Raw genomic sequence first — 70,636 nt, 5'->3', positions numbered from 1 at the left:
TATATGTGGGAGGTGGAGGTGTATTGTGTGGTGTGTGTATGTGTGTGTGGGGGTGTGTGGAGGTGTATTTTGTGGTGTGTGTATGTGGGGGTGTGTGGAGGTGTACTGTGTGGTGTGTATGTGTGGTGTGTATGGAGGTGTATTGTTCGGCATGTGTACGTGTGTGTGCCCATGTGGAAGGGGGAGGGTGTGATCTGTGTACTTGCCTCACCGTTTCCCAGTGTGATGGTTGCACATTTGGGTCCCTGGGTCGACTTGTATTCTGTGGCCTTCGATTTCTGTCTCTGCACCATCGAGCTCACCTGGTGTTGCTGTGTGACTGTATCGCTGGGTGTCTTTGTGGTGCGACTGTTATGTCTCGGTCCCTGTGTCTGTCACTGTTTTGTGTGGTTGTTGTGCCGGATGACTCTGTGTGTGACTAGTGTCTGTGTGCCAGTACGGATTCTCTGATTCAGAGGGCAGAGCTGGGCCCTATCTCTTCCTGGGTAGAGCCCTTGGAGAGCGCGGGGAAAGGGGGGTGGGGCAGGGGCGGAGGTGACGGGCCGTGGGGGGGGGGGGGGGCGGGGGTCGAGAAGCCTCTGCCTGACCGGTGCCTCTAGGACCCGAGCCGGCCGCTCTCTGCCAGGATGCTGGGCATGTGCAGAGGAAGAAGGGGGAGGGCAGGAGGGAGGCGGAGCCCCAGCCCGAGCCGGAGTCTGTGCAGCCTGGCTGTGCAGGGCTGGGCTGTTCCGGGCGGTACTGTGCAGGGTAGGGCAGGACGGACCTGGGCTGAGCTGGGCGAGCCGAGCTGAGCTGGGGCCACCGACTGACTGACCGACGGATCAGAACCCACCAGAGCTGGGCTCGGATTGTGGAGGTGGAGGCGGGGAGGCTCCGGGGACCCTCGCAGCAGCGGCGGTGTGGTAGACACCGGAGTCTGCTGACCGGACTGGAGGAGGGTCGGGAGCGAGGTAAAGAGAGAGAGAGGGGGTCAGGCAGGTGCGGCGGCGGTGGAGGCGCCACCCCCCTTCCGCCCAGGATGCCCTCCGGAGCCCTGACGCAACGCGCTCCATCGCCCTGGACCGGCTGCTCCCAGACCTGCACTCCGAGGTGAGTGGCGCGAGAGGCTAGCGAGCCTGGGCACGGCCATCGCCGCCGCCGCTGCCACCGCTGCCGCCCCCGGGCCTCCTTCTGCCCTCTTGGGAAGGGGGCTGGGGGAGGCTCTGGGTCTGGGCTCCGAGATAGCCTTCCACTCCTAACTTTGTGTCGTCTTCCCCACCCGGAGTCCCAGATGCGGCAGCGCGCCCCACTCTGGGCAGCCCCCTGCAGCTGGCGCTTCTGCTCCCCAGCTTGGGACTAGGGGCAGATTTGGGGCCTGGGGTGGGGGCTTCCTTCCTCTGGAACGTGGAAGTGTGTGTGTGTGTGTGTGTGGGCGCGCGCGCGCAGAATTTGGGGTGAGGGAGTCATTGATGTGGCTGGGGGGACACTTTCACACACACTAGGGTGCATACACAACAGCATAAACACACACTGGCAGAGATCCCTTCGGAGCCCTGCCTCACCTTCCCGCAGCAGTTCCCCTTTGGTGGAACGCTGCGCGCCTTCCCTCTGGCCCTGCCAGGAGCCCTTTGCCTTGTCCCCTCCGGCCCCCTCTCCTGTAAACTCGCTGCTAGAGCAGACGTGGGTTGTTTGGAACGACGCAGAGGCAAAGCTAAGCATCTGCCCAGATGTTGGCTGGCATTGGCTGAACGGGCCCCAGCGATGGCTTAATGGGAGCCCATGGTGGGGCCATTTCTGCCTAGAACTGTGGGCAGCTTGCCATCCCTGAGGGTTTGGGCACATGCCCAGATAAATATCAGCCAGACAGAGGTATAGGGGGCCTGGCAGGGTCTCCTGCCCAGCTGTCACTGGGGAAGGCAATGGGGACATCTCAGTGAGCCTCTCCAGAGAGGCTAGCTGCCCCATTGGTCACCTTCTCCCCAGCTATATCAAGCCCAACAGGACTGGCAGATTGTGCGTCTCTGATGCCTTCTTGCCTTCCTCTCCTCCCTGTTTCTGTCCCATGGGGGAGAGGGAGCAGAAACAGTATTTTCACCCTTACCTATGAACTGCTCCCCAAATCAGTTTCTTCCAAAGAAATAGCCAAAACCCAGGGTACTTGGAAGAAAGCCCCTCTTGTGTGGGAATGCTACAGGTACCTGACTGACTTAGGCTCGCTCTCCTGGGGTTGGGAAGAAGGGTCTGTGTGTCCCCCTCCCCTGGCCCTGTGTGTTGCTATAGCTGCCTTCTCCAAGAAATTGCTGGTGGTGTGGCCTCCCAGCCTCAGAGGTTCCCCAGGTTGGTGTATGGAGCTGAAACGACCTCCTTATTGGTCACTCTTTCAGGGTTCAGAGCTCGGGAGAAAGAGGCCAAAGACAGAAAGCAAGACCTAGGCTTATTCTCAGCATCTTTCCCAGTATGGAGGTGGAGAGTATGACCAGGCCAGCCCTTCTCTGCACCAGAGTCTTTCTAGCCCAGGCATTGGCCCTCAGCCCTTCACATCATCAATCTTAATGTGTCTCCACTCTGCCTGAGGACATGTGGCAGAGAGGAAGAGAAGCTTGAGTCAGTGGAGGCTGAGACCACCCCTGCCCCTCCCCATGGGGAGCTGTCCACAAAGCTGAGTGTGATTGGAGTCCTTCAGGCTCCCAGAGGGATATTGGAAGAGCCCTCAGCACCCACTACCTCAAGACATTTCAGGAGGGTGTGGATGGCCCTGCGTGGGGCAGCTGGTCAGAGGAAGCACCCTTGAACAGACCTGCTAAACCAGCTAGCATTGTCTAGCTGGCTATGGGGGTGATGTGGCTTTGAGCTAGAGCTGGCTAGTCTGAGACAGGGCCCTGATCCACTCTGGATGGAAACTGTTCAGTTATAGCCTCAGGGAGTCTGTGCCCCCTCTCCCAGACATGGCCCTCTTTTGTGCTGGAGTTTTCTCCCCTCTCAAAGCAGGCACTCTGTGGCCAGGGAGACTGCTATTCAACCTCACCACTCTCATTTTCAGGCTTTGAAAGGGAAAGGATGAAGAACAGGCTTCTTTTCTGGCCCCTCTTGTCCCATCCCAGTCTCTTTCCCCAGAATAGCTCAAATGTTCCTGCCTATAGTAGGTTTCTGGGGTGGCCACTCTCCCTATAGCCCCACACAATGTAAACACTGCTTGCATTACAGGGTGAGTGCGGAGGGTTCCCTGCTTACTCTCGGCACTGGCTGATTATCCCCAGCCTGCCCTCACATTGGCTGATCTTGGTTTCCACTCCTCAGTTACAGTCAGATGCTCTTTGGGCCCCAGAGGGACCCTGGTGAGAGGAGATCTGCTCTTCGCACTTAGCCCTCTAGGTGGCTACAGGTAGATTTTCAGTTCTCTGGCTACTGAAGAGCCCTTGTATGCTAGGTGCTAGGCCCAGGTCCATGAGGAACTGGCAGGGGTGGGGTGGAGTGAAAGCTTCCTGACTCCATCTTCTGTCTCTCTCTCTCTCCTTGTTCAACCTCAGGGGACCCTGTCTCACCCCTCTCCCCAACCCTCAGAAAATAAATCAAAGCATACAGATGTTCCTGGAGACCTAGCATGACAACTTCCACAGAGTATCCTCAGCTCCTCTGTAAGCAAGCAGGCCCTTGGAGGCGACCCCCCTGCCTGATATTGCTAGGAGGGATTCTCCTCACCAAAGGTCAGCCCCCGTACCCCCCCCCAGCTTCCTGGCTGACTGGCACAGGGAACAGTGAAAGGTTCAGGCAGGTAGGGCAGCACATGCAGTGTGGACAAAGATCTGTGGGCTGGAGGTTGCAGAATCTGGGACTTATCTGGGAAGCTCCTGCTGTTTACAGGAGGATCCCAGGTCTAGAAGGGGCCTCACAAGCTGCCTAGTACCACTCCCCCCATATCTATGACCCGCTTGGCCTCTGCTTCCAGCCCTCCAGGGAGGGTAAACCCTGACCTCCCAAGGATTCCCATCAGACTTATGGACATCTCTGAAAGGGAGGAAGTTCCTCCTGGGCAATCAATCAGCAGAGGCTTCTTTGCCACTCTTCCCCCTCCCTCTCCTGCCTCCCCTTTGCTTCAAGCAGCTTTGTGGGGCATATTGCCTAGTCTGCATTGGTGTGTCTGCATTGGCTGGGGATGTGGGGGGCATCCTTGCTTTCTCTCCTTGCTTCCTAGTGCTACCATGAAGGTCGTAGAAGTAAATGTGACTCACATTGCTGTTGTTAGAGTCTACAGCTTAGGCACCACTTGCCAGGCATGGGGGGGCCTCCTCAGTGGACTCCTTGAGTCTAAAGAGGTTGGAGGTCAGGGAATATGGGCCACAGAGTGTGGCATCTCTCATCTCCCCTGAATCAATGTCTCTTGCTGCATGGCCTTATTGCAAAGGCCTGAACTTGATGGTCTGGCACTGGGGGGCCCCAAGGGGAGAAACAACCCAGTTTCTCTGCTCCTGCTGTCTTCTTCACAAATCCTTGCCCCAGGAAGGGGTTGCCAGGGAAATATATTCTGGGAGAGAAGTTAGCCAAGCTTCCCAGGCAGGGAAATTGAAAGGGGGAGGGGTGGAGAAGCCCAAGGGCAGGACTGAGGTCTGCAGCTGGTCTTGGCCAGGGCAGAGCGAGCCCTCAATCAGGTGTGGAGAATCAGGGAAACTTGGCATGGGATAGGATCCATTCCATATGGCCTCTGAGCAAACCACTTTTCCTTTGTAAGTTTTGGTAAACTAGTCTTTAAAATGGGTGTACTGTTTCTTGCTTCTCCACCTGCAGGGAGTTTGGGGAGGATGAGGCCATCTCTGCATAGCTGGTGATTAAGAACAGCCAAGTGTAGAGAGGACCCCAGTGGGAACAGTGATTGTGGGCATTCTCTCAGGGAAATGCCATCCTCCATCCTCCAGTGGGGAATGTTATGAAGAAGCTAGTATTTGCAGGAATGCTGACTTGTGGCAGGCTAGAGCTAGAGCAGCCAACATGGTGCTCCCTATTCCTGATCAGCCAGGGCCAGTGCCAAGTCTGACTAGGTGAGACAGGGACAGGGTTGATAACATTCTTTGTCCAGATAACTAGCTCTTGAAGACTTTGCCATGTTCCCAGGGAACTTGCTATTGTATCTTTAAGAGAAAGGGGGATCTTGGGGAGTTACAGTGTATCTGTCATCTGGGAGGAGCCTGACAGAAAACAGGCTAGCTGTCAATTTAGAGGAAGCCATGTATGAGACACAAGAGGAAGGACCAGAGAACTTTTCTCCTGAGAGACTGTGTGATAGCACTGAATGGGAGTCTGCATGATCTTCCTCTCTGGTAGATTGTGGAAATAGTGAGATGGGTCTGTGTTGTTTATAGCTGGATAGTGGGTTGTTGTCCTTTCTTCTTGAGGAGGACCAAAATGCCATCACTATATTAGGGTCAAGGTACAGGTGTACGACTGGTGGATCAGAACAGATGCGCTGTTTATCACAATGTTAGTGAATTGTACAGTCAGTTACACTGATGTTTATGGAAACTTGAAATACATGTGTATGAATGTATGTATGTGTATAGATCACACACACGCACACATGCATGAAAGCACAAACATATTCTAGCTCAAACAAAATGTTCCAGTTCGAATGTTTGATGAACTTTATCCTAAGAATGGGAGATGGGATGGGAAGAAGGCAACTGAGAATAAAGTAGGATCAGGTGGGATCCTTGAGAGACCATCTGGCCCAGCCCCTTCACTTTTATGGGGAGGAATCAGGCCCAGAGGCAGTCACATGGGTGGTCAATCTCAGAGCAAATAGACCCAAGACTGCCGGTCCTGAATCTTTTGCTGCTCACAGTCAGAAAGTTCTGAGAGGGCAGAGTTGGGGCTGGGTCTGGAGAGGTAGGGTGACTAGTTGCAGTCATTTTTAATGGGACGATAGATTTAGGGCTGGCAGGGTCACTAGATGCTTTTTAGTCCATCTACTTCTCCAGAAGAGGAAACTCAAGTTCAGAGTGGAGTAGCCTGCTTAGGGTCACACCACTGAAATCACAGCCGGAATTGGAATCCAGGGTTTCTAATGGTGACTGCAGCACTTCTCCATGACTCCAGGGAGGGCTACAATCATTTGGGATTTTTGGAGGCTTGGCCAGCCATGCTATTCAGATAATGAATGTCTAACAGTATGAATTGAACCAAATTTTGGGTTGGAGATCTGGGTTCATGTCCCTGGCTCCTACACTGACTGGCTGGGTGGGACCTTGGGTCAATCACTCACTTCCACAGACCTCAGTTTTCTAATCTACAGATGGGGATGATAACACTTGTAAAACCTATAACAGGGAAAGGAAGGGAATAAGCATTTCTGCAGAATGGACTGTATGCCAGGCACCGGACTAAATGCTTTTACACATGTTCTCATTTGATCATTAAAACTTGTGGTGAGCATCAGGGGAGATGGAGGGTGCAAAGCACTTTGTAAAATTTGGAGAAAAGCTTGAGTTGTTATTGTCACTGTCATGTCATGGTGTCATCCATGTTTTCATTGTCACTGTCATGGTGTCATCATCATCTTTGCTGCCATCATTGTCATTGGTGTCATTATCATCCTGTTGTCATCATCACTGGTATCAGTGTCATTGCTGTTGTCATTCGTCATCATTGTCCTCATCATCGTCATTGTCATCATCATCATCGTCATCGTCGTCAACGTAGTCACTGGCGTTTCCCAGGAATGAAGCTTCTCTTCTTGGACCGGGGAGCACCGCCAGATGTGGGGACTGTGGCTTCCTTGGCTGCCCCGAGAATCAGAGCGGCCTCCCCAGGAACGGGCTGGGCTCTACCCAGTCTCCTTTTCTGATGCGGCCGCAGCCCTGACAGATTGGGGGTGAGGGGCGCCGCTGAGGTCAGTTGCATAGATTTTAGCAGAGTGTCCGACAAACCCCTTGATGCTGTTTGTCTAGAAACGGGACCAGATGACAATAGGGTGGGGTGCCTTCTGAGTGGGTGGGATGGCTGCACCCAAAGAGGAGTCACGGTGTCCAGGGATCTCTGCTCAGCCTCATGCTATTAAACATGGTTATCAGCGATTTGGATTCAAGCAATGAGTACTAGGGAAGGTCTTTTTTTTTTCTAGACTTGGTGCAGATAGGATATCTCATTGGCCTTCCCCACTGACATCCTGTTGGCCTCGGTGTGGCATGATGACCCAGAGAAATGGAAGGTGATGGCAGAAGGGCATGGCCCTGGCACAGGATTATGGGTTAACTCCTTTCCTTTCTGCCAGGACAGGAATAGTCATAGTCTGAAAGAGAGAGTAGGATGTTCCAATAAGGGAACAGCCACTGTCTTCATTGATGCACTGGCTAGAGAAGAGACCCTGGCCCTGACTCAGTTTAGGTTCTGATGAGTTAAAAGGTACCTTCTGACCTCTTCTTCTTCCCTTCCTCTCCCCCTAAATTGACTTGGAGTTGTGTTCTACTTTCCTCTGACCACCAGGACAGAGCTGGGGACCCCACTGGCTCCCTACTGTGGGACTAGTCCCAGCCCAGAGTCAGAGCCTTAGACATCAGACCCCATCTAGGACGAAGGGCTCTGAACCCAGCTCCAATCTCTCATTAACTCAGCCTTCCCAGGACTGTGTTTATTCCTCTCTAAGGTTATTAGAGTTAGGGTTAAGGTTAGGGTACTCCTGGCTCATCTCCACAAGTCCCTCTCCACCAAGCTGCAGGCTTCTTCACCCTGGAAGCATTACTTCTCACAGTGGAAAGGCCCTTTGCCTCTGAGGCCTCACTCTCTGATTGCCTGGAGAACCTCCAATGCAAGGAGGCCAGAGATGTCTTCATCCCTGTCTAGGCTGTGCTGACCATGTCTCTGCAGGACTTTTGGGACCATCTCCCTTTTCAGCTTCAGTTTATGTGTTCCCCCATTAGAAGTGAAGCCCCTAGAGGGCAAGGACTCTTTCTTTCTGTCTCTGTTTGTATTCTCAGCACTTAGCACAGTGCCTGGTACCTTGTTGTTGTTGAGTTTGGTAAAGATGCTGGAGTCGTTTGTTGTTTCCTTCTCCAGCTCATTTTATCTATGAGGAAACTGAGGCAAAAAAGATTACCAGAGTCACATAACTAGTAAGTGCCTGAGGTCACATTTGAACCCAGATCTTCCTGACTCCAGTCCTGGTGCTTTATATACTACACCACCCAGCTGGCCTAGGTCTCTGTATACCTAGCCCCAATCCGTTGGACATCTTCAATGACCAACCTTCCAGTCACCCATGTCCCAACCACAGTCATCCCCCTTCCAAATAGGTGTCAAGTCTCATCGACTCTACATCTATAACATTTCTTCTGTCTTCCCCCTTCTCTCTCCCTAGTTCAGGCTCTTGCCACCTCTGACCCGGGATATAACTGACTTCTCTCCTCCCCAACTGTTGTCCAGAGAGAGATCTTGCCAGATCTTGCTAAAGCCCAGATAGGACTGTGTCCCACCCATGCTTAGGAAATGCCCATGGTTCCCTGCTGCCTCTAAGACAGAACACCATCTTCTCAGCCTGGAATTTAAAAACCTTCCCTTCCAGTCAGATCCCAGCCCATCTCTCTGGGCTCACTGGATGGTGGTCCCTTCACACAGTCCACATTCCAGCCACCAGGACAACATGCTGTTCCCCAGACTGGACATTCCATCTCTTGCCTCTGCCTTTGTACATGCTATCCCTTATGTATGGAAGGCACCCTCTCCCTGCCTCCTCCAAATTAAACTAGAATCATTCCCTAGATTCTCCACAGGCCACCTCCTACAGGCTGCCTTTCCTGATTCCCCCAAGTGTGGGCTCACTTTTTTTTTATAACTTTGTTATCCTGTGCATAGCAAGTGTGTCTGCATATTGTTTTCCCCCAAGAGCATGTCAGCTCCCTGGAGGTGGGATTGATTTTTGTTTTCTCTCAGGGCCTGGCAAAAACTAGGTGCCTGAGAAGCGTTGGTTGGATTGGATTCATCCAGGTGACTTGGACACCTCCCTTTGGTCGAGTTGACTTGAGTAGGCAGATGAAGTTGAGAATTCAGATGTCTCATCCTTTCACCCCTTACTTCCCCCTTGCTCTCCTCTCTCCTCCCTCCCTCCTTGCTCATATGAATGCAGATCCTGGATACTGGGCAATCACTGACCAAGGGGCTGACCTGCCATTCTGTGCAGCCTTCAGGGTCCCTCCACATAGTGGACTGTATTGTGTCTTCTCTCCATGACTTTCCCCTCAGAGGAGGGGATTTGACTGGGGGTCTTCTTTCTAAGAACTCTCCCAGTTCAACTGCTGATGAATGTATTTTGCATCCGAGCTGGGAGATGCCCGCAAAGTGCCAAAGGAAGGGGAGCTGGCATTGTGCCCAGCACTGAGACCCAACTTTTCTGGTCTTGCCATAGATACCATGTGGAGGAATCAAGAATTTGGCCATAAGAAAGTCATACTCAGGGACTTTTGGAGAGCCCCTCTAGGGGTACTGCCTTTCATTTCCCCTGGGCAAGGGGAGGGGTGGAGAGGGAGGAAGGGAGATACAGAGACAGGCAGATAGAGACAGAAAAGGAGGGAAAAGAGAGACAGAAAGAAACAGAGAAAGAGAGGGAGGGAGAAAGAGAGAGAGAGAGAGAGAGAGAGAGAGAGAGAGAGAGAGAGAGAGGGACAGACATACACACACACAGAGAGAGAGAGAGAGAGAGAGAGAGAGAGAGAGAGAGAGAGAGAGAGCTTGAATATTAGAGAGTAAGAGACCTTTGGAGTTGAGAAGAGTAGCTCTTAGAGAAGGAAAGAGAAGTGCCCAAGGTCACATAGCCTCAGTGTCCTGATTCCCAGGCCTGGGCCTCTTCTACTCCTGCCCCACCCCCAGTACCACAGAGAACAAAGGCTCTGACCATGGTTGGGGGGCTTGGGCCAGGCCTCTGTTTGATTTCATTAGTTTGGAGCAACATAAATTAAACAGGCAATAAGAGCCTGGTTTTGCATTAGCAGATATTACCTCATGTCTGTCCTGTTCCTTATGTGTTTAGTTCATTCCTCCTCAAAGGTTGTGTGTCTGCTTCTCCAGACAGATCCTGGCAATCTTGAAGCCTCAGCTCATACAAAACCAAATGGCATTTTTTGGGATCACTGGCTCTGGGGGAGGGGGCAGCATATGTGCCCTGAGGAAGGACACATGGAAGGTCTGCCTTAGGTCAAAGGTGTGGTCCCTGAGCACATTCTGGGTTTCAGCTCTAGCTTTACCATCCAAGCCTTCGGGCTTTGCTTTGGTCCAGGCTGCATCAACAAAACTTCCCTCATTTCAATATGGGTTCTGTTGGATAGGGACTGGATCTACCCCTCCTCTCTTTCTCCCCACTGCAACTCCATATACAGGTCATGAGTTTCTATTTGGTCCAGAAAAGAAGGTGATGCTATCCATTCAGCACTAAGCTCTGCCAAGCCAAGATGGCAGCCAAGGGGACTGGGGCAGGCTATGCCAGGTTGGTGGTTAGCTAAGCAGCATCCTCTCTGTGGATCTGCCCAGCCCATATAAAGAAGAAGAGACAAGGAATCATGGCATTGTCATTCTCAACTCAGGCTTCCTGAGTCAGCAAAACAAAGTGTACTTTTCCAGGAGGTGAGAGGCAAGAGAACAAGACAAAGCCTGAGGTTATATTTTCACAGTCTGGAATGATTTTTCAAGTCTCCTGCCTCTAGATCCAAGCGGATCATGTTACTGATGATGAAATTGACTCTGAGGGGCTGAGTAACTGTCCCAGGGTCATGCGTCCAGCAGGTGTCAGATTGAGATTCACATCCAGCCTGTCCCAAATCGAAGCAAGAACAGAGTCATAACTCCCTTGGTATCGTCTCTCTTTAAATAAATGAACAAAGCAGGACTCCCAAGCAAGATGACTGGAGGTCCCAATGAAACATAGTCGTATACCCATGACATGGGCATCGCCAAGTCTTGATGGATGGGCTCCACACCTGGTCTGTGTCTCTAGAACAGTATACGTTTATTAAAAAGAAATTGAAGACTTGAGGCTGGCTGGTAGCACAGCCTCAGGGACCCAGTGGATCAGTCTTGTCTGTTCCTTTGGGGAGGGTGGTGTGCTGGTAAATGTTTAATAACTGGTGCTCCAGAACAAAGTCTCTATGACACACTTTAAACTTTTATTTGAAATATTAACATTTTCTTATGTCTGGACAATCAGTGAAACAAAATAAAGCACCTATTTGTAGTGTTGGCTAATTTCTGAGGTGTAAGCTCTCCTAAGCCTGAGCAACAGTGAACAATCTCATGATCCAGTTTGTGATGGCTTCATGCCCTGGTCTTTCCTTTTTCAAATCAGAGGCTGAAGATTGAAGTAGACACCCCTTGTTTCTGTGGCTATCTCACTTTTGGTCTGGGGAAGGCTTCCTGTAAAACATGGGATTATAGTTGGGACTTAAAAGAAGCCAGGGAGGTCTGTAGGAGGAATTGAGAAGGGACGGTATTCCAGGCATGGAGGGTGTCCAGAAAAAAATTTTGCTGTTCAGTTGTGTCTGACTCTCTGTGACCCCATTTGGAGATTTCTTGGCAAAGATACTACAGTCGTTTTCCGTTTCCTTTTCCAGCTCATTTTATAGATGAGGAAAGTGAGGCAAACAGGGTCAAGTGACTTGCCCAGGGCCACACAGCTAGTAAGTTTGTGAGGTCAAATTTGAACTCAGGTCTTCTTGACTCCAGGCCTGGTGCTCTATCCACTGGGTCACCTAGCTGCTGCCAGAGAAAATATCTGGAGCCAAGAGATGCAGTGTCTTGTCTATGGAACACACAGGAGGCCAGTGTCACTGGACCAAAGAGTATGTGGTGGGAAGTAAGCTATAAGAAGCCTGGAAAGGTAGGAAGAGACTAGGTTATGAGGGGCTTTAAATGCCAAACAAACCATTTTGTATTTGATCTCAGAGGTGATAAGGAGACACAGGAGTTTATTGAGTAAGGGGTGATATGGTCAGACCCAGACTTTAGGAAAGTCACTTCAGTGGCTGAATGAAGGATGGACTGGAGTGGGGAGAGACCCAAGGCAGGTAGACCCCCAGAAGCTCTGGCCATAGTTCAGGTGTGTGGTGATGGGAGCTTGCACCAGTGTTAGGTCAGGGTCAGAGGAGTGGAGGGGGCATACTGGAGAGATGGTGCAGCACCTGTGCACCTCCACAAAGGTGAAATCAATAGGCCTTGGTGCCATATTGGATATGGGGGTGAGAGAGAGTAAGGAATCCATAATGACTCCTAGGTTGGGAGCCTGATGGTCTGGGGGGAGGGTGTTGCCCTCTGCCATGATGGTGTCCTCTTCTCAATTGGGAAGGTATTGGGGGAACAGTTTAGGAAGGAAGTTAATGAGTTCTGTTTTGGACATGCTTAGCTTAAGATGTCTACTGGTCATCCAATTTGGAGTGTCTGAAAGGCAGTTGGAAATGTGAGCTTGATGTTAGGAGAGAGATCGAGATAGGTAGATTTGAGAATCATCAGACTAGAGATGGTAATTAAATGCATGGGAGCTGATGGCATCACCAAGTGAAGTAGTATAGAGGGAGAAGAGAAGAGGGCCTAGGACAGAGCCCTGAGGATCACCTATGGTTAGTGGGCATGATCTGGAAAAGGGTCCAGCAAAGAAAACTGAGGAGTCACTAGGTAGAAGAACCAGGAGAAAGGGGTGTCCTTAAAACCTAAAAAGAAGACAGTGTCCAAAGCTTCAGAGAGGTCAAGGAGAATGAAGATTGAGAAAAGGCTACTGGATTTGGGCACCAAGATCCTTGGTAACTTTGGAGAGTGGAGTTTCATTGGAATGATGAGGTCAGAAACTGGATTGGAAGGGGTTAGAAAGGAATGAGAGGAGAGAACCTTTCAAGGAGTTCAGACACAAAGAGAAGATAAGAAATAGGACAATAGTGGAATGGATGGACCAAGTAAGGGTTTTTTTAGATTGGGGGAGACATGGGCATATTTGTAAGCAGCAAGAAATGAGCCAGCAAAGAAGCAAAGACTGTTTTATGGAATTTTATGGAATTTATCTTAGGAAAAAAGTTATTAATACAATCACAATCGCTCGGGGCCCCAATTAAGAGAATTGCTAATGTTCTGGTACCCTCATTTAATTTAATTTTTATCCCTGGTCAGTCCCTACCTTCTTTATGTTTGAGGCAAAGATCAGGATATGGGAAACATTACATTAGAGAAGTGAGCAGAGCATTATGGTATGTGTAACTGGGAGGATATGTCGAGAGAAAGGAGAAAAAGAGCAGACTTTGCTTTTGGGGGAACCTCTTGCGCAGAGGAGAGTCCAACCAGCAGCTTCAGCTTAAGCCCTAAGTTGGGAGACTTTGCCGGGCCCTCTGTCCCCGACTTGATCTCCCCCTTCTTTGCCACAGCCCACGTCCCTTTCCCTTTCCTCCTTTTGGTTGCAGTCACTGCCTTCAAGAGTCTTTCCATCTGGACTCATCCCCCAATGCTGCTACTTCTCCTGAGCTCTTGACATCCCTGCCCCTTCCTCACATTCTCTTGCTGTCAGTATCTGTTCCTTTCATGGGAAATGAGAAGAAAAGGAATAAGCATTTATTAAGTGCCTAATGTGTACCAAGCTTTGTGCTAAATTCTTTACAAATCTCATTTTATTTGATCCTTGCAGCCCTGGTAAGGCTTATACTTATCAGGAGGGTTGTTATCATTAGTCTATTTTTACAGTGGAGGAAATGTAGGCAAGTGTTAAATCAGGGGACCTGCCCAAAGTCGCATAGCTAGAAAAGTCTTAGCCCAGATTTGACTCCAGGTCCAGCTCTCTTAAGAACTCCTGGGGATGATTCAAGGCCATCTTCCTGCCCCAAAATCTCAATTGCCCCAAAACGTTTTCAGGGCTGAGATGGTACGTGTCCCTCTGAACTGAGATCTGAGAATGCCAGTCAGATCTTAAGCCTCTATCATATCAGGGAGATGTATTTATATGAAGAAAACAATTAACTAGAGAGGAAAAGTGAGGTGGGGTGAATTTGGGTGAAGGTTAATGAAGGGAGAAACAGAAGTAACTTTTGCCACCGGAGTATGACCTGGAGAGTATGAGGAAATAGAGGAAGCATTTGGGAACCCCATCACTAGCCTAGCACAGCAGCATTATAAAGTAGAAGAGGGAGACTCCAGTTATCAGGCATCTACTGGAGGCCTTTCTTTCTCTACCAAAAACCAGAGCACCCCATAGTTCCTTGACTTGCTTCATTGATAGCCATATTGTTCAAAAGACAGAGCAACCAAGCAGGAGAAATCTATTCTGGATCTGGTTCTTACCGGTAAAGGTGGGTAAGAATTGGTTGGCAGGGCCAGAAATGATGGCAACCCTGGAGTGTATGTGGGGTGGCTCCTCCTTCCTAAATCTGTCATATAGGGCTTCTGGATTTGGAAAGATCAAATTACACAGGGTTACAAGGGAGAATAGGCAGGATCCCATGAGCTAAGAATCTATAGAAATTAGCTGGGATGGGGTGGGAAGCTCTCACAAATGAAATTCTGAAGACAAGGAGGGAAATGTCTAATGTTGACGGGAAATGGGTCTCAATAAAGAAACTGATGTGGATGCCCAGCAAACTCTCTAACTAATTTGCATTAAATGGCCACACACATGAGCATGTGCTCACACACACACACGCAGGAACAGCAATGGAAGCAGGGTTAGGTTTAATTAATTAATATTAAACTATATAACATACAAAAAAGGATTAATACAAAAGTGTGATGCAGAGGAGATAACAGGATAGATGTAATATAAAGGGTTGCTCACCATTTATATCTCTTTAGGCATGGGAGATTGGGTTTGCATGGACTTTGCCTCCCTTGGGTAAGAACAAGGGGAAGTGAAGGAAGTAAGCCTTGCTATAGTGTTTGACCCTGCCAGAGGTAACAGGAAGGTTCTTGGAGTCAAGACTCCAAAATGGAACTGGTGTAAGGCACACTTGGTGAAAGGGACCCCCTCCCACTGGTCCTGGAGCTCCAATCACTTTTGCCTCAAGGGCTTATCTCTACTGAATCTGGGGATCCATCGATATTCTTGCTATTTCTTTTCTCTTTATATAAACTCTCCTGCGGATGAGAATTTGTGCTGGCTTTGGAATATTCTATTGATATGCCTCCATTTATTTGCACTCCTGGTGGAATCACTGTCTGCTTCCCTGCCTCCCCCCTCCCCACCCTCCATGCCTCAGGCTGAAGTGGGGATGTTTCTCCTTCATCTCTCCCTTTCCCCCACATCTGCACCTGAGCTAGCAGCATTCATCACACGAGGAGGATTGGGGACTACTAGCCAGGTTTTCTTTTATTTAAAGGTTAACAAAGCACATGAAGAGGAGTGTGAGCAAAGGTGGGGTGTAGGGGAGATGAGAACTCAAACCAGCCTCTTCCCCCTGTGGGAAAGAGAGAGAGGTTGACCTGGAGAAGGAGACCAGCAGCAGAGGAGGATGAGGAGGGAGGGTCTCCCCAGCATCGCTCAGTTCTTGGATGGTCTTTTGATCCTGCTTTCCTCTGTCCAATACAGCAGTGGCCCCAGCAGCAGCAATACCAGCCTCTGTCTGTCAAAGACTCAGGAGGATGGAGCGGGCAGCACATACCTGGAAACCCAGAGTAATGCCCAGCCCTGGCCTGCCCCATGGTGCCAAGATGGAGAAGGAACCACAAGCTATTGAATTCTCAAACCAATACCTTTCAACTCCCATCTCCCCCAAATCCCCATAAACCATCCCAGAAGTCCAGCTCAGAACTGGTGGACGCTGGCATCACTTTAGCAAGTATTGTGGTGACTGGCAGGTTGTCCCTTGGCCTGTTAGCAAAGCATGGGTCCTCGGGGACCAGAGCCCAGGCTAGCTCTTCATGGACAGGCCCAGTCTACGAGACAGACTTGTTAGGGCACTATCCCATTATGAGTCCTTCCTGAGGGTCCAGAAGGAGGTGGGATATTCAGTCATGATCCCCTGCCCTGAGCTGCCCAGCTGGTAGCTATCAGTTGTAGAACCAAGAAGATATGGAAAGCCTCATGAAGCTGCTGGATGACCTGCTCCTAAAGCTGGCCATTGAGTCTACCTCCATCATGTTACAGATGAGGGAACAGAGGCACAGACATCAAGCAACCTTCCCAGAGTCACTCAGCTAGTACATATCTGAGGTGGGACCTGAACCCAGATCTTGCTGTCTTTAAGTCCAGCTGTCTGTCCACCATTCCTCAGGTCCTTCTCACTCACCCTGGAGCTTCCTTCTCATTGTGGACTGTCCATCAGCCCCTGTAGCCTTCTTAGCTTGGATCATGCCTACATCATGATGGTCCCTTTCTCCCACTGGTGAACTTCTTGGGAGGACTCCATTTTGGGGAGGGACCTAGAATGTTAATGTCCACTCCCCTCCTACCTGCTCTTCTCCTTACTTTGAGGACTTGGCCACCATGGCCCCCAGGGAGGGGGTGGGATGCCTCTCCCTCCCTCACTTTCCTGTGGTGTCTTTCCTATTAGATGCCTGGCACATAGCAGGCACTTAATAGAAGTTGGTTGCTTGATTGATGGGCCTTGTTTTGTGCTAACTCCCTCTCTTTATTGTTTGGGGTGTGTCCTGTGACTTTTGGGCAGCTCTTCGGGCAGTCTCTACAGCCAGGTGACCTGTAGCAGCAGCTGTGTGGGGTGAAGCTCCATAAGCCTTTGCTTTGGGCCAGACTCTGGGGGCTTCTGAGGGGGCCTCTGCCTGGTCCAAGAGTGAATATGGGCCTTGTCTAAGACACCTGCTGCAGGTAGGTAGGCAGGGCTACCACCTTCACTTGCTTCTGAAACCTCTGCCCCAAGTTTCCTGTTGGGCCCATAGTGTGCCTGCTCCAGGGGGGCTGGAGCAACCTGTGCTGTCATCCTGGGGTCTCTGGAGAGGCTTGGGTGGGAGGGTGGGGAGGCAGCTCTGTCCCACTCTGAATGGAGGCTATGTAGGGTGGCCTGGTTTGGTGTTCCACACACCTTGGGTTCTAGTTCTGCGATCTCATCATCTGACATTTCTGGGACTCAGTTTCCTGTCCCTCTAATCCACAGTATTTTAGTATTCCAGGGTATGAAATTATTTTTAACTGGTCCATCACCTCCTCCCTTAGTCTGACCTGCTTTTCCCTCTTTTGGAGAGCTGAGGCCTGAGGTGTCATGGACTGACAGTCCCTGGATAGTGAAGAGTATGTGCTGAGAGAAGCTTTCCTTCCCCAGTGTTTTCTGAGAACCACATTCATCCTCTCATCTTCCAGCAGGGAGGCCAGGGTGGGCTAGTTGTGGTGGGCAGTGGTTGTGTCCTCTGGGCTGGTGGGGCTCCCCAGGAGAGGACTGGATAGCAGAAGCAACAGGGGCTTGGGAGAGGGAGAGAGAGAGAGAGAGAGAGAGAGAGGAGAGAGAGAGAGAGAGAGAGATGGAGGAAGGGAGGGAGAGGGAGAGAGAGAGGAGGAAGGACAGATGGAGCTGCCCTGAAGATTTATTTCCAAAGCCATTGGAGATGACCCAGGTAGTTTTAGGCATTCTCTCTTTCCCTTCTTTCCTCCACTCCTCCCTCCTTGATTCCCTCCCTCCCAGAACAGGATCTCTTTGCAGTTACAAGACAATTAGACCTTTCTAAGGAAGCGAGAGTCTCCACTAGGCACACGGTGACTCCAAATATTTAACGGGAAAGTCCAGGGGATCTGGCGAGGGGGTGGGGCATCCCCCACCCGCCTGCCTCTGTCTGCTCACATTTGCAGGCAGGCAAGGGGCTGCCCATGTGAGGGGCACAGAGGAGCGATTGACCAGGAGGCTGGGGGCCCTCTGGCCTGGCCCCAGCTCTCATTAGTTACTGGCCGAAGGGTTAGTCACAGCTCACAGGATCTTTTCTTTCCGGGACAATCCCCCACCCTGTGCAGGGCAGCCTTCCTCACGGCTCAGCCAAGACGGAAGGCAGCTGAAGAGGCATGTGCCAGCCTTCCCAGAAGTCTCCTGGCCGCCCGGGAGCGCAGCCCCTGCAGCCAGTGGGTGGCGCTCTACCCTTCTCCCCACACATCCTCCTCATTTGAATACAGGTGCACTGCCCCTGTCCAGGCCTGGCCTGTCAGCTCTCCTTCTCCTCCCCCCCCACCCCCCCCATTCAGCCAGAAAGGAGGCGGGGACGGACCAAGCCTCTCTTTGCTGTTCATTCCTCTCTTGTTTTGTGACCAGTTATGTCCAAAGTGAAGCTGAGGAAAGACTAGATTTGGTGTCTTGGAAACAGATCCTGCAGAACTCCCAGGCCCCTGGGCGCTGCCCCCCTGCCCTCCCCAGGCTCCCTCAAGGGGAGGCTCTGCTCGGCCAGCTTGGGATCTGGGTTCCCTGCTGCTGGCTCTGAGACTCTCTCTCTTTGCCCTTCCAGGATCTGTCTTGTTTGAGGATCTGATGATGGAGCCGTCCCAGAGGCTGCTCAGGAGGCGTTCACAGCCACCAGGCTCTAGAGGTCCAGAGGTGAGATGTGACGGAGCTGGAGGTCTAAGAGAGGCAGGACCCCGATGATGGGATGAGCTGGTGGCCTGAGCCAGCCCCTAGCCAGCCAGGGATCTGAGTGCCGGCCCTCAACTCAGCAAGGGCATGGCCAAACCGTTCTTCAGACTCCAGAAGCTTCTTCGGCGCACACAGTTCCTCCTCTTTGTGGTCACAGCTGCCTATCTGATGGCTGGAAGCCTCCTGCTTCTCCAGCGGTCTCACCTGGCCATGATGCCCCAGGGGCCACGGCCAGCCCCTAACCCGCTACAGGCTCTGCCCGTGGCTGCCGTGGCCCTGGGTGTCGGCCTCCTGGATGGCAACTCCAGCCCCCGAGAAGGCCACAAGCTCCTCCTGGGCGTGGACATGCTTCGACGGCCACCCAGGGCTGAGCCAAGACTCGGGCCCCGCTGGCTTATGGCCCGCAACTCAGAGCTCCGGCAGCTGAGAAGGCACAGATTTCGTCATTTTGTGAGTGACCAGGAAGGACCACAGGGCCCAGGGCCCCAGTCGGGGGACCCCAAGGTCCTGAAAGAGGCCTCTGAGAGCCAAGGTAAGCCTGGGCCTTTGGCTGTTTACACATGTTCATGGTGGAGCAGGGTGCTGTTTGTTCCTGTACCCAAGAGCCCTCCCCTTTGCTCTCTGGCCACAGGGCATTGCCACTGGCCAGACTGGGGGGTGCATGTCCCAGGACATGGGAGGGAAAGCCACCCAGCTCCAGACACCATCTGTTCCCAGTGCCCCTCCTTTCATATAGGGGATCAACCAACAGCTGTTTACTAAACCCTTGCCTTGCACCTGGCAACATGCTTGGGGCTCATTTCTCCAATTCCAGTGCAGGGCTAGGCATTATAGGGCTAAGTCTATTCTTCCAGAGGCCTGAAAGGGCTGGAAGGGTCTTGGGCATTCTTGGTTCGAAATCCCAAGATCATCAACTGTCAAAATCAATTGACAGTTGAGGACCAGAAGAGTCAGTGGGTCTGTGGGGTGGGGAGGGTGGCCCACAGGGCAGTTCTGCTGTGCCTGTGTCAGCAGCTGCTTTGGGACCCCTTGCTCCTGTCCATCCTCATGGAGTCCTCAGCCCCCAGGGCTCCCCTAATGGGGTCCCTGGCAGGCCCCTGGAACGGAGCAGTCACTGTGGTCCAGGGTGAGCCTGGCTTGGAGTTGGAGTCAGGAAGACCTGAATTCAAATCCAGCCCCAGACACTTACTAGGTATATGACCCTGGGCAAATCACTTCACAATTTTGCCTCAGTTTCCTCATCTGTAAAAATGGGGATAGTAAAAGCACCTCCCTCGCAGGGTCTGATGAGAGGATAATTGCACAATGTCAAGCCCACTACTGGGTATACAGTAGGAGCTTACTAAGCGTGAATCCCCTCCTCCCAGCTGTGGCTACCAAGGACTAGTCACTCCCACCCTGACTCCCCTTGTCTGAGCTTCTGTTTTTGGACCTGTCACATTCAGGTGTCTGAGACAGGCTCCAGAAAAGCCTGGATTTTAGAGGGCAGAATACAAGGCAGATCTTCAGGGTCAGAGTGCAGTGACACAGGCATTTTTGTGTCCCTCAGCTCACTCCCCCCGGGGCACCCCAGCTGCTTCTATAAATAGGACAGGTCCAGTCCCCAGAGCAAGAGTGAGGGCCTGCCGGGCCCTGTTACAAGCTCACTTTGGGGCTGGGGGTAGGCAGACTTCAGAGTGACATGGGGAATCTTAACCCAGAAGAGAAGGCAGGTGGGGGCTGACTGAGCCTGCTTTAGACCAGGCCCTAGGCCCTGGCCCTGTCCTTCCTGCCTTTTCCTTGGCAGTGGGCCTAGAAGAGGAGTGGGGCAATGCCTGGTGCTTGGCTAGGGGTGACACAGGGGAGCTCCTGGGGTAAATGGCCACCTCCCACATGAAGCTGCTGGGTACCAAGCCCAGGACCTGCTGAGTCTGTGCTACTGCTCTGGGTGCTTTGTGGTCTGTCCTTGTTTGCCTTTGGGTCACTGCCCATGGTCTGAATGTTCTCTTTCACTCTGACTTATAGCCAGTGATTAGAGGACAGGTAGCGGCATGGTGGGTAGGGAGAAGGGAGCCTGGCATGAGGCTGGAGGGCATGGGGCAGCTCTCCCTGCTCCAGACAGGTCGAATAGGCTTGCTGGAGCAGATGGCAGCATTTTGAAGCCCAGACCTCTGGGTGTGGGGTACAGGGCCTGGTCCTGCTTAGGGGAGGCTGCTGCCTGAGTCCTGGTCCTTAGGGGAAGGATCAGAGCTCACCCTGCTCTGACATATTGGTCAGGGTAGGCAGCTGCATTCTGAGGACCTCTGGGTGTAGGGCTCAGGGCCTGATGCTCATGGAGGGATCCTGTTGTCTGGGTCCTGGCCTGAGACCAGAGAGCTAAGCCTGCTCAGAGCAGTCTGACAGCACTCTGGGGACCTTCTGGCTGCTGCTGCCACTGCCACCCCTACAGCCATCCATTGTAGCTTTCCAGAGCTTTTCTCTCTAAGGTAGGTCTGGGAGGGGTGTCCTCAGCCTGGGAATGGCCCTCCTGTGTGCACTCCATGAGAGCAGCATTGTCTGCGGCAGGAGCCTCTTGGAAGAGGAATTTACATCTCATTTTTCATGCTTTACTTTGAGGTTGAGAAAAAATGAAGCTGGCCAAGCCCAAGCCCCTCAGTCAGCCACTGGGGCAGCTAGGTTTATTCCCAGGGATCCTGGGTTTTGAAAGGCATCTGCTCCTGGGCTGTCAGACTCCTGGAGGTAGAGCTTCCAAGGCTCCTGGAGGTAGTTGAGGGGATGAGCATTTCAGGGCAAGAGGGCCCTGAGACAGCCCTGAACCTTTCCTTGGCCCCAGCCCAGGCAGGCCACCAAGCCCTGGAGGGTACCCTGGGTGAGGAGGGGAAGGCCTCTGCCCACTGCCAGCACCCTCCAGCCAGGGGGAGGGTCTTGGGGTGCCAGGGTCCTGCTCTGGGCCTTATTTTTATTCCAGTAAGGTAGTTGTTGTTCAGTCATTTCAGTCACATCCGATGCTCTGTGACCCCACTGGGGGTTTTCTTGGCAGAGATACTGGAGGGGTTGGCCATTTCCTTCTCCAGGATCCTCACTTTACAGATGAGGAAGTTGAGGCAAGCAGGGTGACGTGACTTGCCCAGGGTCACACAGATAGCAAATGTCCGAGGCTTGATTTGAGCTCTGGAAGATGAGTCACAAGACTACAAGCCCCGAATCTTTAGTTTTCCAAGCCTAGCTTTGCTCCTGTGGAGTTCCTGGCCTCCCCCTCTCCTGTCTGGTACCAGATGATGGTGGGCATCTGTCCTCCTCTTCTTAGCTGCCCTTGTTCTGTGTCCTGCACATGCCCTTCCCCCCACTCCTTTCCTCATCATGGGACATACTTTTCTTCTTTCTTCAGTCGGGTGATTGAGAGCTCTTTTTGAGGACAACTGCTTTCCCTTGGAGAATTTTGGTCCTTGAGATCCTTCCTATCCTAGGCTCCCAAAGTCTATACCATTGTTGGCATCTATCAGGGTTGGTCATATCTGGTATGGGGCATGAAGTATTTATGGAAGGAAGGGAGGAAGGAAGGAAGAAAGGGAGGAAGGGAAGAAGGGAGGAAGGAAGGGAGGGAGGAAGGAAGGAAGGAAGAAAGGAAGGGAAGGAGGGAGAGAGGAAGGAAGGAGGGAAGGAAGGAAGGAAGGAAAGAAAGAAGGAAGGAAGGGAGAGAAGGAGGGAGGGAAGGAGGGCAGACAAACAGGCTTCTCTAAGATAACACACGGAAAGCTCACACAAACCTTAAACCACCATGTAAATGTGAGGTGCCACCACTGCTGGAGTCTCCATCATGGCCACTGTCACTAGGGCCACCAGCTTAGGGCACAGGCCTCAGGACTGGGGGCTCCAGCCTGGCCCAGAGCAGTGATGCCCTGGTGTCACTGAGCACATGAATGCTCTGGCCAGGGCGGGTTGGGGCAGGAGCACCCTCAGAATGGTCCCCAACCATCCTGTAAGTGCTTCCTCTGCACTAAAGGGCAGGGATTCAAAGAGGCAAAGCTCTCCAGGAGTTCTCAGCCCAATGGAGGAGACAACATGCAAACAACTGTGTACATACAAGATGGAGAGCAGGGAAGCAAAGAAGCATTTATTAAGTCCTTACTGTGTTCCAGGAATTGTGTTACGAGCTTTTCAAAAATTAGCTCATTTTATAGAATAGTAACAGGTAGGATGGGCAGCTAGGGAGCTCCATAGTGCACGGGGCACCAGGCCTAGAGTCAGGAAGACCTGAGTTCAAATCTGGCCTCACACGCTTCCTAGCTGTGTGACCCTGGGCAAGTCACTTCACCTGTTTGACCCAGTTTCCTCACCTGTACAATGGGCTGGAGAAGGAAATGGCAAACCGCTCCAGTATCTCTGCCAAGAAAACCCCAAATGAGGTCACAGAGAGTTGGATGTGACTGAAATGACTGAACAACAACATATAGGATAAATTAGCAATCACCTCAGAAGGAAGTCACTAAGGAAGATCAGGGAAGACTTCTTTCAGAAGTAAGGGGTTTGAACTGAGACTGGTAGGAAGCCAGGAAATCCAGGAGGTGGAGGGGAGGAGGGAGAAGAAGGGAAATGCTTGGAGCTAGGAGATGGAGGGTCTTGGTGGTGGAACCTCCAGGAAGCCAGTGTTCCTGGATGGAAGAGGATATGAGGGGAGGAGAGTGAGGGGTAAGAAGACTGGAAAGGTGGGAGGGGGCAGGATGTAAAGAGCATTGAGTGGAGGTCATAGGGAGCCACTGGGGTTTATTGAGTGGGGGTGTGTGTGACATGGTTGGGCTTGTGCTTTAGGAAAATCCCTTTGGTGTCTGAAGGGAGGGTGGACTGGAATGGTGAGAGACTGAGGTAGGTAGAGGCCCCCCCCCAACTACTTCGATGGTCCAGGTGTGAAGTGAAGAGAGTCTGCACCAGGGTGAAGCCAGGGTCAGAGTAGAAGAGGGGGTGCATTGGAGACGTGCTGTGAAGGCAGAAATGACAGGTCTTGAGAAGAGGTGGATATAGGGGGAGGGGAGAGAGATAGCAAGGAGAAGACCTCCCATGACACACAGGTTGATGTCTACCCTTTTCAAGATAGAGAAGTTAGGAAAAAGGGAACACAATGAGATTTATGCCATCTTGAATTTGAGATGCCTAGGGGACATCCGACTTTAGATACCCAGTAAATAGTTGGGGATGCCCAAATGGCAGTCAGGAGAGATGTCAGGGCTGGATCTAGAGGTCTGGAATTATCTTCTCAGTGGTGATCGAGAACCAAGGGAACCAATGCCATCTCCAACCTAGAAAAAGGAGAGGAGGGTCTGGACAAGGTGGTGTCTTAGTAGGGGCCTTTCTCCCAAAACCTGCTCCAGATGCCCCAGGGGCCTCTCCCATCCCCCTGCCCCAGCCCTAGCAGGGGCTTCCCAGTCCCAACCTTCAACCTCATGAGGGCATGAGTCCCTTCCTGTTCTGGGCATCCTTTGGGTCCTCCTGGGTAACATGAGCCCTCTCAGGTCCCTTCCAAGTCTAGCCATGGTCCACTGATCCCATCCAGCCAAGCTTAGACCTCTGCTTAGGTGAGAGAGGATGAAATGAACTAGGACTTCCTTCAGGTCTTGCACCTGAAGTATCCTCCCCTTGCCTCAGGGCATCTCCCTGGCCTCCTACTTGCCTGGGGACAACAAGGGAGAGAACAAGGTCAGGCTCCCCTTCAGGACAGAGCCAGGGACTCTCTGGAGCCCCCACGACTGACTCAGGTGAGGGCAGGGCAGTGGGAGAGGTACCTGGCCAATGGAGGAGCTCTCCCAATACTGGAGGGCATGAAGCCATGTTCCCAGTTCAGTCCAGTACAACCCATTTCCACAGACACTTAGTGTCTTTTGTGTGCACAACCCTCCTGATCCTTACCTTCTTCTAGGGAACGAGTAAATACCGGATCATTTGAGAAGAGGTGAAGCTTGTGGCAGGCAAAGGGGAGGGGGACGGGGAAGAAGGTGAGAGGTGCGGTCTTGTTGGCCATGAAGGGGCCATGAGGAATGGGGAGTCTGGAAAGGTCAGCAAGGGCCTGGGGTGCTGGGCTTCAAATGCCAGGCCACAGCAGCAGGGAAGGAGGCTTAGCTGCTGACCTAGGACTCATCATTCTGGGAGAGCTTTGGGCTCTGTGTCCCCTGCAGGCCCCTGGGTTTCCAGGCTGCCCAGGACCATTAGAGAGAAGATTCCCTCAGACAAGATGATGCAGGAAGAGACAAGAGAAGTCCCAGAATCCTCTGTGAGGGGAGCTGGCCAGGGCTCTCACCCCCGGGATGGCATGGGATGATGGCACGGGCCGGCTCCCCAAGCAGGGTCAGCACATCTGAAGGAAGGGGGTGCCGGGACTCTCCGTGGGATACAGCCTGATCCCAGAACTGGCTCAGCTTGGATCTGGGGACTCACTGGCCAAGACTTCAAGGTTGCACTGGACTGAGCGGGGCACGCCAGGATTTGGAATTGCGGTTAACATTTCATGGCGGCTGCCCAGCATCAAGGGTTGGCAGGTGCTGCACAAATACCACCTCACTGGATCCTCACCACAGCTCTGAGAGGGAGGTGCATTTCACAGATGAGAAAATTGAGACAGGATCCGGTGGAGGTGATCCTGGGGGAAGGCGTGCATGCACCCTGGGAGGCCTGGGAAAGGTGTCTACCACAGGTGGGATTTTAGCTGAGGCTTGGAAGGAGCCAGGGCTGAGGTCAGCAGCCAGCCTGCAGAGTGAAGAAAGGGAGCTGAAAGTGTAGACAGCCCTGAAAGGGAGGAGAGGTCTTGGACAATGGCTGGGATTGGGTGGGCGGGGAGGGGGTGGGGACTGTCAATTCAAAAGTCATTCAGCCAATCCGAAGGCGTGTGTAAGCAGGTGCCAGATAGTAGAAAGACAGAGCCCTTGAAGGGGAGGGGGCTTTGTAGGCAGGACAGAAGAGCCAGCAGAAAGGAAGAGACTGGAAGCTTAGCGAGAGGTGAACATGAGGGAGGGAGTGCATATGCAGGGGGAGGGGTTTGCCTCAATGAGGAGCAGGGCCCCCTCTCCCTGTGAGATAAGAGAGGAAGAGATGGTGTGGCAGACGGTGCCCAGGGTGGGAGATGAGGGAGTTCCCTGGGAGTCACCTCCAGCCTTTCAGGGAAACTGGAAAGAGGAGAGGGTTGGGGCGAGGGGCCATGAGAGGTTTAGGGAGGGATGAATGGGTTTGAAGAAGGTGTAGCAGTGAGTGGGAAGGTGTAGCCGCATTGCCAGCCATCGTGAAGACTTGAATACTTAGCTGGCTCCAGGATTTTCTTTAGCTTCATTCAGCAGCCTGGGTGGGAGGGAAGGCAGCAGATGGTGGGAGTGGTCCGAGGCTGGGACTTGGCAGGGATTCGAGAGAAGAAGACACTGTAGAATGGCTATGGTTCTCCAAGGGGTCCAGATGGGGAAGGGAGGAGAGTGTACTTAATGTCAGGGATGGCCTGGGAGGGCACCGAGAGCCAGGGGATGGGAGGGAGAAGGGAGTGAGGTCACAAGGCAGAGGGAGAGGAGGGAGGACCCCGGATTGGGGGCAGATCAGGGAATTTCAGAGTTCACGGACATGTGGGTGACTAGCAAGATCAAGGTTACACCTATCTTTGCAGGTAGCTGGTGTGCATGGGAAGGGGGTTGTGGGAAGGTAGAGGGTTTAGGGAGTATCTGTGTATCCATAGGACACATGTGTGTCCTATGACCACCAAGATTTATCACACAGCTATATATGTATGTGTATGTGTATATACACATATGTAAGCACACATGTGTACATATAAACACAGCATACACATAGAGTTAGTTAGTCAGTCAGTTAGCCCAGTGCATGCCATCATCCTCTCATGAAAGCACAGGAATTGGGGAGGGGACCTGGACTGTGAGTTAGCACTGCCCTCAAGGCAGAAGAAAAGGAATGTCCCAGAGGTCTGAGGACAACAGCTGCCAGAATGTTGTTCCATAGCTTCCATAGCTGTGGAAGAAGTCACTGAATGGTGGTGATAGACGGAGAGTCCAGAGGTGGCTGTGGAAAAGGAGTATTCTGACTGCCATCCAACCAGCAACCAGGGAGGAGAATGAAAGGGCAGCCCATGCTGGAAAGGGAGGCCAGGGAGGCTAGGCTGGGAGGCTCTCCCCCCAGAGCTGTACAGCCTGAATGACTCACAGTAGTGAATGGAGACTGAGCCTAGGTTTGTGGCTCAGTTCCTTGCTGTTCTTCCTCTTGTCTCTCCAGGGGGTTTGGTACCATCCATCCTCCCCGCATCTAGGAGGCTGGGCTGGGGACTCAACTCGATCCCAGCAGCTCCAATGCCACTGTTTCTGGAGCCAGCTGGTTCTGTGGGGTAAGCCTGTTCAGATGCACAGGTTTCCCCTTCTCCAGGGATCTGATCCAGCCCAGGGAAGCCTGAGATGCCTGACATTTACATACTCCAGGCCCAGAATTCAGCTTCCCTCCGCGAACGTCGTAACTCCCCTTCCTCCCAGCACACTGTGCCAACCCCATACCTATCACCAGCTCTCTCCAGGAGGAGGGTCCTTGCCCAGATCAGCCATTTCCCTGGCCCTCTTGGCAAATGCTGCAATTCCACCCCCACCCCTACCTGCCTCATCCCCCAGTTTGTAGCTCCTCTCCTTCCAACTTCTTCCCTAAATACCACCCCCTGAGTGCATCATATATGTATACACATTCATACATGACACACACATGTCCGATGACCACAAAGATTTACCACATAGATATGTATGTGTATGTGCATGCACACATATGTATGTACACATGTGTCTATATAAACATACAACACACATATATAGTTAGTCAGTCAGCCCAAGTGCATGCTCTCAAATTGAGGGTCCTTTTAATCTACATCTGCAGAGATTTAGATACAAATGATATGGGGATACTCCCAGGGGGAATCCTGGGTAGGGTCAAAATGGGCTAAAATTCTGAGATTTTCCAGGGAAGCTGTAGGGAGGGACCTGAGCCATGACAAGAGGTGAGACCCTCAGGAGTGGTCCTGTCCGTGTGAGTCTGGGGTTCAGGCACCTGAGTCCTGGGCTAGCAAAGGATACCAACAAAGGAAAGCACAGGATACCACCGTCTGCCACTGTGGAGCATCTGTGACCTTGGAGCCCTCCCTGCACAAGACAACCATGGTGTAGGGCTGCATGTGCAGGGCAGGAGCAGGAGGCCCAGGCTGGGAGCACCCTCCCCAGATCTCTGCTTCTCTCCTCCCCCCTTTTCTGGCTTTGCTGCTCTTACCTCTCCTCTCCCCCACCCCACCCCTTCCTTTGTCTGACTAATGTCAGCAGAGGAAATCATGACTCCTGACTTTGCGGACCATGAGGGCTGTTCCCCTGGCCCTGGCCCTGACCCAGAGGCCTCAGTCCTAGTTAATTCTTTCCCTAGTAAGTCAAGGTCACCAGCCAGAAAGATGGGTCTTGGGACTGAGGGCCAGAGGTGAGTGGTGACCAAGGTGGGATCAGAATAGAGGCTGCACAACTAGGTCCAAGGGGCCTGGCAGAGGTGACATCTCCCATCAGCTGGGGAAGCCCTGTCCTCCCTGCCAGGAGCCAAGCCTGACTAAGCTGTTTCTCAATGGGCCTTACTCAGTTTTTTGTGGGGTGTATGGGCCCTTTTCTGCCTGGACACAAGGAACTAGATTCACCTTATTCTGTGGTAGTTAATACTATTAGCTAGCATTCATAGATGTGCCAGGCACTGTGCCTTTAAGCCCTTTACACTTATGAACTCAAATGATCCTCACAACAACCCTGGGAGGGAAGTTGACAGATGAAGAAACTGAGGCTGGATTTGAACTCAAGTCTTCCTGACTCAAGTTGAGTGCTCTATCCCCTGTGTCACCAAGGTGGTTAGAACCCTGGCTGCAGGTTCCGATCCTACCTCAAGCCCTTATTGGCCATGTAGCCTCCCTGAAACTCCATTTCCTCGCTTGTCTAATAAGCGTGATAACAGCAGATACATTACCAGCTGCCAGAGAGAAATTGAGTGAGGGAAGAGGCAGGAAGTGGGGCTTGTTCCTTGGCCAAGATGGCTTCTTCCTCCCCATCCAGTGCATCATCTCAGACGCTCTTACACTTCAGCGGCACCCCCACCCCACTCGTCACCGCTGCCATCCTGCCCGTCCCCATGACCATAGCCCCAACCCCTGCTCTTGGTCTGCTTGGCTGACCCTGGGGTGTGTGAGAGGGGGGAATGCCAGGATCTTCTGCCCATGGGGCTGTGGGCCCGCAGCCACAGCCGGAGAGGCCATCTCTCCCAGGAGAACTTTAGATGCCTAGGAGCTGACGCAGGGAGCCCTGAAAACCAGAGGCTTTCACGCTGTCTGGGTCAGACGGGCCTGTGCCAGCTATGCCTGCCCCTACCTGAGACAGTCATGTCAGGATGGGCTCCTTCCGCTCACTCAGGCCGGTGGTAAGAGTGGGACAGTCTCCATCCCTGCAGAGTCACAGAGGGGACAAGAGGAGCTAGTCAGAGCAGGAGAGGTCATGGTCAGGGCCTTGCCTTCAGGAGGGCTTGGCCAGAGAAGGGGCCTGGAGGAGGCTTTGCCACAGGTGAATGGAGGCAGAAAGGTAGGGGCTGCCTGCTGAGACATTCAAGGTCCGTCATCTGTTGGAAGTTTGTGAACATAAGCCACAGCCCAGTAGGGCCTCCCAGGCAGAGAGATGCCCCATGAAGCAAAGAAGGGGGCTAAGTAGGGGACTGCAGACAAAGCTGGCTTTTCTTTGGGTCCTGGGCAGCATGCCATCTTTCTGAAAGGGAGGGTCTGCGGGGAGCGGGGCTCAGGGAGGCATCTCCATCACGGCCAGTTTCATTATACCCTGGAAGGTGGCCAAGATGGAATCGTCGGAAAAATAGGAACTTCCCCGTGGAGGTTTATTTTCTATTGACAGTAATTTTCCGTGACACGCCAATGTTTCTGAAACTGGGTGAATGCCTTGTCACCACATGGCCATCCGGACGTTCCAGGAGCAGAGGCAGGTCGCCCACAATCACTTGTGTGGAGGGTGCAGCTCTAGGTAATAAATGCGCCTTGCCATCACCCTCCCAGGGCGGCGGCTGTCAGGTGTTTCGAGGCAGCTCACGGGTCTGAAGCAGTCAGGAAATCAGCAAGCCCTTTGTCATTGCCCGACTGGGGGCCGCCCCTGACTCATTAGCAGACATTAGACCCCCTCATGAAAATGGGCTGAGATCCACCAGACATCGTCCCATTTTAAAGGAATTTCAGGTTCGGGATTGTAGCATCTATCCCAGTCTCCAAGGCTGGCAAGTCCAAGTGATGCTCAGCCAAGGACCCCAACTGTGACCACAGATATTATTAATAGGCAGCTCCTTGAGGACATCTGACTAGATTGGGCTTCCGGGTGAGTCCTCTGACACCACCTGCCCCTCTCCTTCTGCTCCCACAGCCACCATGTCCAGTCTGGCTGTCCTCACACGACCACAGGACTGAGTACCGGCCCCTCTACTGTTTCTATCCTGAGTTTCTCCTTCACCAAGCCGAAACCACAGTCTCCTGGTTTTGCCAATTAGGGCTTGTCAGAACTAGTCATATCTCTGCTCCAAGTGATGACCTTTCAGATACAGGCCACAGTGCTCCTCCCTCTCACCCCCTCATACTCCCCTCCACACACACTAGCAGTTCTTCTGATGGTCCCTATAGGGCACAAGCCAGAGGCCCATCACCTTCCTATCCGTCCTACTCTGGATGTGGCTGAGCTTATCAATGTCCTTCCTGACAGAGTTCCCCAAATGTAACCTAGTTCTCCAGGCACAAACTCACCTTATTCCTAGACCACAGGATTCTCTTTATGTAATCTCAACTTGTACCCATTTTCGTGGCTGTTGTGCCAACTTAGGTTAAGCTTGTGAAACAGTCACACACCTAGACCATCAATCATTCAGCATTAAGCACCTACTAGGTGCCAGGCACTGTGCTAAGTGCTGAGGAGGCAACCCTGCAGTCAAAGAGTTTCCAGTCTAACAAGAGAGATGTCAAACAAACAGGACCTGCTGTCTCCCCATTCTTTCCTGACTTGTGCTTGTGAAGTCAGTCTGTGAAGCCAACGAAAGGATTTGCCTTTATTCTGGTAGAATTGGAGTCTGACTTGATTTCCAGCTGTCTCGGAGGGGTCTCTTTGCCGCCAGATTCTTCCCCAGAGCTTAGTCACGCACATGTTTGACAAGCGGGCCACTTATGCTGGTGGCTCTGGGGCACTTGGACTGGGCTTCGCCTGCTCCTCCAGGCTCCCTTTGTTAGCCTAAGGTTGATTTGTGGGCATTATTCCATCGGATCTTGTGTCTCTAGTCCCCACATTCCTAGGAAAACTCACTTTAGTCTTGTTCCCCACCGTGTTTCCTGATGGCCTGAACCTCCCAAGAAGAGTCAGAAGAAATGTTTAATTGAAGCAATAAGAACATCCCAAACGTGAAAGGATCAGTGCAGGCCAGCACTGTGTCTCATTCCTCCCTTCTCGCTAACCCAAGGTTTAAGCTTCCTAAGCCCCTCAGAGTGGCCAGGAGGAAGGAAAGTGGCTGGAGCTCCCCCTCTCCCAGCACAACTCTCGGCTTCTGTCCAGTCTGGCCGTCCTTCCCCCTCCTTCCAGGACCTCAGCTCCTTTGAAGTCCACTGCTTTGCTCCCACCATCACTTGCAAAAACTTCTCATGGTCACCCCTGGTGCTTCCACAAACATTTGGTGGACACGGCAGCTGCTCTCACCAGCCAACCTATCTTATCTATGTGGGAACATCTTAACAAGCAAAATGTTTGCTTCCTAGAGGAACCATTTATTTTAGAAGCAAACAGTTCCAGAATTAGTCAGCTGCTCACTGGATTTCTTTTTTGTGCTATTAAGACAGCCAAATGTTTTCGAATATTTCCTACCTTTCCTTTCTGTAAACAGAAGTCATCCCGTTGGGAACATTTGCAAATGGTACGCTCTGGTACTGGCTAACCTTCCTGGTAGATACATACATGGCTGCAGTTTCAGGGACAGAATCCAGAAGCCCTAAAGAGCAAGAAGACAGAACAGTTTTCAACTTCACTCCCAAATCCCTCTGCCTCTAAACAATAAGAAATGGGTCACAGACATAAAAATTAGCATTTCATCAAGAAGACAGAAAACAATTTCTCATCAGCATTCTCTCTCCCATCGTCTACCTCATCCCCCCCTTCCCCTAAAGTACTAAGGAGTTAAAAAGTTCAGAAGGACATTTTTGGTAAATTGGGGCATGATGCCCCACACAAACTCCTGGGGCTCCCAGGCTGCTTTCCAGAAGTGCTCCCTCCCTAGTGACAGAATGCCAGCTTCAGGACAGAAAGTGCCAACCTCCTGGGCACTTCCTGCTCTCACATTCTCACATTCAAGTGACTGAATCCAGAAACTTCCACCATTTGGGGGTGTATCCTCTTTGCAGGAGGCCCCTCTAATCTCTTTGGCATCCTGGCATGGGGGCATGCTTGTGGTGTGAATTCTGTAGTTGCATGTTCCCAAATTGCCAGGGACAATTCCTGCAAACCTCTGTGATGTTGGTGACATTTAGGTCTGATTCAACAGATTCCAGGAGTGCAGTCCTATGTTAGGGCGGGCAGTGCCAGAGCCGAGCCTGATGGGAAGTTAAGGATTCTGAGGGCAGGCCACCGAGGACGGAGTATGTGCTGACATCAGGGGCCAAGGTGAAGACTCTGCCACACAATGGGCTTCCTGCCTCTCAAGCCCAGAAAAATGCAGAGAGGGCCAGTTCTTCACCTGAAGCCCTCTCAAAACCAGACAGAGACCTGAGTGAGGGGAGGGGAGGGGGGGCGGTGAGGAGGCAATCAGTCAGAGAAGGACCCTAAATGTGCTCCAGAGGGCGTCTCACCTGCCACCACCGCCCATAGTCTCTCCTGCCATCCCACCCCCCTCTTTGAGGTCTCTCCTGCCACCACCCCCCTCACCACAGTCTCTCCTGCCTTCCCCTGCTCCCCCCCATGCCTGCTGGGAGCAGAGCAGATTCTCCTCACATAAGGCACCCCCACCCCTTCCGAGGGGGCTCTCCCTGATCTCTCTCCCACCCTCACAGGCTCCTACATGGGCTGCTTCATTGACAGTGCCCAGGACAGGACTCTGAAGGGAGCTGTGTTTTATGACCTGAGGAAGATGACAGTGGCGAACTGCCAGGAAGCCTGTGCTGAGCGGTGAGAGTCATGGTGGGAGGGGGGAAGAGGAGGGGTGGGGAAAGGGGGCTCAGGGAAAGGTACAGGAAGGGGGTGGCCACCTCCCCCCAGGCTCCCCTTAGGGCCTGAGAGTCACATGGTGGAGGTGTGGTGAGGGGGGGAGGAGAGGAGGGAGGTACAGAAAGTGGGAGGCACCAATCTCCCCCTTGGCTCCTCCCTCTCCAGCCCACCTCTCCTAGGGTCACCTGGCTGGGAAAGGGCCCCAAGGGGATGGCCTGAAGGAAGCGGGTGGTCAGCATGGAGAAGAGAAGGTTCTGGGGGAGCAGAGAGCAAAGGATCAGGCAGAGTTAGCCAGGTGCCAAAATACAAGGGACTGGGACAGGTGTGGAGAGAAGCTTCCTGACACAGGGAGAGCAGGAGCTGAGGCCTCTCCCCCCCACCATACTTGGGACCCATTCCATAAAGGCTGGGTAACTGCTTCCCAGATGAGATCCTGAGGCCCCAGAGGGCCTGGGCAGCTCTGAGAGTGTTTCAACAATCCGGCTAGCAGCTGTTGTGGGGGTGAAAGACCAACACGAGCCCAACAACAAGCACACTGCCAAAGCCCAGGTTCTTTTGATCTGCTTTACTAAGGAAAGCAACATTAAGGGGTTGACAAGCTTACTTTAATTCAGCATACAAATAACATTCACTTAGTTCAGGGGGAAAAGCCAGCACCCTGAACTTCCGAGCAAATACAAACAAATTACAAACATCGACAGACAGACCTTGTCTGACTCAAATCCCAACGCAGAGTTACCAGAGTTTAACAAAGTCCCAGCATCCGGGTTTACGAGCTGGAGGGTTCTTAGCTACAGCTGCCTGGAGTCTCACACCAGTACGCCACCAAGAGTGAGAGCTCTGAGCAAATAGCTCTATCTTCTCTTCTTATGCCATTTCAGAAGTCATCAAACGTCATCCAAATGACCAGAACTTAGGCTCCTATGATTGGCTCTTGAGTTAGCAATCTCCCCTTAGTACCCTGGGAGCTTTACACCCACATAGGCTTAGCACCTAATAGGGGCTTGGGCCTGGGGCTTAGCACCTAGTAAGACTCAATGAAATACACTGAATTAATCAAAGGAAACAAAAGCCAAACTCTTCAAGGGCACTTGGTTGAACTGAGTGCTAAGAGCCCATTTTGCTTGCCAACACAGAGAGGCTCCTCCAAGGTGAGAAGGCATCGCCCAAATAAACTGAAGCACACGTTTGTGACAAATTTAGCTCACCAACATGGCCCAATCTACTGTCCTGGGGCCACAGACATTCGGAGCTGGACATTGGACACTTCTACTAACCTCTGCCCACGCAATGAGTCAGCCACCTTTACCTGAGGCCTTGCAGAGATGGGAATCTCATGCAATCTTGGATTGTTCTGGGCTCTGGGGATCTTAGTGACCCATAAGCTCACTGAGAGTCATGCCCATAGCATGGTATGTTAGTCAAAGGCATTAGGGCTGCAGTGAGACAGAGAATGTCTGGGACTGGGGGATGGGGAGCAGCCTTCTGCACTCTGCCCCCCACAGTCTCCTGGGAATGGCCCAGGGATCTCCCTGTCATTCCTGGGATGCCCCCAGGCTGTTTCATCTACCAGTCTCCAGACTGAGCCCTGGTCCCTAGACTGCAGTGGCCTGGGGAGGTGGATGGGGGTGTATGAAAGAGATTCTGGAGGCCTATCCCAGGGTTTCCCAGTCTTTGTTAGGTCCAAAAGAGCTTCCTGGACATGACAAACCTGACACATCAGCAAAGTCTCAGACCCCACCCCTGTCCATGCAAGGCTCCATCCCCATATAAGAGGGCATTATGCAGCTGGGAGACCTCCAGTGAGCCCCCCTGCCTGAGGCTGCCATCCCACCCTGGGACAGATCTCCCAATTAGTCCTTCCTTCTCTCCAGCCTCAATCTGCCTCCCTGTAATCTCTGCCTCCCACTCCACCCCTGCCCTGCTCCTGATAGCCCTGAGTCTTCCTCAGCCGGAGCAAGATCCCAGAGCCTTTCCAGGAAGCCCCACTGTGAGCATCTGAGCAAGAACACTTTCTGGACCTGGGGTCCTGGTATGACCTGGCCTGAGCTCTGGGCAGCCCTGCCCTGGCCAGGCTCAGCCCTTGGGCCAACCTGCCTGGTGAAGGACAATTGGGACCAGACTCCATCCTGGCCCAGGCCCAGCCTTGCTAGACCAGTCCTGTTGTCCCCCCTCTGTGGGGGCCTGAGCCCAGCCTGACCTGGGCTTGTCTGTCCCCCAGGTCCTACACCTATGCCGGCCTCCAGTATGGTGCTGAGTGTTACTGCGGGAACAGGCTGCCCAAGCGGAGCTCCAAGGCAGAGGAGTGCAACCGGGAATGTCGGGGGGAGAAGGGTTCTGTCTGCGGGGGCCTCAACCGGCTCTCTGTCTACCATGTCGGGGGGCTTTCACTCAGCTCCTCCAAACGTAAGTGCTGCTGGCAGCCCAGGGTGCCCACGTGGAGCTGGAGACCCTGGGGGGTGCTGGGTCCTGTGGCCAAGCCCAGAAAGGCCTCTTGTGTGCCCAGCCCCAGGCTGGCTGCCGATGAGAGGGAGGAGGAAGAGGAGGAAGAGGAGGAGGAGGAGGGAGAAGAGAAAGGGGGAGGAAGAGACCTGTCTCCAGTCTACTCTCAGGGAGCTCCCAGTCTTAGCTGGCATGATCCGGTCCTGGGCCACGGCCCCATCTGAGGACCAGAGGAGATGCCGCTTGGCTTCATGCAGGGGCTGAGATCCAAGCTGGGTTTTGGATGTGGGGGAGGACCAGAGCCTCCCACCAAGGAAAATGCATGCTGTGCCCTCAGAGCAAGGGAAGCTGGCTGCAGAGGCCCGTACTTCCCTGGCTCTCATCCTTTCCCTAACCTTGGTAGTGGGACAGTTAGGGTGTGGAGGAGTCCAGGAGGAGCTTCTGGACCTTGCAGACAGGGACGCTGACTTTGGCCCCGATCCTGTAGGGCTCTGGGGACTGTCTCCACATGTGACCTCAGGCTGAACATGGACCAGTGCTTGACTCCTATTGGCCCATGGGGCCTGTGAGGGCTGTCAGAGGGATGTCCTGGGCCTTGTTCTGGGCTTCCCTGGAGGAGCAGGTGCTGCTGCTGGTGCCTGGGGCACCAGTCTTGGAGGTTACACAGAGCCTCCGTGTTCTGATCATGGGCTGGGTCTCAGGGTGAGGAGGCACTGAAGGTTTCTTTCCCATCACTGGGCAGCAGATTCCTGGGCTGCCCTCCCTTATGGGGGGGCCCTGCCTAGGTCCTTCCGGGCTGGCCCAGAGATGTCACCCAAAGGGAGTGGTCAGATGGGCCTGGAGGAGGAGCACACCCAGAGCAGAGAGCCATGTCGCAAGGTGCCAACCTGGTTCAGGTACCAGCAGCCCTCTCCCCACCCCCAGCCCCCAAGACTGATGGGCATTTTGTCTAGGACATTCATTCATTGCTCTCTGGGGTTCTCTCCCTGATCTGTTGTCTGTGTGTGGGCCCATGTGAGCATGCTGGTGTATTCGCACACACGTGTACACACACACACACACACACACACACACACACACACACACACACACGCATGCACATACACACAGATTATATACCTGTGGTTGCACATAGACATATATGTACATACATAGGGACAGTTTCCCCCAAATCCCAAACCCTACCTTGTGGGGAGGAGAGGAGGGAAGGGACCCAGCAGTGGAGGATCTGGTTGCCCACCCACAGATCCCCCAGCCTGAATGGTGGCACCCCAGGTCCTACTGAGATTCCCCTGGGCCCTCAGCTGGCCTGAAGATGGCAGTGCCCACCGATTGGTTGGTTGGATCATTCACTGACTCATGGATTGATTCATTAACAACATGTAAATGGAGAGCCAGTCTGACCCAGGGGGCAAGCAAGCAGAGGGTGAGTGGGGGCATGTCCAGAGATTCAGACACCTAAGAGAGTGTGCATCAACCCCTGGGGAGGGGGCAGAAGCTGCTTGGGAGAGAGGGCACTCCAGCTAGGCCTTGAAAGAAGGGCAGAGGTGGGGGAGGACCCTACAGGGCCAGGGCAAAGGTCTGGAGGCATGTGGGAAGCTCATGTAGGAGGGCTGGGTCTCCTCTCCTTGCCTGCATCCTGCCAGCTGCCTCCAGAAGCTCCCCAGCCCCAGCCGAGCCTCCCACAGCTCCTGGGGCTGTCTCTCCACTTGCCCCCTCTGGGCTGATGAGGCTTTTCTCTTCAGGATATTGCATTATTCCATCCACCCTCCATGCCCACAGCCCCCACACAGCCCCACGCAGCCCCCACGCAGCCCCCACGCAGCCCCATGCAGCCCCCACTTCCTCCGCAGCTTCTCTTCTCCCTCTTTTGGAGCCCACTTTTGGGGGTGCAGGGGGGCTGCCTAGATGCCTGGCCCTGAGGATCCATCCCTGCCCTCCTTCTTGGGCTTCTGTTGACCATGGAGAAAGGGTTTGTTGTTGCCATAGCAACCTGTGGGCCCTGATTCTCCATCCAGCTCAGGCCCTCGATGAACTGAGAGCAAGTCCGTCCAACACTACCCTTTGAAGGGCTGACTTTTGTCCTCTCTGAGCCAGAACCAAGCACATTTTGTGGTCTGAGGCCAGAACAGGCCTGAGCCCTCTGTTTCTGGCTGCCTAGGGTCTGCAGGCAGATTTGTGGGCTCCCTCACCGTGTATACAAATGGGGTAGGGGGAGATGCCAACCTCTGGAGCCTGCACACTTCCCAGGGTGAGGGGGATCTTGGGAAGAGGCCCCTCTGGCATCTGCTCAGGACCATGTGTCCAAGAGCCCCAAGAACAGCAGAGCTCCCTGGAGCACCCATCCTGCATCTAGCCTGGCCCCCACAGCTGCCAGTGAGGGGAGCAGGTCTTGTGGAGAAGGGCATGGCCACGCCCCATACCACCAACTCCAGCAAGCTTTGGCCCCTTCCTCCTCAGCAGCCACAGCTCCTGCAGACCCAGAAAAGATGTTGTCTGTCAAAGGTTCAGCCTCAGTGACGGACACAGTTTCAGCAACAGAACCGCTCCTTCCACCTGCCCCACAGCAGAACCTCCTAGAGTCAGTCAGTTACCAAGCATGTATGAAGTGTCCACTAGGCATCAAGACTCTGGACTAAATACTGGGAATGTAATAACAGCCCTGCCCGCAAAGAGCTTACGGGGAGACAATGTACAAGTGACCCTGTACAAACCCGTTATGCACAGGATAAAACAGAGAGAATTAACAGAGAGCAGACACTGGCATTAAGGGGGAACAGAGTTCCTTGAGAAAAGGGACTGTCTTTCTTTCCTATTTGTGTCCCCAGCTGGCGCAGAGTAAGCATTTAATAAACACTCATTCATTCATTCACCCACTCATTCATGCACCCACCCACCCATTCATTCATTCATTCACTAACTCATTCATTCATTTGCTCATTCATTCACCTACTCACTCATTCTTTCCCTCACCCATTCCTTCATTCACTCATTCATTCATTCACTAACTCATTCCTTCCTTCACTCACTCACTCATTCATTCACTCATTCATTCATTCATTCATTCATTCATTCATTCATTCATTCCAGGATTCTCTCCGCTTAGCTCCAGAGAAGCAGGTCCAGGAGCTGAGGACAGAACTTTCTGTATTTGGAGTCAGAGGAGCTGGCTTCAGATCATAGATCTACCCCTCATTAGCTGCATGACCTAGGACGCAGGACATATTTTCCCTCTCTTGGCCTCAGTGTTCTCATCTGTATAAATGAGGGGCCTGGACCCAATAGCTCCTAAGGTCCCTTCTGGCCAGACTAGAATCCTTGATAATGTGATCGCTTGTCACATGGACAGCAGCTGCCTCTGGGCCAGAGTCTGGAGCTCCGCTTTGCCTAGGCTCTTTGCTCAGGCTCTCTGCTAACTGATACCCACTCGTCTGGGGCACAGGAACTGTCCAGCCATCCCAACACCATTGGCTTCCTCTGAACCTTGCTGGTATCCAGCCTTGCGGGATGTGTCCTTAGGGCATCACCAGGACCCCAGCTTTACTCTTCTACACCCACATGCAGACTAGAGCAGAGCTTCTGTGTGAGGCATGGCACAGAGACATGAGGGGTTCTGGTCTGGGGGGGAAGAGATGATTCTAGAGGCTGCCTGGGACCTGGGTATGAGCAGGCAGGGGGTGCCTGGGGCCAAAGCATGAGGGATGGACTGGGTCTGGGGAGTCAAAGAGCCCTGAGAAATCCCATCTTGAGCAGTGGCAAAACCCAGCCTGAAAACTGGGGGCTTGGCTGGAAGGCACCACCACCCTGGGAGGGGGCTGGAGGAAAGACCAATTCATAAGCTCAGGCTGAGCTGAGCAGCTTGGAGGAGGCAGCCTGGGGTGGAGGCTGAGCTCACCTGGGCAGTGAGAAGAGGAGGGGAGACCTCTCAACCAACCACCAAGTATTCATCCAGCACCTGCTTGCTAGGTCCTGGGCCAGTCAGGACAGAGAATTATCCCTGTCTATTGGGAGTTTTAAAACAAACGCCTGCAAAAACAATGCCAGCATCTATGTAGAGGAACACCAATACACACATGTCATTAAATACAAGGAAGATCAGGAGGGAGGGCTCTGGCAGGTGGGGAGATCAGGGAAGGTTCCAGGAGGGAGAATGTGGCACCCGAGAGAGAGACAGACAGAGAGAGAGAGAGACAGAGAGACAGAGACAGACAGACAGAGAGACAGAGACAGACAGACAGAGAGAGACAGAGAGAGAGACAGTGACAGAGACAGAGAGACAGTGACAGAGAGACAGTGACAGAGAGACAGAGAGAGACAGAAACATAGAAATAAACAGAAAGACATACAGAAGGATAAAGGGAAAAAGAGGGAAGGAGAGAGAGGTGGAAAGGGAGAAAGAGAAGGATAGAGGGAGAGAGAGAAAGAGAGATGGAAAGAAAGAGAGGAGAGAAGGGGGAGGGGAAGGGGATGGAGGAGAGGAGGGGGAAAGGTGAGAGAGGGAAGGAGAGAAAGGGAGGGAAAGCAAAAGGAGAGACAGAGAGGGGAGAGAGAAGAAAGGAGGGAGGGGGAGAGGGAGAAAGAGAACGAAAATAGGAGAAGGCAAAAGAGAAGGACCCCTTGGCATCCATGTCTTCTGGTCTGGCACCCAAGGTGAGATTCTGGCCAGATGTCTGTTTTCAGGCCTCCTTCCATGGATCTGTAACTAGGATGGGGCAGCCATGCTTGTCCCAGGACTGAACAATTTAACACAAGGGCATGACATATAAGGGGCCAGGTCCTGTTGGGAAGACACCACAAATGAAGATGATTTGGGGGCGGTAGGGCACATAGCTGGAGCAGGGCAGAGATTGTGCCAGGACAATGGGCATGGGGATAGGAGCAGCCTCCCTGCTCCTCCCCCACCCCCGAACCCTCTCTCCTTCCTCAGTTTTCTTGACCCTGTTCTCTTCTGGCTCTACCTCCTGCTGGACCATTAGCCATGGTCCTGTATCCCCTCCCTGGGGTGTCCCCCAAGGTTCTCTCCTTTCTCACTTGGTGACTCCTTCAGTCGCCTTGGCTTCAACGATCATCCCCTCACCCTCCCTTAGCCCCCTTCTGGCCATCTAGAGCATTTCCTCTGAGTGGAGAATGAGCTGAGCTGGGGATCTTCTCAGGTGCAGCCTCCTCCTCATTTCCACTGCCCCAACCTCCACCCCTGCCCCAGTGCTGCTCTCACTGCTCCTAAGGGAGACCTTGTTGCTGTCCCTGCAGGAAGGACTGTCACCTACCGGGGATGTTTCCGAGTACCCAGGAACCTCACTGATGCTCTGGCCAACTCCTTAACTCAGCCCAACCTGACTGTGGAGATGTGCTCACAGCTCTGCTCCAGGAAAGTAAGAGCTCCTCTTGTTCCTCAGCCTTCCTCCTCCTCCCCTTCTTCCTCCTCCTCCTCCTCCTGCTGCTGCTGCTGCTTCTGGGTCCATTTTGAGAGACCTGGTGGTACCAAGAGGGAGGGTGACCAAACCCCCAGCCCATGGAGGGGGGAGGGGCAGCCACCCACATTAAGGAGCTTAAGGAAAAGTGAGGGCAATGTAGATGAGCCAGAGCACCACTTCTCACAGATAGTGCCTGTGGGTGCTGTGGTTCACCGGACAGAGCAGAGGTCCTCTGGGCTCACCAGCCATGTCTTGGTTGCTTCTATAAAGCTGAGGTCTCGGCAGTCCATGGACAGGGACTCTGGGCACAGCTGTTGGCATAGCAGGGAAGCAGATGGCCAAGGCTGTTAGAGCTGACCCTGTAATTAACCTGAATCTGCTTTTGCGGATGGTCTTTGACAGCCCCTCCCAGCAACCTCCATGAGCTCAAAGATGTCTCCCCTCCCCCCTACCCCTGCTCAGTCCTCACAGTCCTATGACCCTGCAGCAGGGGCTTTCTATCCCACAGACATCCAAAGTCTGGGAGAAAATGCCATGGCTGTCTGGGCCTGTCAGAGCAGTGGTCTTAGGATGCACAGGTCCCTCCCCTAGTCTTTGGGTCAGGAAGGTCTGTTTTTGTCTGGGTTTGAAGAGCATGCTGACCAGGGTTAAAGGTCAGGCCATCGCTGGTTGACAGCAAGCTGTGTAAGGCTAGTATTAGAGGTCAAGCTGTGTCCAGCTAAGGGTCAGTCCATGTGGCTGGAGGTGGGGGATGGGAGTCATTCTGTGGCCAGCCTTGATCTTACTCTCCCATCGGTCTCAACCCAGGATCAGTTTATCCACAGGCCTGTTTTGATGTGGGCTGGGCCTCCATTTACCATATCCAGGAGCACCCGGCCCATGTCTCCATGTGGCCACTAACAGTCACCTCTACAGATCTGGCTCAATCACCAGGAAACTCCTGCTGAGTACATCCCTGGTTTCTTTTATGGAGAACTAGCTAAAAGTCCCCTGTGGATACTGCCCTGGGTCCCATCAGGGGTGAGCTCCTGGAGAGCAGAACCTGGACTGGTTTGTGATCTGCCCCAGGGCTTAGTGCAGTGCCTGGCACACAGTAGGGGGCTAATCCACACTAGGTGACAGACTCAATCTGGGTCTTCCAGGCTCTCTCAGAGGGAGTTTGGCCTAAAGGGAAGGCTCATTCCTGCGGCCTGGCTGTAGAGGTCAGCTCCCTATCCACCAGGTCCGAATCTGCTGAGGAAATGGGTCAGTAAACGTTGGTTAAGTACCCACCATGTGCCAGGCACCATTCAGTGCCCTGGGGATACAAAGAAAGGCAAATCTGTGCTCCCATGGGGCTCAGGGTCTATGGGGAGATACATGCAGATGGCCAGGTATAAGCAAGTTCTGTGCAGCATTGGTCGAAACTAAGCAGCAGAGGGGGCTGAGAAAGGTTTCCTACAGAGCATGATGAAGTTTTAGCTGGGCCGTGAAGGAAGCTGGGGTGGGGGGACTAGGAGGTGGAGATGAAGGGAGACAATGCCCAGAGTCAGGATATGCCGTGTCTTGTTCATGGAACAGTCGGGAGCCCAGTGTCCCTGGACTGACAAGCACCTGTTGGGGAGTCAGATATGAGAAGACAGGAAAGGGAGGAGGGGACAGGTCATGAAGGACTCTGAAGGCCAAACAGGGGGTTTTGTATTAGATCCTGGAGGCCATAGACAGCCATAGGAGTTCATGGAGTAGTGGGCGATATGGTCAACCTTCAACCTAGGCTTCTAAGTGAGAGGTGATGAGCGTTGAATTAGGGCATGGTAATGTTAGAATAGAGAATGGGGCATAAAGACTCGTATCTGCCTCTGGGACACACAGGCCTGTGGCTGCGGTGGGTCTGATGGGGGGCCAGCTTCCCAGGGCTCCCAGCAGAAATGAAGATTAGACTCTGCAGAGAGCTCTGGGCTGGAATCAATTGCTGGCAATTACTGATCAATCCCACATCATTTCCATGACCCCCAAGATGGGTCCTCATTTGTAGAATAAGCAAGATGACCCCAGCCTGCTGACTGCCGGCAGATGAGATTCAGATGGGAATGTGTATAGGCCTCACCCTTGGGGAAGTACAGGGTGTTGTCAGATCTCAGAAGTCCTTGATAACTATTGTCTACTGTGATGCTAGAGTTTTGAATGCTAGTCAGGTGCTGGGGGCAGGGCGCCCCCGCCCCAAGGTTGCTAGACAAGAGCCATGCCAAGGTGTTAGAGTTGGGAGTGGCCAGTGTTGCCAGCCTAGACACTCCTAGGACCAGTCAGACAGTCCCTTCCCATGCTAGAGGGATCCCTGACTCTGGGTGCCCAACCCTCCCATTCTCCAACCCCTCCTAGGAATCCCAGGTGAAATCCCAGAAATCCCAATGAAATCCCAGATCTAGACTGAGGGGCTATGAATTCTTTACTTGTTGGAAATCTTTGCTCTGGTCAATCTGCCAGGGATTGGTTCCCAGTGGTTAATCTCAAGGCCAGGAATGGATAGTTCTTTCCTCTAGAAATTAATTTGTGGCTTCTTAGTTTGTTTCTAATTTTGATTTATTTGAGATCATGGTTTCTTTTTTAAAAAACCTTATTCTTAAGATATTTCATTTGTTTAAATCAGCCAAGCCTGCCCTTTCCCCTCTGCTCCCCCACCCGTTGAGAACACTAGAAGAACAAAGACCCATCGCCCCACACATAGAGTCAAGCAAAACAGCTTTCTGCATTAGCTTTGTCCTAAGAAACAAAAACAAAAACAAAAAACCCAACCAACCAGCCAGCCAAAACCATTTATCTCACTCTGTGCTCTTTCAGAAGGTGGGCAGCATATTTCATTATTAGTCCTTCAGAATCCTGGTTGGTCATTACACTGATAAGAGATCAGTACAATAGTGTTCCATCACACTTATGAGCCCTAACTTATTCATCTATTCTCCAATGTATGGGCTCAACCTCAGATACTCATTCATTTCTACCTCAAAAAAGAACTATAAATACTTTTGAACATCCTTAGAATTTGTTTTGTTAAGAATTAATCCCTCCATTAATCTTCTCTCCCTCTAATTCCCCATCCCCTCTTTTCTCTTTTCCTCCTATTTCACTGTTGAGTGAAATGTATATCTGTACCCAGTTTCTCTCTCTCTCTCTCTCTCTCTGTCTCTGTCTGTCTCCCTCTCTCTCTCTCCCCCCACTCTGTCTCTCTGTCTCTCTCTCTCTCTCTCTCTCTCTCTGTCTTTCTCTCTCCCTCCCTCCTCATCACTCCTTCCCTCCCTGTCTGTTTCTGTCTCTGTTCTCTCTGTCTCTGTCTCTGTCTCTGTCTGTCTCTCTCTCTGACTCTCTCTCTGTCTCTCTCTGTCTTTCTGTCTCTCTGTCTCTCTCTGTCTCTCTCTGTCTCTCTCTGTCTCTCTCTCTGTCTCTGTCTCTCTCTCTGTCTCTCTGTCTCTCTCTCTCTCTCTCTCTCTGTCTTTCTCTCTCCCTCCCTCCTCATCACTCCTTCCCTCCCTGTCTGTTTCTGTCTCTGTTCTCTCTGTCTCTGTCTCTGTCTGTCTCTCTCTCTGACTCTCTCTCTGTCTCTCTCTGTCTCTCTGTCTCTCTGTCTCTCTCTGTCTCTCTCTGTCTCTCTCTCTCTCTCTCTCTCTCTCTCTCTCTCTCTCTCTCTCTCTCTCTCTCTATCTGTGTGTCTTCTTCCTACCTTCCTTCTTTCTTTTGATCAGTGAAGGTGAGAGTCAGGTTTAAGTGTGAGCTGCTCCCTCCACCCCCTCCTCCTTGTTTGTATAGATGTTTGCTTATGTACCCTGATTATGTGAGATAATTGTCCCCTAACTGCATTTCCCCCTGCTCAAACCCCAGTGTATTCCTCTTCCCTTCTTTTTCTATTCTTTTCTTAAGATAATCAGGATGTAATGGAAGCACTCTTGGGTCTTGTCTAATTGGACTCCCTCTATGATCCTAGATAATGCTAAGAATCTGAAGGGACACTTGTATCATCTCTCCAGATTTTAATGGCAGCAGTATTTCCTTGTTTAGTCCTTCAGCATTGTTCATTCATGTTGGTCTCCGTATGGTTCTCTTACCTCTTTCTTGTGCTTGTACTCCAGATTTTCTCTACAGCTCCAGCCTTTTATCAGGAATGCTTGGAAATCCTGTTTCATTAAAGTCTGTTTTTTTCCCTGTAGGATTATATTCAGTTTTGTTGGGTACGTCATTCTTGGCTGCGAGTCCATATCCTTTAAGTTCTGGAAAAATCATATTCCAAACTCCCCATTGCAGTAGTTGTTGAATCATGTATGATCCTGACTGTGGCTACTCAGTATGGGAATTCTTTCTTTCTGGCTATTTGCAGCATTTTTAATTTGTCTTGGAAGTTCTGGAATTTCACTCTGATGTTCCTAGGAGTTTTTAATTTGAAGTTTCTTTCAGGAGGTGACAGATGGATTCTCTCAATTTCTACTTTGCCTTTTGGTTCTAAGAGATCTGGGCAGTTTTCTTTGAAGATTTCTTGAATCTATGCTATTTACAGTCATAGCATTCAGATAGCGCAAAGAGTCTTAATTTTTTTCTCTTTGATCTTTTTTCCAAGTCAATTATTTTCACTATGACACCCTACTTTTTTCTGTTTTTTAGCCTTTTAATTTTGTTTTTAATATTTTTTATTGTCCTGTGGCTTCTATTCGGTCTACTCTAATTTTGCTTGGGCAAAATTTTATACCTTTTGTACAAAACTTAGTTCCTTTCCCAGTTTTTTCTTCCACAGCTCTCATGTTTTTGTTTTCATTTTTTCCTTAGGGATCTCATTCCATTTATGACAAAAACAAAACAAAATATTTTAACTTTTCAAAAAATAAACTCTTGCTTTATTTCTTCCAGGGGTTCTAGTTGAATTTATGCTCAAGCTGGTTTTTTTCTTAGGCTTTGCTTGCAGAGACTTTAGAGACATTTTCTTCTTCTGTGTTTATATCTTGGGTGTCTCTACCACAATAATAATTCCTTGTGTTGGGATTCTTTTTTTCTTGTTTGCTCCTTCTTCCAGCCTGACTCCTGACTTAGGGTTTTATGTTAGGGCTGGATTTCTAGAGGGAAGGCTTGGACTGGTTCTTGGGGTATTGAATGTAGGGTTATTCCAAGATCTCAGGGAGAGCTCAGTCCTGTAAGATCTCCGCCTTCAGAGTGGCCCAATCTAGGGAGAAAGGTGATTGTCGTCCTCTGATCTGAGCTCTGCAAGTTCTTCACTTGCATTTGGGTCTATGCAAGAGGAGACTACTGCTGGATTCAGTCCCTAACAGCCAAGTGGGAAACTCTGTTCGTTCATAAGAGCACAATTTTAGATTCTTGTTTGGCCTAGGATCCCTGCCTTGGTTATTCCTCTGCAGGCTGGGCTACATGCTGGCAATGAAACCCTGCTCTGTGTCAGAGGTCTGAGCCACACTTCTGCTGCTGGCTTGCTCCTTTTTCCGTACACTGCCCCAGGTCTCCCAACCAGCGGTATCTCTGGAAGCTCAGGAAACCAGGGCTACCTAATGCAGTTATCTTAGTCTCTGCCTGTATCAAAAGGGATAAGTTCCTAGCCCCCAGCCTCTGCCCCCTTCCTGCATTCCTTTCTGCCTCCTATCCCTCAGGGTATAATAATTTTATCAGTGGCTGCTGGAATTAAGGTTTATTAGTTGACCGTCCTATGACTCCACTAAAAATCCTTGTGACTCCCTTGTCCCAAACTCACTTCATTGGTCCCCACTTTTTAAAGACTTATCCAGAACTTAAAAAATATTTTTTGTACTTAATAGTATTTTGTTTTTTCCAATTATGTGGAAAGATAGTTTTCAACATTCATTTTTGTAAGATTTTGAGTTCCGAGTGTTTGTCCCTCCCTCCCTTCCCTCCTCCTTCCTCAAGACAGCAAGCAATCTGATATAGGTTATACATGTACAGTCATGTTAAACATATCTCCACATTAGTCACGTTGTGAAAGAAGAATCAAAACAAAAGGGAAAATCCACGAGAAAGAAAAAAACAAACAAAAAAACAAACAAAAAAAGAGAGAATAGTCCGCTTTGATCTGCATTCGGACTCCATAGTTCTTTCTCTGGATGTGGATAGCATTTTCCAACATGAGTCTTTTGGAATCGTCTTGGATCATTGGATTGCTAAGAAGAGCTAAGTCTCTCATACTTGGTCACCGCATAATGTTGCTGTTACTGTGTACAGTGTTCTCCTGGTTCTGCTCACTTCACTCTGCATCAGTTCATGAATACTTACATGAGTAAGTCTTTCCAGGTCTTTCTGAAATCCACTTGCTCATGATTTCTTATAGAATAATAGTATTCCATGACAATCATAAACCACGACTTGTTCAGCCATTCCCTAATTGATGGGCATCCCCTTGATTTCCGTTTTTTTGCCACTATGAACAGAGCTGCTGTGAGTATTTTTGTACATGTGGGTCCTTTTCCCTTTTTACGATCTCTTTGGGATCCAGACTTGGTCCCCACTTTCTGTCTTTCTTTTTTTATTTAATATTTTTAGTTTTCAGCATTGATTTCCACAAGATTTTGAATCACAAATTTTCTCCCCATTTCTACCCTCCCCCCACTCCAAGATGGCATATATTCTGATTGCCCCATTCCCCAGTCAGCCCTCCCTTCTGTCACCCCACTCCCCCCATCCCCCTTTCCCTTACTTTCTTGTAGGGCAAGATAGATTTCTATGCCCCATTGCCTGTATATCTTATTTCCCAGTTGCATGTAAAAACAAATTTTTTTTGAACATCTGCTTTTAAAACTTCGAGTAACAAATTCTCTCCCCTCTTCCCTCCCTACCCGCCCTCCCTAAGAAGGCAAGCAATTCAACATAGGCCACATGTGTATCATTATGCAAAACCCTTCCACAATACTCGTGTTGTGAAAGACTAACTATATTTTGCTCCCTCCTATCCTGTCCCCCTTTATTCAATTTTCTCCCTTGACCCTGTCCCTTTTTGAAAGTGTTTGCTTTTGATTACCTCCTCCCCCTATCTGCCCTCCCTTCTATCGTCCCCCCTTTTTATCTTCTTCCTCCTTCTTTCCTGTGGGGTAAGATACCCATTTAAGTGTGTATGTTATTCCCTCCTCAAGTCAAATCCGATGTGAGCAAGATTCACTCATTCCTTCTCACCTGTGCCCTCTTCCCTTCCAACAAACTGCTTTTTCTTGCCACTTTTATGTGAGATAATTTACCCCGTTCTATCTCTCCCTTTCTCCCTCTCTCAATATATTCCTCTCTCATCCCTTAATTTGATTTTATTTTTTTAGATATCATCCCTTCATATTCAACTCACCCTGTGCCCTCTGTCTCTATGTATATGTATATATATATATATACATGTATATATACATATATATATATATGCATATTCCCTTCAGCTAACCTAATACTGAGGTCTCATGAATTATACACATCATCTTTACATGTAGGAATGTAAACAAGATACTTCAACTTTAGTAAGTAAGTTCCTTATGATTTCTCTTTCTTGTTTACCTTTTCATGTTTCTCTTGATTCTTGTGTTTGAAAGTCAAATTTTCTATCCAGCTCTGGTCTTTTCACTGAGAAAGCTTGAAAGTCCTCTATTTTATTGAAAATTCATATTTTACCTTGGAGCATGATACTCAGTTTTGCTGGGTAGGTGATTCTTGGTTTTACTCCTAGCTCCATTGACCTCCGGAATATCATATTCCAAGCCCTTTGATCCCTTAATGTAGAAGCTGCTAGATCTTGTATTATCCTGATTGTGTTTCCACAATACTCAAATTGTTTCTTTCTGACTGCTTGCAGTATTTTCTCCCTGATCTGGGAGCTCTGGAATTTGGCGACAATATTCCTAGGAGTTTTCTTTTTGGGATCTTTTTTAGGAGGCAATTGGTAGATTCTTTCAATTTCTATTTTACCCTCTGGCTCTGGAATATAAGGGCAGTTTTCCTTCATAATTTCTTGAAAGATGATATCTAGGCTCTTTTTTTGATCATGGCTTTCAGGTAGTCCAATAATTTTTAAATTATCTCTCCTGGATCTATTTTCCAGGTCAGTGGTTTTTCCAATGAGATATTTCACATTGTTTTCCACTTTTTCATTCCTTTGGTTCTGTTTTATAATATCTTGTTTTCTCATAAAGTCACTAGCTTCTACTTGCTCCAATCTAATTTTTAAGGTAGTATTTTCTTCAGTGGTCTTTTGGACCTCTTTTTCCATTTGGCTAATTCTGCCTTTCAAGACATACTTATCCTCATTTGCTTTTTGGAGCTCTTTTGCCATTTGAGTTAGTCTATTTTTTAAAGTGTTATTTTCTTCAGTATTTTTTGGGTCTCCTTTAGCAAGTCATTGACTTGTTTTTCATGGTTTTCTCCCATCACTCTCATTTCTCTTCCCAAATTTTCCTCTAGTTCTCTAACTCGCTTTTCCAAATCTCTTTTGAGCTGTTCCATGGCCTGAGACCAATTCATGTTTTTGGAGGCTTTTGATGTAGGCTCTTTGACTTTGTTGACTTCTTCTGGCTGTATGTTTTGGTCTTTTTGTCACCAGAGAAAGATTCCAAAGTCTGAGTCTGAATCTGAGTCCATTTTAACTGCCTGTTCATGTTCCCAGACAACTACTTGACCCTTGAGTTTTTTTTGTCAGGGTATGACTGCTTGTACAGTAGATAGTACTTTGTCCCAAGCTTGAGGGGCTGCACTGTTGTTTTCAGAGCTTTTTCTGCACAACAAACTCTGCCACACCAGTGCTCCTCCTCCCCCAAGAACTGCCTACCTGGACCACAACTCAGATCCAAGCAGGCTCTGCACTCCTGCTGTCATCCACCACTTAATTCCTCTCACCAGGTGGGCCTGGGGCTGGAAGCAACTGCAGCTGTAGATCTGTCCTCAGAGCTGCACCACCTCCATCACCCTGGGGTGGTGGCCAAACTGCAAACTCCTTTCACTCTGTCCCAGAAGTTTTTTTCCCACTAACCTGCTCTGTTGTCTTTGGCGTTTGTGGGTTAGAAGTCTGGTAACTGCCACAGCTCACTGATTCAGGGTGCTACAGCCTGTTCCACCCAGCTCACAGTCTAGTTGGTCCAGGCACAGCCCATGCTGGGCTCTGCTCTGTTCCACTCCCAGCTCTGTGCGATAGACCTTACCCAGTGACCATCCAGGCTGTCCTGGGCTGGAGCCCTGCTTCCCTCTGCTATTTTGTGGATTCTGCAGTTCTAGAATTTGTTCAGAGCCATTTTTATAGGTGTTTGGAGGGGCCTGGGGGAGAGCTTCAGGCGAGTGCCTGCTTTCCAGCCGCCATCTTCTGGTCCCCACTTTCTTATGAATGTTAGGTGACCCTATTAATTGTACTTCAAGGTCCTTGAGCACAGGGACTTTATCTCTTTTCCATTTATCAAATGAGTTACTATTTGGAAGGTGCTTAGCAAGTGCCTGGGGCATGGTAGACACCCTATAAATGCTCATTCCCTTCATTTCCTTTATATCCCAAATGATTAGTAGGGTGCCCAGCACATAGGAATTTAATAAAGGCTTTCTTCATTCATTATTGGTTTGTGTATTTTACATTTTCTTAGCACTTTCCTTTGACGTCTTGGTTTTACTGACATATAATTGTGTGTTGTAGTTTCTGATCATTCTTTTTATATTCTTGATTTTTTGTGAATTCTCTTGATCACTTTTTGGGGATAATTTTATTTTCCTCTTTACTTGACCAGGTTGGCTAATGGTTTATTGATTTTGTTAATCTTTTAAAAAATAACCAGCTTAGTTTTGTCAATACTAGAGTTTTTCTATTTCCATTTTTCTGATTTCTTTGTTTCTCTTCTAATTTTCCGGACTTCTTCTTTTGTGTTTGTTTTAGGGCTGCTAGTCGATTTCTAGTAACTTGAATGACATGCTTAGTTAGCGGATCCTCTTTTTTTCTATTTTGTTAACAAGTTTTCAGAGACAAACATTTTTCTTTGAAAACTGTTTTGGTTGCATCATTAAGGTTTTAGAAATTTTAGATTATTACTATTTTAACATAATTATTTTTGTTTCTATGATTTTTACTAAATCCTTATTCAGAATGTCGTTACATAATCTTTACTTTGATCTGTATTTTTTGCTTATATTTCTTCTATTAATTAATAATTTCATTGAAGTACGGTTTGTAGTAGTTGTTATTCAGTCATTTCAGTCATGTCTGACCCTTTGTGACCCTATTTGGAGTTTTCTTGGCAAAGATACTGGAGTGGTTTGCCATTTCCTTTTCCAGCTTATTTTACAGATAAGGAAACAGAAGCAAACAGGGTGAAGTGACTTATCCATGGTTACACAGTTAGTTTTGGAGGGGAGATTTGAACTCAGGAAGATGAGTCTTCCTGTCTTGAGGTCCAGAGCTCTATGTACTGCAGCGCCCCCTAGCTGTCCCATCTATAACTTAGAGAGGAATGTTAAAGAGCCTACTATTTATTATTGTGTCCCTGCCAATGTCTTCTTGCAGTTTGCCTAGTTTGTCCCCTAAGAACTTAGCCGCCATACCATTTTGTGCCTATGCATGTAATACTTTCATTTTTCACCATTTATGATGCGATTGACCACAATACAGTTTCCTTGTCTCTTTTGACTTGGTTCATTTTGATTGTTGCCTTATCTGAGATCCATGTCGCATTACCTACTTTTTTTAGAGTAGTGTGAAGTACAGTAGATTTTGCTCCATCCCCTTATTTTCATTCTGTATGTGCCTTGTGTTTCTTATGTGCAGCCAATTGTTTTTGTCTTCTTATTCATTCCTTGATTCTTTTTCTTGTTATTGGAGAAATTAGTCCATTCACTTTTAGAGTGACCAGGCTCTTTTTTGTTTGTTTGTTCTCTTCCACTTACCACTCATAGGTTTGTTTGTATGTGAAGGGTCAAGTGTGGGAAGGGAGAGGAATAAGGACAGACCACAGATGACAGGCTTAGAGAACAGGAGGGATGGACAGACCTGCAATCATGGTGAAGAGTAAGTTTAAGAGGAGTGATGCAGAGGGAAAAATGATGATGGACAGAAGCTCAGACAGAGGAAGTTCACAGTTCGGGCTCATTGAGGTTGTTGTGGGTAATGGTCAGATCTAGAGTCCGACCGTCCCCATGTGTGACTGAGGTAGAGTGAAGATAAGCATGGCCACCTCCCAGTGGCCTTTTCTAAAGTGTGACTGGCTTTACAAGCTCTTGCTACACACCAATTGTTTCTCAAAGTGGTGTTAACTCTGTTTTACAAATGAAGAAATGGTAGCTCAGAAAATCTGGGTCGTGGATGGTGAGTATCTATGGTTAGATTTGAACTCGTCCCTTAACTCCAAGTTAAGGCATCTAGGTGGCACAGTGGATAGAGCCTAGACTTTGAGTCATGGAAACCTGAGTTCAAATCCTGATGCATACTCTCTCTAGTGGCAATCCCAGGCAAGTCAATTAGCCTCTCAGTGACTCAATTTCCTTATTTGTAAAACAGGGATAATAATACCACCTACCTCTTGGGGTTGTTGTGAAGACCAAGTGAGAGCACATGTGAAGGGCTTTGTAAACCTTATCAATGGTAGCTATTCTTATTAATAGAATTAATTATAACAAGAACAAGAGTGATGCTAATATCAGTGAGCCTAGCATTCTTTCTTCTGGACCATTCTTCTTCTCAAAGGCTGATTAATTCTGGTCACTGAAAGAGTCTTCATTCTGGCCACAGATCGAGTCCTTGGCCGGGCCACTGAGTTACATTCCCCCACTCCTGCCACTGGCATTTGACAGATTTAGCTGAAAACAGATGGTCACAAGGGCTTGTCTGAATTCATGAAAGGGAAGGTGGACAAAGTCCGGTGAGCTCCCCTCTTAATGGCCTCGGATCAGCAGGAGAATTTGTGTCTGAAAAGGCAGCCTGTTGATCTAAGTCTTCTGATTGAAGGTCTGCTCACGTAGCTCCTGCCTGCCTGAGAAACGACCAGCGAGTCTTTGGGGATGGAATCAAATTGAAGCAATCTCTTGTATTTATAAACCTTTCATTCTTCCATTTACAAACCCAGCCTTGCCCCTCCTGGAGCCGGGCAGAACATCGCTCTGACAGGAGGTCCTCTGGGGATGTGAGGGGCTTCTGAAGACATCTGATGCCACCAGGATTACAGGAGCACCGATGGAGGGGAATCTCCCTCCCCCTGCCCCCTACTTGCCCCAGCTGCAGGGGACCCTGGGGCAAGGCAGAGAAGCTTTTGTAGGCTGTACAGGAATAATCTATACCTGGAGTATTATTCTATACCTAGCACCCAACCTGGTGCCTCCTACAGAGCAGGCGCTTAATGATGCTTGTTGCTTGGCCCCAGCCTCCTGAGTGCTGTGATCTTAGAGGTCCCTGAGATTTAAGAAGGCCTGAGCAGAGCTGAGGTTGCCTTGTCTGGTTGTTGTGAGGCTGGCCTTCCTCCCACATGTATGGCTACCACAATGCTGGTCTGCAAATACTGACTAACACCCTAAGGATGTGGGGCTCAGGGTCTATGACAGCAGTGAGCCTTTTCCTGCCCTTAGAACTGGCCACGTCTAATGGAAGGTCCCTAATGCAAAAGGGGAGAAATGCAGTTGGAATCATGATTTTTCTGCTGCCCAGACCAGCCTCCCCTGCTGATTCATATGCATAGCTTGTGGTCCTCCAAGGCCTTGGAATCTTTCTCCAGTGCATTGAGCTGTACAGTGCAACTCATTCAACTCTGAGAACATAGCTGAGGCATGGCCATCTCTCCCCTTGGGGTTCCCATGGTCCCTCCTCAGCCTTTGGGGCATATGAGCCCATTTGATTCCAGCTCTGGCTTGTTTTTTCCCTTCTGAAAAGCAGATACAGGAGCCTTCAGAGTTATGTGTGTGTGCACATGTATACACAAATACAGACACGTGTAGACTTATATAATGTCATGTATGGGAAGAGAACAGGGAGGAGTATCAGGGATCCTGAGTTCCAGCTCTGGCTGTGCTATAAATTAGCTGTTCAACTTTGGGCCAGGCACTTTCACTCTCTGAGACTTAGTTGCTTCATACGTGAAATGGAAGCAGGATTAGATGGTCTTTAAATTGCCATCTAGGTCCTTTTAGTACACTCACACAGACCCCAGGCACACATACACACACACATGCATATACATATAAATGTACATTGTCTACATGTGCACACTGGCGAGGCTGCCTTGGCCATGTAATGGCAAATGTCCCACTTGGGAATACACTCACGTGGATCCCAGACACACACGTACATGCACAAACATGGAGATATATAGCTGCACATACACGTACTTTGGTGAAGCTGTCTTTGATTCAGACAAATACCCACCTTGGACACATTTTAGGTTGACTTATCCTTATCTCATCCCACTTTGGAGGAGATGCTTCCATGGTTAATGGGCCATGTCTCCATGTCCCACTGCCATCGATACTGCTTTCATATCCATGAGGTTGTAATTAGCCCTCACTATACCTCTGTACACACGAGTGCACTGGCTAAACACGTGGCCCTTGGATGGGTGAGCTGCCTAGACCTCTCTCCTCTCCATAGATGTGCCATGTGTCATGGGGAACCACGCCCCTGCACCGCGCCAGGAGTGGTGTTGGACTGGAGGTCCATTGGTCCTGGTCAGTCTGGTTGTGTCCTCACATTCTATAAGGCCATCTAGCTCTTCCCTGAAGTGGCTTGTCTGTATCTGCCTGCGAGCAGATGATCTCATGGGAATCTTAGTCAGGTCTTGGATTCATCACAAGATACTGTCTGGGCAGGAGACAGTGAGGGAGGCCATGAGTTCTTTGTTTGGTACAGTTGGAATGGAAGGGAAGAGAATAAGCATTTTTATTAAACGCCTACTATGTGCAGGCCCTGTGTTAAATGCTTTTACAAGTACAATCTCATTTGATCCTAACAATAACCCTGGGGGTAGGAGCTTTTATTATCCCCATTTTATAGATAAGAAAACTGAGAAATAAAAGGTGAATGACTTGTCCGAGGACACACCGCTAGTACTTGTCCAAGGTGGGATTGGAGCTCAGATCATCATGACTCTAAGTCCAGCGCTCCATGCACTGTGGCACCCCTGCTGTTCTCAGGGGAGGGGAAGGGGGACACTGACTTCCAATGACTGATGACTTGGGTGCAGGAAATAAAGAGCACCCCTATTGGGCTTCCTTGGAACCTCAGAGCTAGGCAGGAGCTCAGAGACCTCTAGTCCAGCCCCACCCCCCAATATTCCCACAAGTGATCACTAAACCACCTCTAGGTAGCATAGCACCTGTAGGGCTGGGAGTGACTTAGGGGTGGGTGGTGCGAGTTATTAGACCCAATTTAGAGATGAGGAAACTGAGCTCTGAGAAGTGCTGTGGACTGTGCAGGAATATACAATTAGTTATTAAATGGCCACAGCTTCATGTTTGGTGCTCCTCCTCCAGCTTCTGCAGAAGGTTCCTCCTGATACTGCAGTGTGACACCATCTTTGCGTTTGTCCACAAGCCTTCTTTCTTTCTTTGTTTGCTCTGACAGGAGTTCCCACTGGCGGTCATCAGAGGCCCTGAGTGCTTTTGTGGCTATCCCACCCCGAAGTTCAGCCTGCATGATGCGGTGGACAGCTCCCTCTGTACCTGGGGCCCCGAGACCCCAGGCTGGGGGGATTACTGTGTGGTCTACCAGACACCCATCCAAGGTGAGGTTTGCACCCCAGATGGGGCCAGAGAGACTGCCTCAATGCCTGGAGCAGACCACTTAGCCCCGGCAGGGGCTTCTCTGTAAGCAGACAGTGCAGTTTGGCACTGGGGGCAAGGGAGGGTTGGGAAGGGAGAGAGCTAGGGCTGGGAGTTTGGAATATGGGAGAAGTATGTTGGTGCACAGCAGGGATGACCCAAGGCATGGGATGCCCTGCTGGCCATGGCTCCAAATGGGAGCTGACTTTGGAAGCGGGGTGGAGAATGAGTTGGAGGGACCACCAGTGGGCATGGCTGAGGCAAGCCCAGAGATGGCTTTTGGTGCCTCTGCCCTCACAGGGATGGTGGGGAAGTGAGGAAGGCTCAGGTCTCTATGTTGATATTTTCATTAATGTGGCCTCTCCATGGTAGCTGGAAGAGAAGGTAGCCTGGGTAGTGCTCAGGTCCTAATAGGAGCCAGTCAGTGGGCCATCTGAGACCATCGGGGCCCTCGGGTGCTTGTCGCTACTTCTGTGCTAACCCTAAATGTTTTCCAGTCCCCTGGGAAGGGCAGCCAGGAGCACTAGTGTGATCCTTGCTACCTCTGTGTGCCATGGTCTGTGGCTTCAGAGCCTGGATGAATGCTCTCCCCAAAGGGGAAGATGAGTGACATAGACTGCATCCTGGTGGGGAAACTCCCTCCATCAAGGCAAGTGAGGAACTCAATAATCTGAAAGACCCTGAGGGTCTGAGTGACTTGTCCAGAGTTACACAGCTGATTTGTGTGATAAGACTAGAACCCAAGGCTTCCTGGCTCCAAGTCTGGCCTCCTCCACTCTGCTTCCAAGGGGAAAATATAGGCTTTAAAGATGGTCAAGGCATATCTTGGAACCATTCAGTGGATCACACAATCCCCCAAATGGAATCCAGCCCACTTTCTTCCTCCCATTGAGCTCTGGGCTCAGTGTACGGTCCATCTAAAGCTCCTTTCTGAGGCAGACATACCAATGCATAGCATGGAGGAGCTGCCAATCCTACTGCTCCTAGCACCCTAAGCTACTGGCTTCTCCGTCTTGTGTTTCCAGTGTGGATGCTAAGTTGATCTCTTTTGAATGATCCTGAGTCTATTTGAGGCATCCATGAAGTGTTCTGGCACTCAAAACCACTAACTCAAGGCTATCCACATCTGGAGGACTCCTTAGTCCATTCAGATTCTGCTCTGGACAGTCTCCACAACACTTCTTAAAACCTTAGGTGAATGTGTGGTGATGGTCACAGTGATATATGTATAGTCTTTAGGGTGCTCCCCCATGGAGGAGGAACCCAAGCACAGCCTAGCAACCTGAAGGGAGCCCCAGGCAGCCAAGGCTTCAGTGTCCTTGTGAACATGAATCCAAGACTCAGAGGCCAAGGTAGGCTCCAACTCACAGTTGTTCCTCAGCACAACCCTCTAGTCTTCCACAGAAGGACATGGAGTCTCAAAGAATCAGGGCTAGTTCTCAGTGGTAGAGTCAGGAACCAGCAGCCCTTCTTTTCCACATTACAATCCATCACATAAATGAATTAACAAAATGCATTCATTAAGCACTGTCTGAATGCTAGTGATACAGAGTGCAAAGCAGAGACAATCTCAGCTGGCTAGGAATTCACATTCCAATGGGGAAGACAACACATGGAATTTGAGAGTCAGATAGAAAAGTATTATGGTCCTTAGGGTAGAGTGAAGCTTATGGCCTTGCCTCAACTGTAAAGTCATTTCCACTGATAAAACCCTATCAGGATCTGATGTTGGACCATTGGATAGGGCCAAGGACTTTGGGGGCCAGACCTTTGCTTTCTGGGTCTTTGGTAGATGTGGCTGGAGCACCTGCAGTTGCTGTCCCAGGGCAGCATCTCCAAAGGGTCTGCTTCCCAAGAGGTGGCTTCTAGGCTGCCATTCCCAGGACTTTTGAGATGCATAGTGCTATTTGTTCAGTAGATGAGGCTGGGGTTGGTGGGGGCGAGGAAGCAGTCATTCCCCTCAGTGATAGCTGTGGGAGCTGAAGCAAGGCCAGTGGTCTGAGGGACACTCCTGTTCCCGGGGCTCATGGGTTTGGGGCTGTGGGCTGTCTCCTGTCAGGGTCTTAGGAGAGGTGGTGGCAGTCATTTGACTTACCTCCCTTCCTCTGCACTGATGACAGTTGGTGGGGATGGTATGAAAGTGATGGTGTGCACGACAGTATGGACATCCCTCATTGGCTCCCTGCCTGTTGGCCCCATCTAGCTCTTGGGAAGTCCCCTCCCAGGGCTCTGTAGTTCACCCAATGACTGCAATAGCAGAGGCCAGCCCCCTCCATTCTGGAGTGGCAATAACTGTGAGGGACAGGTCAGCAGAGCCCAGAGACCAGGGTGCTCTAGGCTATTGATTTCCTTTTACTGTCAAGTTGCTGAATGCCTTCAGTGGAGGGAGATTTCATGCTGGAAATCAGCCACACTGAGGCATTTCTATGTTGGATCTACAAAAAAATCATGTGTCCAGGAGGTGGACATCAAGAGGCCAGTGGTCTGTGATGAGGCTTGTGAGCCCCATCTCCCACATCTCCAACTCTTGCCTGCAGCCAAAAGCTCTGAGAAGGCTAGGGCAATGGGCCATCAGTGTCCAGGACCTCAGGGACAATGTTCTGGGATCCCATGGCTGGGGTTCAATGTGGAGTCCTACTACTTTGGGCAGGTCCAGCTGAGAGGGGTCCCAAGCTCTGGCCAAGGAACAAAGGGGTCTAGAAAGGAGAGTGAGGACCTGGAGGTTGGGGTGGTGTGCTCCTTAGGGTACCTCTAGGGCCCAGAAGGCCTCAGCTGGGAAATGGAGAGAGATCTTTGCTTGGATTTTGGGGTCCCCCTATTCCCCCCAACCACTGCTCTGGGTGATGACTGCCCTCCTTGGCTTTGCAGACACACGGTGCACTGACAGACGCTTCTTGCCCACCAAAGCGAAGGTCTTTGTGGCGCTGTCCAGCTTCCCAGGTGCTGGCAACACGTGGGCCCGCCACCTTATCGAGCACGCCACTGGCTTCTACACGGGCAGCTATTACTTTGATGGTGCACTCTATAATAAAGGTGGGTCCCGGCAATCTTGGCGGGGACGACAGGAAGTGCAGAAGGGAGGAGAGCAGGAGGTGTCCGGCTCCCGCTTCCTCTGGGGTTTGGCAGATTTACCTAGAGATGTCTGTTCCCTCCTCCAGGCCCAAGCAGCAGCATCCTCACTCCTTAGGGTTTGCTGGTCATGAGACTCCAGAGAAGACTGTGGTTAGAGGCTTCGTTCTTTCTAAACATCTGAGTCACCACATTTCCATGGAATCGGTTTCCTGGGAATGCTGGCTGTTTTACTTTATATATTTACAAACAGGATTCTGAGAAGCTGGTCCATTGGCATTCCCAGTTAGCCCTTGGGTCCAGGACTCATGAAGGGTGCAGAGCCCCAGGATTGCCAGACAGTCAGCCAGAAATCTGGGAAAGTTTCATTTTAGGGACTTGTCCTTCTGAACAATTGGGAGGCCTCATTATGCTGAGATGAACATAAAGGATAAAATTTTTTTTTTAACTGACCACCTCAGGGATGGAGGATCAGGGCCCAAGACTTGTCAAAATGATTCCCACCAGCCCATTGCCAAAGGTGTGTATGTGTGTGTATGGGGGCAGGGTGGGGGACTTTTATCCAAGTCACTGCCCTGCTAGACCTGGAAGGAAGCTTCCAGATCATCTGAGCCTTGTCTACCCCATCATAGGTGAGGAAACTGAGGCCCAGAGGGGTGGTGATTTCTCAAAGGTCGCACAGCAGGTCACATACATACAGTTAGTCAGTCAGCAAGCAGTCACACAGTCATTCCTCATTCTTGGTTCTGGGAGAACACAGGCCAAGAGGGAATGTCTCCTGCCTTGTTGCTGGATTCTGACTTCGAACCTTCTCAAGAAGTGTTTGGTGGCAGCAGACCCAGGAGGCCTTGCTCCTGGCCCTCTGGCCCAGAGTCTTACTTCTGGAGATCAGCTTGACTCAAAATGGTCTGAAGAAGGGAGCTGGAGGACAGAGCTGACTGAAGGGGCTGGTCACTCAGTCCTGGTCTGGTCACCAGCTGGAAGCATTCAGTCTACAGCTCTATGCAAACACCGCCCCCCTCACTTAGAAGATTTGGAATCTGGCCAAGAAAGTGCTTCTTTTTATCAGAGTGGGCAGAGAAGTTATTTGAAAACAGCTGTTGTTTTGGGGTCAGGGGATCTTACATGTTACATAGGTCAGCTCCTTTTTTATTTACAAATGTGGAAACTGAGGTCTCCGGACAGGGAGTAACCCTGCCTCAGTGAGACTGAATGTGCGCCTCTTAGCATGACTGCCAAACTCAATATTGCTGTTAGGTACTGCCTCGTCCCACCAGGTTTACAGTCTACAGAAGCAGCCAGAAACACTCACAGCCAAGTGTGGAGCTCAGGCAGCCAGGCTTGCAACCTCAAGCCAGATCCTTCATGCTCACTCACCCCTCACAGTCAGCCTGTTTGTCAGTTCTCTTCCCCACCTCCATCCAGTCTCTCCAACATGCCCCTTCTCCATGTCTTGGCTCTGGGCATCCTCCCTCTGGTAGTCCACCTGCCTGGAATGATCTCTGCCCTCCACTCCAACTGCTGACCTCCCTTAAAGTCCCGACTAAGATCCAATCTCATGCAGGAAGCCTTCCCCAGCTCCTCTCAATTGCAGTGCCTTCCCTCTGCTAATGATTTCTGACATCCCATGGAGGGTTTGTTTGTCCACAGCTTCTTGCTTGTTTTCACCTCTATTAGACTGTTATTCCTATCACCTGTAGTTTGTACCCAATCAATCAATCAGTATTGAGATTGTAAGCTCCTCGAAGGCAGACTTTTTGTCTCTTTTTTATCCCTAATACTTAGCACAGCACCCAGCACATAGTAGGGGCTTAATAAGTGTTTGTTGATTTATTGGCTGTTTATTTTACTTCTGACTTTCCATCCCTAGCACTTAGCAGAGTGCTTGGCACAGAGTAGATGCTTAATAACTGCCTGTTCCTGTGGATGAATATTGCCTGGTTTTGACCCCTAATGGAAATCATTTACTGATCCCAAAGATGGTCCAGAGACCTTGTCCACACCTTCCCTGAATCGCTGAGCCGGTTAGCTACCAGGCAGCCTGGTGGGAGTTTCAGAGTTGACCACTGTAGTACATGGTCTCTTGTTGTGAAGAAACAGTCAAGTCTGGAGCTGTCTAGAGATATTTCTTGCCCTTTCTGAGATGAGGACAGCTCCATACAGAAAAACCCAGAGAGTTAGAGACCAAGTGACCAAGGCCCATGTTAGTCATGGAATCCTAGCCCTCTTCTGCAAATGGAGAAACAAGGGTCTAGACAGGGGAAGGGACTTTTTCAAAGTTTCTCAGTGATACCAAGACAATGGCAAAGCAAGACTTGAAGCCAGTGCCATGGTCTTCCACTCCACCTTGCTCCTTCCAGAGTGTTTGCTGAATACTTTCCATGTGTGCAGAATGGAGGAAGATGTTCTCAGTGATCTGCATCTACTTATATGTAGGTCAAGGAAGGGCTACAGACTTAGAAGTCAAAATGGTGGCACTGACCCTAAATTTCCACCAGTCCTTCCCATGGGAAAGACGAGCAGCCCTACACGCATGAGTCTAATTTCCCTTTTTGTTTAAGGGTTTAAGGGGGAGAAAGACCATTGGAGGAGCAGAAGGACCATCTGTGTGAAAACCCATGAAAGTGGAAAGAGAGAGATCGAGATGTTCGATGCCGCCATCCTACTCATACGGAACCCGTACAGGTCGCTCATGGCAGAATTCAACCGGAAGTGTGCTGGGCACTTGGGATATGCCACAGATAGGAACTGGAAGAGTCAAGGTAATTGAAGAGCCAGAGCGCCAGGACAGTAGGAGGTGGGTGGACATCAGCAAAGGGAGAGAGCTGAACCAGACGGTCTCCAGGGCCTCTTCCAGCTATGACATTCCAGGGCTCTTTGTCACTTGGCCCCAAACCTCAGTGGGACAGGCTTACTGGGAGCTGAGGGATTCAAAGCCACCCTCCCTTTCTTTTAAAAATGCTATCAACATATTTTGTCTTTACCTTTGATTCGGAATCAGTCCCTCCACTCTCCCTTATGCAGAGCCATCTTTTGGAACAAAGAATAAAACTAAGAAAGAAAGCCAAGCAGGTCTGAAACACTGACCAGTGCATGAATCAAGCCTGCCAGCTATGTAGGCAGTGCTACACACCCATAGGCCCCCCTCTGCCACAGAAGGAAGGAGGCCCCTGGTATTGGAGTCAAGCTTGGGCAGTATAATGCCACAGCCCTCAGTTTCTGCTGTTGGTGTTATTCATTGTACATCTGCATGATAGCCATTGTTTCTCAGGGTATAGGAGTGATTTCCCAAGATGCCTGTGCACCTTGCTGGTGTGACCCTACCTCAGTGGGCTGGCATTGTTTTGACTTCCCTGCTAATCGACTCCCGTGAGTGCCCCCATTCTAAGCGTGCTCAGCTCTGGACAGCTCTATAAGGACCCAGTCTTGGGGTCCATACCCTCACCCCTTTGGAGGCCTTTTGGGGGGTGAGGTCAGTGCTAAGGGTGCAGGTGCTAATTCACTCATCTCTCTGTTTCAGCTGAGGCTCAGCTGGCCATCCAGACTCTTATGACTGACTAGCATCTTGTACAAGTCTGCCTTGAAGATCCCTGTAGTACTATTTTCCAGGGCATCCTCTGGCCTTAGGGCTATGTGGCCAGGCAGGGCTGTGCTTGGGGTATGCCTGTGCTCCCGTTCTCTTCCCTGTAATTACAAGAACAATAATAAGTAAATAACATTAGATGGCACTCACTACGTGCCAGGCACTGTGCTAAGTGCCTGCCAATTATTATGTCGTTTGATCCTTACAACAACCCTACCAAGTAGGTGCTATAATTATCTCCATTTTACAGATGAGGAAACTGAGGCAGACAAGTTAAGTGACTTGCCAAGGGTCACACAGCTTGGAATTGTCTTAGCTGGATTTGAACTTGGGTCTTCTTGGCCTGGCGCTCTATCTACTGTACCACCTAGCCACTCCCATTGTGCAGACTTGGTTGTGGGTCTTGATCCCACCTGTGGCTGACTGCTGCCTTCCCATCCAGAGGAAGCCCTTTGCCTATGGTCATTGTGGTCTCCCTTTCCTCCAGCCTCCTCAGGCAGCCCATAGGGTTGAACTTTCCTAGCCTTTGAAAATAGAGCATTTCCTAAGCCTGGGGAAAGTGTGAGCTCTAGCTCTGACAGCAAGCTCTGAAGGACGCTTCCACAGACGCGGGAGCCTTGCTTAGGTGGTGCTCTGTATCAGTCTAAATGCCCAGAGCAAGGGGTCAGGGGGCATGAGGTGCCTGAAGCTGGGTCAATAGGGGGACAGGGAATGTAGTAAGAGCAGAGCCCTAGGCTGGCTTAACCCACTACTGGCACCCAAGGCAGGGCCAGTGAAGGAGTCAAGGAGATGTATGACCCTGCCCTGGCCCATTCTACAGCTGGGTGGGACAAGACCTACCAGGAAAAGATGGGTGGATGGAGAGACCATACTCTCCTCCCCAGCAGGTCTCTGAGTTCAGTGCATGGGATACCCTCTCGCTGATTCTCATGCTCCACTCAGTCCCAGACCCCCAGACCCCCGGCCCTCCACCAACTTGGGAACCTCCAACCTCAGTCTTGGCCAGACACAATCAGAAAGGTGGTAGTCTGTGTGTGTGTGTTTGTGTAAAAGCACACGGAGGCCACTCCTCCCTGCCCCCCATCTGTATTCCACAGACCACAATCCCCTCTGAAGCCTGATCCTAGTAGGTACTTAATAAAGGCTTATTGATTGACTACCTAAAAGCCAAACAGAGATCCTAGAGGCCATAGGGAGCCACTGAAGGTTATTGAGTAAGGGGTGACATGAGCAGACCTGAGCTTTAGGAAGATCCCTTTGGTGGCTTCATGGAGGATAAACTGGAGTGGGGAGAGACTGAGGCAGGCAGACCCCCAGCAGCTTCTGTAATGGTCCGGGTGTGAGGTGATGAGGGTCTGCACCAGGGTGGGGGGAGGGCAGCTGTGTAAGTCAGGGAAAATGGAGGCAGGGGATATATGAAAGTTATTGTGACAGTAGAGACAACAGGTTTTAGCAACAGATTGGATGTGGGGGGGGTAGAACTAGGTGACACCAAGTTGTGAGTCTGGGGGCTGGGGAGGATGGCAGTGCCCTCCACAGTAATAGAGGAGTCTGGAAGAGGTGAGAGTTTGGGCAAAAGAGGGAGTTCAGTTTTGGATATGTTAACTTTGAGATGTCTACAGGACATTCAATTCAATGTGTTCAGGAGACTGTGATGTTAGGAGATTCTATCTGGATAGAGAGACCTGGGAGTCATCTGCACAGAGATGCTCACTGATCCCTTATGAGCTCACCAAGTACAATAGCATAGAAGAAGAAGAGAAGAGGGTCCATATCCTCAGGAAACACCCAAAGTTAGTGGGAGCGATGTGGGAATGTTCCACAAAGGGTACTGTGAAGAGCTGGTGGGTCGGGTAGAAATATCAGGTCACAGAGACCCAGAAAAGAGAGAGAGCATGCAGGAGCATAGAGTGATTGACCATGTTAAGAGTCAGAAGGAAGAGGATTGAGAAAGCTTGGCAATTAGATGACTGGTTACTTTGGGGAGAAGCTGATAAGGCTGAAAGCCAAGCTCCAGAGGCTTTAGAAGGGAGTTTGAGGTGGGGCAGTGGAGGCATTGATTGCAGAGGGCTCTCTCAAGGAGTTTCCATGGAAGAGAGTTACAACGAAAGAAACCCCAGGAGATTTTCTGAAAGAGACAATGTGACTAAGTGGCTGACTTCTTTATTGGTCTAAAAATAATCATGGACCAATTTTAATTTAGCATTATTGAGGTATATTGAGGGTATATTCATTAGGGAAATTGGTGCATAATTTTCTTTTTTCATGTTATTTTAACCTGATTTTCCAAATTTCTACTGTATTTGTCTGATCAGAGGCATGTGGTAATGTCCTATCATTCTCTACATATGAATCATCTATGTTACACATGGGTTACTTGTTCCTAGAGAATTAGAAAGAATTTTCCTGAGAATTCACATTAAGGAAGTTATCTGTCATGACTAGGCAGGGTTTATGCCAGGCCATGTAAGTCTGGTTCAGTATCAGAAACTGGAACAAAACCTCTAACCCCGTCTAGTATCTGACACTGTCTGGCCAGAGCACAGACAAAATAACCAGGGACCACTGATACTGGGACTGCTTTTGAAAAATGTTTGGACCAATGATCATTAGGGGAAATTGAGTAAAACCAAGGAGCTGAGAAGGCAAATGTGCCCAGAGGCAAGATGGAAGATGAAATAGACCAGGACATGTGCTTGATGACCCAACCACACGGACACAAGAAATGGGAAGGTGGCAGCTTCTCAAATCCCATGTTGGGGCACAGGGTGTGCAGTTAGCAAACCAAAAGTAGTGATTGGAAAGTCCTGCTAAGGATACAAAGGAATCTACAACCCAAATAGTGGATTTAAGCAAAAGTGGGGCACTGAACTAATTCCCCAGATATTGTCTCATTAAGCAAAGGAGAAAATACAAACCTTGTGAGTCCACAGCAAAGTGAGCCCTCATAGCCAAGGCTGCTCCCTGTGAGTGGCAGAAGGTCATGCCTCATTCTAGACAATGATGCTCTAAGTAAAGCCAGCCGGGAAAGAGGAGCTTCCTATTGTGGTTTGCTGTTGCTTTGAAGGCAGCTTTAGGTTACTCGAGACTGTTGAATGAACAAATGAACAAATAAGCCATTTATTAAGCATTAATGTGTAAAATGTTGCCAAGTACTGGGGACACAGAGAGAAAAGCCAGGCAGTAGTTGCCCCCAGGGAGCTCCTGTTCTCATGGGGGAGACAGGATATGAAGGTTTCAACTGCAAGTGAGCAGGAGAAGTCTTCTGGTCCTCAGCAGGCAGCAGGAAAGCCTACGGTCAGGCTTCCTCCTTAATGCCTGCTTAAAGTGCTAAAATCATATTGGTTTCTGATGTTGAACCATTGGACAGGCCAAGAATTTGGGAGCCAGGGACTTTCTCTTCAGGGTCCTCTGCAGGAGGAGACAGTTCTCAGGCTACATCTCCATGGGGACTGCTTCCCAGGACAATGGAGCCAGGTCCTGGGCTAGAAGCCTGGCTCTTCCCAAGGCTCTTGGGCTCCATGTCCTGGGCTGTCTTTATCAAGATCTGGAGGAAAGATGGCAGTCAAGGTAGTGGTGGTGCTGGTGGTGGCTCAGCATGCCTGACATATGCTCCCTCCCCTGCTTTGGCTGAGCTGGTTGCCAGCCCCTTTGGTGGGGATGGCTGGCCCCTCCAGCTCTGGGTGTATGATCCTATAATTCTCAGTCATTTTCCCTCCTGGGCCTCAGTTTTCTCATCAATAAATCAGTCCTTTAAGCGTCCTTCAAACTCTAGAGCTCTGATCCATGTTTCTAGATGATCTCTTGGTGGAACTTACCAGGACCTGCTCACTGGCACAAACAAGAGAAAAGAGATCAGTCAAAAAGAACCATATTAGAATACTAGAATATAAACTCCTTGAGGCCAGGGTCTCTGGCATTTATCACCACAGTTGTGACAGAGTAAGCACTTACTAAATGCTACTTCATCCATCCACCCACACATCCATCCATCCGTCCATCCATCCATCCATCCATCCATCCATCCATCCATCCATCCATCTATCCATCCTTCCACACATCCATCTATCTATCCATCCATTCATTATTCATTCATGGTGACAGTGATAATATCTTTCTTTTAAACTTTTTAAATACTTAAAAGCGCTTTCCTTCCAATAACCCTGCAAAGAGCACGTTATAAGTAACATTGTTGTTTGTTGCTGTTTATCCATCATTCTCAGAGGGCCAATGACATAAGGAGGGTGATGTCTTGACTTGCAAGTGAGTTGGATTAAAGCAAGTCAGAGCTCTGCAAAGTCATCAGCTGCAATCTCTCCTCATAGAGTCAATGGAGTCCAGTGGCAAGACACAGGTCAAGACTACTGGTGATGCTCCCCATAAGTAACATTATGCCCATTTCTCAGATGAGAAAAATGAAGCCTGAACAGGTGATTTGTTAGGTATTTATTTGTTAGTAGAAGCAGAAGGGAAACCCAGGTGTCCTGGCTCCTGACCCCAAATTCTAATTCCACTCCGCTGGGCTGCAGAGAGGTACATGAGCTGGTGCAGAGTAAGCAGATCCAGGAAAATGGAAATGGCCCCAAATGAAGCCAGAAGCTATAAAATTATAATGAACACAGCCTGGCTCCTGAGGAGAGATGGGAACCTCTACACCCTTCCCTTCTTTGCAGAGATGCACGGGGAGTCCTCCATCATTAGGAGGCAGGAAAATCCTTTCAGGAGAGGGGATTGCAGAGCTCCACAGATGCTGGGCTTCCAGTGAAGGCTTCTCTACAGCCCAGACCAGAGCTGGAGGAGATCCCAGAGGCATCTCACTCCCCTTCTCCTCGGCAGCATCAAGCTTAGCTTGAGGACGTTCAGGGAGGGGGAGCCCACTGCCTCCTGAGGCAGCCCTCACCACTGTGGGAAGGCTCTGAGCAGCAGGGAGTCCTTGACAATCAGTCCTACAGATGAGAGCCCGGCAGAAGGAGCGATAGGTCTCATCTCCTCCCCATTTCCCACTCCCAGCCTTCTTTTCAGCCAGTCTTCACGTGGCAGGGACTCTGGCCTCTATTGAGCTAGTACCTAGATCATGGACAGACATAAAATGTGAACAATGAACAAGGCCCAGAATTGAGCAGCAGGAGGAAGACAGGAGGCTGAATTGCCTCTGGGAAATGGCAGTATTCTCTGAGTGATCCTAGACTTCTCTGTGAAGTAAAGGGTCTCCCTATTTTAAAAGGAACAATAGGCTTCTGGACATTCTGTGTGGCTGCTGCCCGCAGAACAGCCCCACCCCCAGGCAGAAGTCTCCAGGGAAGTGTGGGAGGGTTATAAAGCAGGCAGCCAGGGGGCTCATCATCTGCAGAGGAGCCATGGCCAATCTTTCCCCGGGCTGGGCCTCTTGCCCATTCCGATCTGCCGGGGTCCTCTATGGCCTTTCACAATAGCAGAAACATCACCGGCAGCCAAGCCTGACACCACCAAACCCTGGTACAATGATCCCTCTGGATCCTGACCTGGCTGGGAGCAAGAACAGATTCATTCATTCTCCCCCTTTGCAAAGACCCCAAAGCTCAGAGGCCCTGAGCTGCTGAGGTCACACAGCCATCACATGTGGATGGGAGCCAAGTCCTCTGCCTGGAGGGCTCTGCTCAAGGGCAAAGGAGCACCCAAACTGTCCACAAGACTCCTCCTAAGGCCAGGCCCACCCCAGGAAGGGCTGCAGGGCCTCTGATGGGCTCTGGGGGAGGGGTTGTCTTTGTCTGGCTCTGAGTGACTGGGAGGGGGAGCAAGGGGACCTGGACCTTTCCCTGATTCTGCTGTTCTCCTCCTTCCTGCTGCAGAGTGGCCTGACTTTGTCAATAGCTATGCCTCCTGGTGGTCATCCCATGTCCTGGACTGGCTCAAGTATGGCAAACGGCTCTTGGTCATCCACTATGAGGACCTGCGCCGGAGCCTCCTCCCCAAGCTGAGGGAGATGGTGACTTTCCTGAATGTGTCAGTAACAGAGGAGAGACTTCTGTGTGTAGAGGGCAACAGGGAAGGGAGCTTTCGGAGGCTTGGTGGGCAGCCCAGAGAGCCCGAGCAAGCCTTCACCGCCGAGATGAAGGCACTCATCGATGGCTACATCCGGACCGTGGACCAGGCCCTGAGGGAGAGGAACTGGACTGGCCTGCCCAGCGAGTACGTGCCCAGATGATGGGGCCCTGGCATGCGGCCCCGGGACTGTCCTGATCCCATTGGTCTGATACTTAATGTGCAGAAACACACAGGACCACACTCGTACCCACTCACACCCACGCATATGCTTACACACTCACACACACACAAACTCCCTCACAGTACACACACATATGCACACACATGCACTCTCCCTCACACACGTACATTCACACATACTCACCAACACACTCTTACCCTCCCACACATTCACACATACAAATGCACACACTTATGAATACACACTCACACACATTCATTCACACACATACACTCTCCCTCACAGTACACACATGTATGCTCATACTTACACATATGCACACTCACATACTCTCCCTCACACATGCACACTCACACATATACACATACTCACACATGGACTCACATTCATACACATATTCACACACAAACACATACACACACACACACACACACACACACACACACACCCCACACACATTCACACACATAGTGGCTTTCAGAAGCCCATAGGTTTACAGCCCCAGTGCCTTGCTGGGGTCAGCCAAGGAAGGTAGTTTTCCTGGACTCTAGGAGGCTCCCTGGGACACTCCCTAATTGTGTGAGTGCCAAAAGCTGGAATCTGAATGTGAGGGCACAAACTGAGGCCCAGCCTGTTTTTAGGGAGGATGTCCTATGGAAGGGCTGGGAGCCCTGAGCAGCTGCAGTGACTATCCTGGGCTACTAAGTCCAGAGAGAGTCACTCTCTCACACGTGCTCAGTTGTGCAGAATGAGATTGTACTCCACAAGTCACCCTTGCCCAGACAAACACACTGGCCATGTCTTGGAGAGCTCCCTCCTTCTTTAGGCTGGTTTCAGTTTCCCAGCTCAGGCTTCCCAGAAGCTATGCTCAAGGGGCCTCTCTCTGGGCCTTGGGGGATGAGCAGAGAGGGAAGGAGGCAGCACCCAGAAGTTGGATCCAGCAGCCCTCACTCCAGTGGCTGTGGAGGAGCCCTGCTGGAGGGCCCCTGAGATGTGGCTGGGCTTCAGGTGGGAGACACCCTAGTGGGAGGCTTGTGACTTCCTTGGGGAAGCCTGGATATGGGGCACGGAGAAGGCTGGTCAGGTCACCACTCCTAGACACCTCAGGGAGCAGGGAGAGGGGTAATCAGTGTCTGCACCTGGCTTGTGGGTGTTGCCAGCTGCTGAAAGAGGGCCCTGGTCCAGTTCCTCTGGAAAATGGGATGGTTGGATCTGTTCGGTTGGCTCTGTGTAAGAATTTGGCCTTTCTGGGTCTGCCTACGCTCTCAGTGTATGTCTGTCTGTGTCTGCAGGATGCTCTCCCCCCACCATCCCTGCCAGCTCTTTTTGGTTCTCTGTGCTCAGGAGACCCTGAGGATATAGCCTCTATATGGCTTCTGCCTGTGAAGGATGCTGGGTAGAGAGAAGCGACTTGAGTCAGTCAATAGGCACTAATCATGCATGAGTACCTGTAGTGTGCCCAGCACTGTACTTGGCACAGAGGATACAAGGAAAGGCAAAAGACAGTGCCTGTGCCCAAGGTGCTCACGGTGATTGGCCGGAGGGAACTCCCTATTCTCTAATCTATGTCCGGAACATCTTCTAAACAATAAGGTGGCCTCAAAGTGAACTGGGAAGCTGAGGGCTCAGGGAAGGCCTTGCCTGGGGCTGGATCTCTGCTTGTTTTGGAGGTTGCCGAAGAGATTTGGGGAGAGGTCAGAAGGCTCTCTGAGCTTGGAGATTCAATCATTTCCATAAGACTCTGAGTCTCTGCTTGTACCCAAGACTCAGTGAGGTGTGCAGAGAAAGCCCCCACGTGTACCTGGACGCATGATGGTCATAAGTATTTATGGACAACCAGGAGGTGAAGGGAAGGGGAGGAGAGAGATGGCATCTCAGTGAGCCACTCCCACTCATCCTGGAGGGGGGCCAGTGTGAACTCAGGGGATGTGGATGATCTCTCCCAGTGGCCTGGTATTTGTCTCACATGAGCCATTCCTCTGAACCCCCTATATGGTCATGGAGAATTGCTCACCATCACAATAATTTCCCTTCCTCTAGTGGCTTGTGGCTTCCCAAGCTCTTTCCTCCTACTAATACTGATAGGTTATGCAGATACCATCTCCCCCATTTTATGGATAAGGAGACTGAGGATCAAGGAGTCCACATGGTTAAATGCATGACCACATCGCTGAGCTTTGACCTCAGGCCCTGTGATCCTAAGTTTAGAGATGGACAGTTGGTTCACTGTCCAAGTGAAGTTCTGAAGGAAGACCAGGCTCCGGGAGAGTTAACTTTAATGCTAAGCGTGAATGCCCCTTTGAGGCACTCTGCTGCTTGCAGTGGCTGTTTCTGGAGCTAGTGGGAATCCTTCTCTTGTTATTCTTACTCTTTCTGACAAGCCCCATCTGTCTCCTCAGATCTGACTTGATGGCTTTGAGCAGAGGCCTGGACAGCGCCCTCCTCAAGGTGGCCCTTAGTGGTCCTGTTCCTCCACTTGTCAGGGAGATCTA

The 70,636-nt window shown here is 50.6% G+C and overlaps 1 protein-coding gene across 1 annotated transcript; it reads left to right on the top strand.

Annotated features, from left to right (window-relative positions):
* The first annotated feature begins 18,563 nt into the window (after window positions 1-18,563).
* On the top strand, window positions 18,564-68,249 carry WSCD1 (WSC domain containing 1). Its single transcript, XM_036757320.1, has 8 exons — window positions 18,564-19,008; window positions 32,557-32,671; window positions 34,932-35,116; window positions 40,403-40,524; window positions 55,091-55,250; window positions 58,156-58,320; window positions 60,918-61,118; window positions 67,768-68,249. The coding sequence occupies exons 1-8, from the start codon at window positions 18,564-18,566 to the stop codon at window positions 68,121-68,123; spliced, it is 1,749 nt and encodes a 582-aa protein (XP_036613215.1). The 3' UTR covers window positions 68,124-68,249.
* Window positions 68,250-70,636: the final 2,387 nt, after the last annotated feature.

The sequence above is a fragment of the Trichosurus vulpecula genome, chromosome 4 (assembly GCF_011100635.1).
Source record: "Trichosurus vulpecula isolate mTriVul1 chromosome 4, mTriVul1.pri, whole genome shotgun sequence".
NCBI classification, from domain to species: Eukaryota; Metazoa; Chordata; class Mammalia; order Diprotodontia; family Phalangeridae; genus Trichosurus; species Trichosurus vulpecula.
The sequence above is the reverse complement of the archived record's forward strand: the minus strand, read 5'-3'. Positions and strand labels throughout refer to the sequence as shown.

Excerpts from the sequence above, each read along its gene's own strand:
- WSCD1 (XM_036757320.1), top strand. The coding sequence starts at position 18,564 with ATGGCCAAACCGTTCTTCAGACTCCAGAAGCTTCTTCGGCGCACACAG. Across the intron at positions 32,672-34,931 it reads CAGGAAGCCTGTGCTGAGCG|GTCCTACACCTATGCCGGCC; the intron begins GTGAGAGTCATG and ends TCTGTCCCCCAG. Across the intron at positions 35,117-40,402 it reads TTCACTCAGCTCCTCCAAAC|GAAGGACTGTCACCTACCGG; the intron begins GTAAGTGCTGCT and ends CTGTCCCTGCAG.